Source organism: Pelodiscus sinensis, chromosome 17, assembly GCF_052426305.1.
Source record: "Pelodiscus sinensis isolate ZL-2025 chromosome 17, ASM5242630v1, whole genome shotgun sequence".
Classification (NCBI taxonomy): Eukaryota; Metazoa; Chordata; order Testudines; family Trionychidae; genus Pelodiscus; species Pelodiscus sinensis.
Window position 1 is genome coordinate 6,730,165 of NC_143068.1, and position 72,089 is coordinate 6,802,253.

A 72,089-nucleotide genomic window follows, 5' to 3' on the forward strand; every position below is an offset into this window, starting at 1 on the left:
TTCCGCAAAAAAGCCCTGATTGTCATTTTCGCGATCGGGGCTTTTTTGCGGAAAACACTACTGTGTTGTCTACACTGGCCCTTTTCTGGAACAGTTTTCCGGAAAAAGACTTTTGCCCGAATGGGAGCAGCATAGATTTTCCGGAAAAACACTGATGATTTTACATTAGATCGTCAATGCTTTTCCGGAAATTCAAGCGGCCAGTGTAGACAGCTGGCAAGTTTTTCTGGAAAAGCGGCTGATTTTCCGGAATAACTTGCTAGTGTAGACACAGCCCTAATGTTTCTTTTCCTGTTATCCCAGGCACACCTGGCTTCATTCTAATCTGCATACCTACAAACATAATTATCTTTCCTGTTCAGAGACAAATAGTATTCCTTCAACTTATTCAATTATTACAGTTGAATTCATCTTTCTCTTACAATATAATTCTTTCTACTTTCTTACTGGGGATGTGTAACAGGGGAGGGATCGCTTGATGATTACTTGTTCTGTTCATTCCCTCTGGGGCATCTGACATTGACCACTGGTGTAAGACAGGATACAGGACTAGATAGACCTTTGGTCTGACACAACACAGCCATTCTTATGTTTTTATGTTTTAATGAAAAGGAAGGAAGGTGGATTTAATTTAAATCATGAGATCTCTTCCAGAATAGTTTATTCTGAAATAAATGTGCAGTGTAGATGTACCCTCAATGAGTTTGCTGCATAAACAAACCAGGCAATTTTTCCTCAATTGTCTCTTTTTGTAACCTGCTGATTCTTATCACAAGCTTAGCTATGGTTGTTTCTGGATGATGGAAGTTGTTTTTCTTTTTGCTGTTGTGGCCATGTGACACACATGATGTGACTGAAACCCTAACATTGGCACATAACTGTGAAACTAGAAGATTATGGTGATCTTGAAGGTGGATAGTCTTCAGAATCCTGCATGTTGAGAGTGGATTCTCCTAAAATAAATCAATTCAGTTATTTAATTATTATTACCATACTGCTCATTTAGTATTACTCATTCAATTCACTAACACTCAATACTAATTTATAGGTGACATTGTAAAAGGAAGATCTGCCTATTTCAACTATTTATTTTTATCATAACTGCATCAAAAATAGAGTAACCATAGAATAACAACTATATTTTTTTTGTTCAAAGATGAAATTCAGGTATAGGCCACAAGAAAGACAGGCAGTCATTAAAGAAGTATGAAATAAAAAAGCTTACCAACATGAAGATCCCTCATGTTCAGATATGTTCCTTTCATCATCTTCATCACAGCTTCCTCCTGAGAGAGAACGCATCGCATGATGTTGTTTCATTTGGGCAACCAGGTCTTGCATTTCTGTGTTGCACTATTTGCATTGTGCACACATACCTGTCTTATCCTTAAGTAGATTCCCAAACTGGGTCTCTTATGGCCTGCTGCCATTATAGGTTTTCCCTTCTAGTGAGAGAATGGTATGGTAGATCTCAAATCAATGAAGGCTACACTCAGAAAGATCTGAAGATTTCTGGAATATGCTACTCAAACAGTTTCACTTTTGTTTCTACTGCCTGTCCTTCCTTTCATTCATTCATTTATCTCCAGACTTCTCTTTGTCCAGATCTATTCTGCCCCAACAATCTTCTATTCATTGAATTTTTTGAAACTTTGCACTTTAGAGAGAGGTAAGAAATTGACTGTGTACACAAATTGCAGACGAACAGTAAGGATGAGGTCTGTTATAATTATATCTCACATTTATGTAGGTATGTATTTATTTATTTAAAACATTTTGCTGTTAACAAGCATGTTATCTCTTGAGACACAAATCCACAGTTTGAGAACTTCAAAACTAAGCAGCTCTGATGGTATCTTCTAGACCAGCGGTTCCCACCACCTGCTCTTGGGTATGCCTGTGGCCTTTCCTGGCCTTGGTGGCCACTATGTGGCCGTAGACGGCCACGTTCCTCCGCCTGGTGCAGAGATCATGGAAGTTGGGGGCCTCCCCCCAAACCTCAATGAGGTCCATGATCTCCACACTAGTCCATGAGGGCGTGCGCTGTCTACGGCCCCTGGCTGGCCCTTGGGTGCTGGGGGACTGGGTGGGGGATGGCTGGCTGCCGCTGGCTGCCCGGCTCGTGGTGGGGACACTGGGTCAAGGGCAGAGACTGCTGACAGGCCTGGCTCTGGCAAGTGCCGTCTGACCAGAGTCTACCCCTTTAAGGGCCCCGGGGCTGGGGGAGAGGAGAAGAGTTTTCCTGGTTTGGCCACCAGGGGGAACTGGGAAGGGCTGGAGGCCCCCTAATTTGAAATAAGTGTCTACACAGCACTTATTTTGAATTAGCTATTTCAAATTAGGTGTTATATCTCGGAGAATGAGGTTTACCTAATTCGAAATAAGGGCTCCATTATTTCGAATTTATTTCGAAATAGCGGTTTGTATGTGTAAACAGCTATTAAAGTTAATTCAAAATATCTGTTATTTTGAATTAAGTCTGTAATGTAGATATACCCTTACCCTGTGAGGCTCTTTTAGTGGCTAAAGATCCTGCAAACTCACAGGAAATTCCACCCTGAGTCCTAGCAATTGGGTAAGGCTGGGCATGTAAATTAATAGGGTTATACCTTGAGACGTAGGAACTGGGTAAAGGTGTGCGTCCCTAAAGTGTGGAAGCGATAGAGAAATTTGTGCGGGTAATGGGGGGATTGAGCCCACTTCCCCCAAACGAACGTCCAACCCTCTGAGGTGGAGGTGGAGGGCTGATCAGCAGGGGTAGGGCCAGAGACTGCAGGTGGTATGGTGGGGGGGGGTTAGGAGGTAAGGGAACAATGGGGGGCAGAGAATCCGCCCACGGGGTGAGCCCTCTCCCTCGCCCAGTGGTAAAGACACCACTCTCTCCTCCTTCGGCCCCATTAAATCAGGTTAGATAAAGCCAGGGCCCGCCTGCTCATCAGGGAATGCTGGGAGGGAGTGCCCCCGGTGCCCAAGCAGAGCCATTATCAGTAGAAAGAGGGGCAGCCACAGAGGCCAGATTATCAGGGGGGCTGGCAGTGTTGGGGCCAGTGCCCTTCCTGGCTGCAAAGGTCCTGGATGCCTCCTTGGACTAGGCCAGGGGGCAGTCCCTCTGGACATACCCCGTCACCTGACAGAGGAAGCACTGGGTCTCTCCTGAGGAGATGGCATTTGCAACTTTACTTGCCGGCAGAAGGACAGAACATGACGGAGGGTGGTGTCCTTGCAGCGGGAGAGGGCTGATGGTGGAAATAAGTTTCCCCAGGGAGGAGAGGACAGGTAACAAGGCAGCATTGGGATGAAGGGTGGGACAGAAGTGAGGACCATCCACACGCTCAGATCCTCCAGAGGTTTGAGGTGCACATGCATACCCTTCACCACCAGACCCCTCTCCACTGTCTCCTCGGTGGCAGTCTCCAAGTCAAGGAAGGACACCACCTTGCCGTGCATTTTGTAGGCCACCACCATGGCCAAGGACCCCACCATCCTCACCAACGCCCACACGTACGCTGTGCTTCCTGATCAGGATGGGGAAGGGTCCCTGGCAACCAGGGATGGAACTGCAGGCAGCAGTCAGGTCAGAGGATGCAGCAGCATGCAGGGGGAGGGGCACCTGGACATATGCTCTGGGGGTTGCAGGTGGAATGCCCCCAGAGCTGGTGAGGGGAACAGCAGGGGTCAGAGGGGTCACGGCAGGTGTTAGAGTCACGGTGGGCAGGGCGGCTATGGCAGCAATGGAATCTGGACCGGGGTCGGGAGGTCAGCCGTGGGGTCTTTGGGGCCATTGTCAGTGGGGGTTGGGGGAAGGGACAGGGACCTTCCATCACAGGGGAAGGGGTTGGAGGAGGCACAGTTAGTGATGGAGAGGGGTCAACCACTCCTCCCCACCATGCAGCAGGCAAGGAGGAGGGTGTCAATGGAAGGGAAGGATAAGGAGGGAAGAAGGGGGCTGGGCTAACCACTCCTTCCTGCTGAAACAGAGGCAGGGGAGGAGGCACTAAGTTGAGGGGGGCAACTGAGGGACAGGGAGCCTGCCACCACTCCTCCCTGCAAGGCTGGAGGCAGAGGAGGAGGGCGCTAGGAGAGAGGGGCACAGATGCAAGAGGTGGATACACAATTTGGGTAGGGGGGGAAGAAACCACTCCCTAAAGCATATGCAGGGAGAGAGTGTGCCACCACCCCAGGAGCACAGATGTTAGAAAGCTCAGTCCCAGAAAACAACCCCCCTCCACAAGTCCAAATGATGGGCCTCTTCTTCTTCCTCCTTGATGGGGTGCAAGTGTTGTTGCAGCAGCAGCAGGAGGGCAGCAGTCAATTGAGGGGGGACCTCTAAAAGGTGGGTGCTGGTGGGGGGTCTTCTTCCCCTCTCCCTCTGAGGGTGGGGAGCGGGCAGAAAAGGTTGTGGGTGGCAGTAGCAACAGTGCTGGGAGGGAGAGGCTGGCAGGCAAGCAAGTAGGCAGCCACAGGGGAGAGCTAGGCAAGAAGGGCTCCAGCCAGCAGCGGCAGCAGAAGCAGTAGAGGGAAGGAAGGGTGCTGCAGAGCACAGAACGGGAAGGAGCAGCTACCACATCCTCCTTCTCCTGCAGTGGAGAGGAGAGTAGCTACCCACTGATCCAGAGGAAGAGGAACCCCTCTCTGAGCCCTAGTGGGCTGAGCCCAGTCCTGCCCTTTAACTCCCCGGAAGCCAAATAGTATAAAGGCCCAGCCCAGGAGCTCAGTAGAGGCCAACTGCCGGAAGAGTCAGAGGCCTGCCCTAAGTTCCTGAGCAGGGAACCTTGCTGAGACTCAGAACTGGCTCCCACACCACCCTGCCGGAGGGTACGGACTCCAGCAACCCTGAGAACCTGCAGCAACTGTGGAATGAGAGAGATGTTGAGAGGGAGTTAAGAAGTGGCCCAGGGGAAGCCAACAACTGACCTCATTGTCCTGTAGTGTGTCAGCGTGTTGCAGGATGCATCCCCACTGACACCAGAGGCAGGCTGGCAGCCAAGCCTGCCACTGCTAGGGCCCTGGGCCGGGACACAGCAGAGCAGGGAGGACCTGCGTTGCCTCTGCCACCCCACACACTGGATGGCAGTCTCTCCTTCACCTGCCAGAGATTTAGTGTTTGTTTGCCTGCCCTGCTCTGCACCTGGGCCTGGGCCTACTTAAATTATGACCTGCATTTGCTTGACTGCCCCACCCTGAACCAGGGCCTGGGCCTAGCTTGAACTAGGTGTGTTTGCTTGCCTCACCCTGTACTAAGGGCTGGGCTCACCTAGGGTATGTCTACACTACCACCCTAGTTCGAACTAGGGTGGTTAATGTAGGCAACCGGAGTTGCAAATGAAGCCCGGGATTTGAATTTCCCAGGCTTCATTTGCATGTTGCTGGGCGCCGCCATTTTTAAATGTCCGCTAGTTCAGACTCCGTGCCCGCGGCTACACGCGGTACCAAGTAGGTAGTTCAGATTAGGCTTCCTATTCCAAACTACCGGTACACCTCGTTCCATCAGTGTAGGATTAGGAAGCCAAATCCGAACTACCTAGTTTGTGCCGTGTGTAGCTGCGGGCCGGGAGTCTGAGCTAGCGGACATTTAAAAATGGCGGCGCCCAGTTTATGCAAATGAAGCCCGGGAAATTCAAATCCCGGGCTTCATTTGCAACTCTGGTTGCCTATATTAACCACCCTAGTTCGAACTAGGGTGGTAGTGTAGACATACCCTTAGAGACTAGCACTCTGTGTGCCTGCCCTGCCTTGTACTTGGGGCCTAGGCTTCAAGTGTCCCACTGGGCATTGGTTTATGGGCCTGAATACAGGACTGAGCCAAGTGGCTTACACTGAAGTTATGGATTTGCGCTATGCATTTGTATCTCAAATATGTATTTTAGTCCTTCATGACATCTCAGAGGGTATGTTTACACTACAGCGCTATTTCAAATTAACTTAATTTGAAATAGTTAATTCAAATTAAACTAATTCAAAACACATCTAGACACAAAATCTATTTCGAAATAGCATTTTGCCATTTCAAAATAGTGTGTCCACACTGATTGGATGCTGCGTCACATTTAAGGGCAGCTGAAACCAGTTCCAGCAGGGCATCAGGTCAGTAGGGGTATGTCTACATTACCCCGCTAGTTCGAACTAGCGGGGTAATGTAGGCATATCGCACTTGCAAATGAAGCCCGGGATTTGAATTTCCCGGGCTTTATTTGCATAAGCGGGGAGCCGCCATTTTTAAAACCCCACTGGTTCGAACCCCGTGCAGCGCGGCTACACGGGGCACGAACTAGGTAGTTTGAACTAGGCTTCCTAGTTCGAACTACCGTTACTCCTCATTCCACGAGGAGTAATGGCAGTTCGAACTAGGAAGCCTAGTTCGAACTACCTAGTTTGTGCCCCGTGTAGCTGCGCTGCACGGGGTTCGAACCAGTGGGGTTTTAAAAATGGCGGCTCCCCGCTTATGCAAATAAAGCCCAGGAAATTCAAATCCCAGGCTTCATTTTCAAGTGCGATATGCCTACATTACCCTCCTAGTTCGAACTAGGAGGGTAGTGTAGACATACCCTAGTTGCTTTATGTGGCTGCTGTCTAAGGCTCTCTGAGGCTCGTGCTTAAGGGGATCCCCTGGACAGACTTTTGTCAGCTTTCCCGCTTGCTTGCCTACCTCGCTGAGGGACAGCAAAGCATTTTCCTCTCCGCCCGCTTTGGTCACTCTCATTTGGGACACCACAGCACTTGACACCATGAAGCCAGAGCTGCCCCATGGCACTCTGGTGCTCATTTTGAACGTCTTGCTGCAAGACTGGCAGCAATTGCTGGAGGCTTCCTGGCAGCATCTGCTGCAGGCCAGCGCCCTGCCCCTCCCCTGTCCTTCCTGGGGGCGATGGAGGAACCACAGCAGTGCCTGGATGCCAGCGTGCCCTGCCACATCTGGCATCTGGGCACCAGCAGTGACTGGTGGGACCACATCGTCCTGGAGTGCTGGGGAAACCAACAGTGGACCCAGAACTTCAGGATGAAGAACACTTTCCTGGAGCTCTGCGAGTGGCTTGCCCCTGCTCTGCGGTGACGGGACACTCTCCCCGCATGGGGCCCGCCATTCCCCTCCACAAGCGAGTGGCCATTGCCCTGTGGAAGTTCTCCACGCCAGACAACTATTGATCCATCGGGAACCAGTTCGGCATGGGGAAATCCACCGTCGGAGCAGTGCTCATGCAGGTACGGCACTCACCGGCCACTGGGCTGGCGGGGAGAGGGATGGTAAGGAGGGGATGGGCTGCCCCAGGGAAAACGGGGGGAGGGGAAGGAGGCAAAAGTGCCCTGCACGGGAGGGTTTGGTCTGTCCCAGCTGTACTACACACCACCCACGGTGGCCAGGATTGCAGTGGGGGTTGCTTCTGGGAGTGGGGAGTGGGGCAGTGCCAGGGAACAAACACTCCCAGCTACGTGGACACCCCAGTGACCCTCAGTTTTCTGTGCATCTCTGCAGGTGGTCAAGGCCATCAACCGGGTGCTGCTCCACAGGGTCATCCACCTCACTGTCCTGGACACAGTCATCCAGGGATTTGGCACCCTGGGCTTCCCCAACTGCAGGGGGGGGGTGATTGACGGGATGCACATCCCCATCTGTACCCTGGGACACCAAGCCTCCCTGTATATTAACAGGAAGGGGTACATCTCAATGATCCTGCCGGCCGTGTCTGACCACCGGGGTCAGTTCACGGACATTAATGTGGGCTGGTCCTGCAAGGCACATGATGCGCAGGTGTTCCACAACTCCTCTGTGTGCCAGAGGCTGCACACCAGGACCTTCTTCCCCTACCGCAACATCAGGGTCAGGGACGTGAACATGCCTGTCTGCCTGGTGGGAGATGCGGCCTACCCCCTACAGCCCTGTCTGATGAAGCCATACACGAGGTACCTCAACCCCTCCCAGCAGGCCTTCAATGCCAGGCTCACCAGGGCCCGCATTGTGGTGGAGGGGGCCTTCGGATGCCTAAAAGCCCACTTCAGATGCCTCCTCACCCGCCTCAACCTCGCCAACCACAATATCCCTCCCAAGGTGGTAGCATGTTGTGTGCTGCACAATTTATGTGAGAGGAAGGGTGAGGCTTTCCTACCAACCTGGATGGCTGAGGCAGAACACTTAGCTGGCCAGTACGTGCCATTTTTCTGACAAAACCCTATAGTGTAAACATACAGACAAGTTTGTCCGGATGGGAACGAAGAGCTGGCTTTTTGTTAACCACTGTGGCGCTACAATTGCCCTTTTATTAATATTTTGTGTGATGGTTGCCATGCTTTATGACGTGGCTTATGAATATAAATTTGCATAACTTGAAGACACTTTAGACAAAATACCTCATGTAACCTATCAATTTAATGTTACAGTGTGCTGCATCTGTATAGCCTATTTTGGTGCAGGTATCATTCTTGTATGCTCATTATGGTAAGAATGTGCTTACAATAAGATTTTCAGTGAAATTAGAACTAGCTATGCATTTTCTTTTCATTTTAACTTAGTAACTTACTTTGATCTGTCTGTTTTCACTTGCAACCATTTACATCCTATTGTTTGTACTTAATAAAAACACTTATTTTCTTTCAGGTCCAGTATAAATACTGGAAATACAAGAATACAAGAAAGATGTGGAGAAATTGGAGAGGGTCCAGAGAAGAGCAACAAGAATGATTAAAGGTCTAGAGAACATGACGTATGAAGGAAGGCTGAAAGAATTGGGTTTGTTTAGTTTAGAAAAGAGAAGTTCGGGGGGGGACATGATAGCAATTTTCAGATATCTAAAAGGGTGTCATAAGGAGGAGGGAGAAAACTTGTTCATCTTGGCCTCTGAGGATAGAACAAGAAGCAATGGGCTTAAACTGCAGCAAGGGAGGTTTAAGTTGGACATTAGGAAAAAGTTCCTAACTGTCAGGGTAGTCAAACACTGGAATAAATTGCCCAGGGAGGTTGTGGAATCCCCATCTCTGGAGATATTTAAGAGTAGGTTAGATAAATGTCTATCAGGGATGGTCTAGACAGTATTTGGTCCTGCCATGAGGGCAGGGGACTGGACTCAATGACCTCTTTAGGTCCCTTCCAGTCCTAGTATTCTGATTCTATGATTCTGTGATTGCATCATTAGTTTGGTTAAGTCCATGGCTACATCTATGCTGCAGGCTTCTTGAGCAAGAAGGCTATGTCTATACTCGCGGCTTCTTGCGCAAGTATGACCGTTCTTGCACAAGAATCTGCAGAGCGTCCACACTGACCGCCTGCTCTTGCGCAAGTAAATTTACAGTATGGCATGGTAAGAGGGGGCTCCTTGCGCAAGAGCTAAGCTCTTTTTTGACAGGTGTAATCCCTCTTGCGCAGGAGCTCTTGCGCAAGAGGGCAGTGTGGTCGCTCAGCAAGGATTTCTTGCGCAAAAAAGCCCTATGGCTAAAATGGCCATCAGAGCTTTCTTGTGCAAGAGAGCATCCACACTGCCATGGGCGATCTTGCGCAAAACACAACTCCCACATGGCAGTGTGGACGTTTTCTTGCGCAAGAGTTCTTGCACAAGAACACTTGCGCAAGATGTTCTTGCGCAAGAAGCCACGAGTGTAGACATAGCCGAACTGTTTTGCGCAAAAGTTCTTCTGCAAAAGGTCTTCCACAAGAGTGTGTCCACATTGCCATGTTCTTTTGCACAAGAGATGTGCTTTTGCGCAAGAGCATACATGGCAGTGTGGCCGCTCTCTTGCGCAAAAAAAGCTCTGATGGCCATTTTAGCCATAGGGGTTTCTTGTGCAAGAAATTCATGTTGCCTGTCTACACTGCCTTCTTATGGAAGAGGTCTTGCACAAGAGGGCTTATTCCTTATGGGGAGAGGAGTAACTCTTTCAGAAGAAGCCCTGTTTTCCGATGCTGTACTGTAAATTTACTTGCGCAAGAACAAGCGTGCAGTGTAGACGCTCTGCAACTTTTTGCACAAGAACAGCCATTCTTGTGCAAAAAGCCTGCAGTGTAGACGTAGCCCATGTGTATTCTTCATTTCTTGTTTGCTTGCATAACTATAGGTATAGTCTGTCTATCCCTTTTGAATCAGAAAGATATGGCTGTAAAAGTGGGTGGGAAGAAGAAAAGTAGGTGAGCAAACTCAGACAAGGTTAATTGAGGCTGGATGAAAATCTGGTCCTGAATCACTTCCACACTTTAAACTTTGTTTGCAACATTCCTTTTTCTCCTTGAGTGACTTGTTCTACAAAAAGCCTTTCTGATGCTTTCGGGAGGGGCAGGGCATACATTAAAAAATTGTATAGCTCTGCATTCTATTCAAGGCTGTGCTTACTGTCTGCAGGCAGGAGAAATCAACTGATTAGATTGACTAATGAGAACCAGAAGCAAAGAATGTAACAAAATAATTTACTGCTTGGAACTGACAAATATCCTCACTTTATTAACATATGATTTTTGAAAAAAGATTTGCACTTCTTAATGCTGTTTCAGTTTTGCAGTGAGACACTACAGTGCCTGAATTATTGTTTATTAAGCCTTGTGTTGAGAGTTACTTTCCGTTTGATAAATTTCTCGTTGTACTTTCCATCTGTGGCCTGATCCTTAACAACTCATGAGTCATGAAGGGGCTTGGTAACTGGTGCTCCATTTGGTGTTGCTTATTTAAAAAATCCCAGCTTGACCTTGAATTTATGGCCTAATCCTGCAAGATTCTGAGCTCCTTCTGAAAGTTGGTGATGGCACTAAACTCCCATCCCTTCTGAATACGGACGCTAACCTTTGTGAACCTTGGTGCATGAGTAAAAATGGTTCAAGATTGCAAGAGAGTTTGCAAATCCTTTGTCTATGGCTCTTGAGCTGACAAAGTCAAAGATGAGTTGCCTTGTGCCTTCAGTCCCAATGCATTGGTGGTACTGTACAGGCAATAAAAAAGAACCAGGTCTTGCAGTACTCTGCTCAGTTTTCACTCCCTGTGTGTATGGTCTGCAGTATTTGACCCTGCAATAACAAACCATATGTAACATCCGACACCCTTCCTCCTGACTTCAGTTGGACTATTCAGCTATGTCTACATTGGTGCGATCTTGCGCCAAAGTGGCTGCTTTTGTGCAAAAACATGCTGCCTGTCTACACTAGCAGGGAGTTCTTGCGCAAGAACACTGACGTTCTAATGTGTGAAATCAGTGCATCTTGCGCAAGAGCTATGATGCTCCCGCTCAGGAATAAGCTCTCTTGCCCAACTGTTCTTGCGCAAGAACAGTGTAGACAGGCAACATGAATTTCTTGCGCAAGAAAGCCCGATGGCTAAAATGGCCATCGGAGCTTTCTTGCGCAAGAGAGCGTCTACACTGGCACGGATGCTCTTGCGCAAAGGCACATGCCAGTGTAGACGCTCTCTTGCGCAAATACTTTAACGCAAGAACTCTTGCATTAAAGAGTATTTGCGCAAGATCATGCCAATGTAGACGTAGCCTACATGGAGTAAAGGTGTCAGAATTTAGCCCTACATCATACTCTACATAGCTCATTATTTAATAATATATTAACATGATGCTATGAAAAGTGGCCATGTTAAAACTGGAACTTTCTGCTCCTTCTACGTGTGTTCAGCTTCTGCCTGCATACCCTTGTGAGAAAAAAAACCTGTTTTGTTTTTCTTTGACCACTGTAAGCCCTGCAGAGTCAATATAGTGAGGTGAGTCAGCAGGATTCTCTTCCTGCTTCTGTAACACCAACAGATTTGATTACTGTGTTCCAGTTCATATCACCCTATGCAAACCCACGGAAGACAGCATCTTGGGTTTGGTGTCACAGGCAATAAATGCAGGCTCACAGAAGCATTATTCCTAGTGAATGTGATTGAAAAGGAAAGACTCAGGCTGATTCCCTTGTCCCAAAGAGACTTGTCAGAGCTTGTCATTCAAAAACAATTGTTACATCTAAAGTGGCTGGACACTGGGGAGCCATGGAAAGACAGTAACACTAGACCGCACTGTGGATTTTTGCTATCAATTTACAGATTCAGAACAGGGTCCTCCAGAAAAATGAGACAAGACTGCATAATTCTAATGTAATAAGATAAAATCAATCAGAAAAGGACTTTATTAATGCTCCTTCCAAATTTACATAACCTGTTATCATAGGCTACGTCTATATTGGCAAGATTTTGCACAAATACTCTTTAACGCAAGAGTTTTTGCGTTAGAGTATTTGAGTAAGAGAGCGTCTACACTGGCGTGTGCCTTTGCGCAAAAGATGTGCTTTTGCACAAGAGCATCCGTGCCAGTGTAGATGCTCTCTTGCACAAGAAAGCTCCGATGGCCATTTTAAACATTGGGCTTTCTTGCGCAAGAAATTGATGGTGCCTGTCTACACTGGCTTCTTACGCAAGAACAGTTGCACAAGAGGGCTTATCCCTGAGCGGGAGCATCAGAGTATTTGTGCGAGAAGCACTGATTTTATACATTAGAATGTCAGTGTTCTTGCGCAAGTACTTGCGGCCAGTGTAGACAGATGGCAAGATTTTGCGCAAAAGTGGCTGCTTTTGCGCAAAATCTTGCCAATGTAGACGTAGCCATAGTGTCTGGAATGGCTCACAGTTGAATGCCTGCCTCAGGGCAGACACCCCAAACTGCTGGAATGTTCTATAATTAGACTTCCCCAAGCCAGTAACAAATAGGAATGCCAGGATCACTGTCACAGTCTTGCCATGGAGTCATAGACAATCCCTATAGGTTCTCCAGCCTATCTTGCCACACAGAGACATGGGGCTTAGCAATAAATGCTCACTTACACCAAAAATTACACAATATTCAGTTTGCTTCCAGTCTCAAGAAAGGAGTCACTTACTCCAGATCAGTTGTTACCCTAGATCTTGCACAAAGGAAAATGCCTGTAGCTAATCCTGTAATAAACCATCCAAAGGTTTATTAACTAGGACAAAGAAAGAGTGTTATTTACAGGTTAAAGGGGGCAAACATATACACACCAATTAATTACAAACCAGATCCTAAGAGTGACAGACTTGTAGGCTACGTCTATATTGGCAAGATTTTGCGCAAATACTTTTAATGCAAGAGTTTTTGCGTTAAAGTATTTGCGCAAGAGAGCGTCTACACTGGCATCTGCCTTTGTGCAAGAGATGTGCTTTTGCACAAAAGCAGCCATGCCAGTGTAAATGCTCTCTTGTGCAAGAAAACTCTTATGGCCATTTTAGCCATCAGGCTTTCTTGCGCAAGAAATTCATGTTGCTTGTCTACACTGGCCTCTTGCGCAAGAACAGTTGCGCAAGAGGGCTTATTCCTGAGCGGGAGCATCATAGTTCTTGCACTAGAAGCACTGATTTCACACATTAGAACGTCAGTGTTCTTGCGCAAGAACTCCCCACCAGTGTAGACAGGCAGCATGTTTTTGCGCAAAAGCAAATGCTTTCACGCAAAATCATGCCAATGTAGACACAGCTGTAGTGATCTATCAATTGAAAGTGTCTTTCACGGCATTCCCAGGAGATTTCTGGATTTAGTTTGGTTTCTCTGGTCTTGTGAGTGTTCAACAGCAATCCTGTGACTTTATTTTATGTCCTTCATTCAGCTTCCATATCCATATGTAAACAGAAAGAGAAACAAAAAAACAAGACTATGTAGCACTTTAAAGACTAACAAGATGGTTTATTGGGGAAGCTATCTTTGTAATGGGTAAGGTAATTAATGTATTTGTTTAGACCTAGGTGTAACGTGTCAAATTAAAGCATGAATGACAGTTCAGAGGATTCTCTTTGAAGTCTAGTGTTAAAATGTCTTTGAAGCAAGATGTAGGTAATCAAGTCGTTGAGACAATGCCCTTTCTGGTTGAAATGGCAAGAAACTGTTTTTTCTTTGTGATCCTGTCTAATATCTGTTTTGTGTGCATTGATTCTTTAGCAAAGTGTCTGAGACGTTTGTCCAATGTAGATAGCAGACGGCTACCTTTGGCACATGATAGCATAAATTATATTTATGGATGAGCAGGAATATGTGTTCTTGATCTTATAACTGAATTGGTTAGGTCCAATAATGGTATCAGCAGAGTGAATATGTGGACAAAGCTAGCAACAGGGTTTGTTGCAAGGGAAGGTTCCAGGGTTGGTATTAGTGTGGTATGTCCTGTGGTTGCTGGTAAGAATCATCTTGAGGTTAGGTAGTTGTCAGTATGAGACTATGGGTCTGTCTCCCAGAGTTTAGTATCCTGTTCCAGTATAGGTTGTAGTTTATTGATAATGTGTTGGATGGGTTTAAGTTGGGGGCTGTAGGTGATGACAAGTGGTGTTCTACTGTTGGTTTTAAATAAATTAATGGAGAATGCCTATCTCCTAGGACTGGAAGATCCTCAAGTCCAGTCCCCTGTCTTCACAGCAGAACCTGTACTATGCCTGACATTTTTGCCTCAAAGGGCCTCTGCAAGGATTGAGCTCACAACCCTGGGTTTAATAGACCACTGCTCAAACCACTGAGGTACCCCTCCCACTGAGCTCCCTTGGGTCTGTCTTGAAGTAGATGGTTTCTAGGTATTCGTCTGGCTCTCAATTTGTTTTTTTATTTTTCCATCGGGCTTTCTTGCACAAGAAATTAACTTGTCTGTCTACACTGGCCCTCTTGCGCAAGAATACTTGTGCAAGAGGGCTTATCCCTGAGTGGGAGCATCAGAGTATTTGCGCAAGAACCATTGATTTTGTACAGTACAAAGTCAGTGTTCTTGCGCAAATACTCATGGCCAGTTTAGATAGGCAGCAAGATTTTGCACGGAAGCAGCCACTTTTGTGCAAAATCTTGCCAGTCTAGACGGACCCTGTTGCTGTGGGGGCCTGACACTATACTGCTAAGCTACTAGCAGAGCAACTTGCGGGGACTACCAGCAAGTGCAGGCAGACAGCAGAGTGGTTTGCAGGGACGACCAGCAGGTGCAGGTGGCCAGCAGAGCGGCTGGTGGGGATGACTGGTGGGCACAGGTGGCCAACAGAGCGGCTGGCAGGGACGACGTGTGGGCGGCCGGTAGGAGCGGCAGCAGGCAGCCAGGGGAGCAGCTGCAGGAGCAACCAGCTGGCAGCCAGGGACGTGGACCGAGATGGCTGACAGAGCAGGACAGTTCATGGGACAGCTGAGGTGGCTCATGGGACAGCAGGTGGAGTGGGGCAGAGTGACTCATGTTGATGGCGGCAGCAGAACCCTACAGAGAAGCAGAGCCATCGGTGGACCATGTAAGATATATCAACCCCCGTCCTCCTCCAGGTTGGGTTGGTAAAACCCTGCCGGGTGAACTTTTGAACCCTGGGGTGGCACTGACCCGGGGCAGAGACTTTTGGGGTGTCAGACTTTGGGACTTTGGGTGATTTTTGGGTTGCTGGACTCAAGAGACTCTTGGGGTGTTGGACTTTTGGGGAATGGGGGAGATTCACGGCTGAGGGGTGGGTCTTTGCTCACGTTTGGTCTATGAATCCGAGTTGTAGTGTTTTCCCTATTTAATGGTGAGATCAGTTACCTCATGGTATTAAAGCAGTGGTCCCCAACACGGTGCCCGCAGGTGCCATGGCGCCCGCAGGGGCATTCGTGTGCGCCTGCTAAGTGCTCGGGGCTGGCCTGGCCCTGGGCATGTGGCGCCAGAGCCGGCCCCGGGCGCATGGCGCACGGTGAGCGCTGGCCCCGGGAGTGCCGCGAATTGGCCACCCGCACTCTGGGTGCGCGGTGCTTGGAGAAGGCGCTGGCCACGGGCGCACGGCACTTGGGGGGGAGCTCCAGCCCCGGGCGCATGGCACTTGGGGGGGGCAGCCCTGGGCACGTGATACTTGGGGGGGGCACCAGCCCCAGGCGCACGGCGCTTGGGGCGGGGGGGAACACCAGCCCGGGCGCGCGGCTCTTGGAGGTGGCCCCACCCCCGGGCGCGCTTATATGGGGGGCCCACTGTATTAAAGGTTGGGGACCACTGTATTAAAGATTAGCTGCTATACCGAGGCTCTGTGCTTGCGAGAGGGGAAGAATTGCCTCTTTGAGGTGCTCAGGGGTGTATGTAAGATTTCCCAGGTCACTGGGAGGGGGCTCGAGCCGGTGCTGTATTACCTTGTTGGGAGGAGACCCCTAGATACTGAACCCGGCCCTTACTGCTATTAACTTGACCTGGCAGAAGGGTTACACATATGGTGAGCTTTCTTGCACCTAGTATTTCCATGGCATGATAGGGCAGTTAACCAATCCTTCGTATTATGATCATCATGATGTTCCTTGAAGACTCATCTGACTTTTTCTGGATGGGCAAGGGGGATTGGGACGATGATTCCCATGTTTCAGTTCATACGTTCAGAACAAACATTTTCAATAATGAAGCAAAACTTACATATTTCCTTATAGCCTGGAACACTGACATTACAACTGAGATTAATGCCTGAAGCTACTTACAAGCATTTCATAGGGTTCAAATAGTAAATTCACTTTTATAAGACTATGTTGAGCAGAACCAACATATATGTGAAGTAGGCTGGTTTCCTGCTATGAATTTGTTAGTTCTTAGCTAATGCCTACAGTGTCACAGCTATATTTATATATTGTAATGAATATATTACAGTGCGGCCGTCTATACGCTGATCTGTTGGCTGGGGAAGCCTTTGCCGATTGATCCTGTAAACCTCATTTCACGAAGCATAAGGGATTGGTCGGCAAAGGCTATCCAAGCTGACAGATCCCCTCTAGACTGCCTCACTGTGATGCATCAGCTGATCGTCGGCACAGCATGGCGGCCATGTTTATTTTAATGAAGCAGGGTTTATTTAAATCCCCACTTCTTTGCCTATGCCGGGTAAACTAGTTTAGATGACTCCATCAATGGAGCCATGTATTCTAGACATACCCCAAAAAATGGAATTTTCAAAGTGACTTGGGAAATGAGGAGTTCTATTGTAGAGTGGAAAATAGAACTTAGCTTTTGGCTGCTTGCAGTAGGGAGGGCAATTCAACAGATGGCCCATTTGTTTGCAGCTCACAGTGTGGTTTGGGTTTACAGTGCAGTTTGGGTCGATAAGTGTTTTAGTAATTACATTCCTGGACTCTTGTGAAGCCAAAACAAAAAAGTAGTCAATATAATGATCTTCTGTTGAGATGTGTTTTAGTAGTTAAATTCCTGGACTGTCATTGCTCATTAAAAGTGCTGTCATTTGGGTGGAAATAGGGTAAATATTGCATTTTATTAATGTCAGCAGAACTGACTTAAATGGGGCCTGCATGTTGTGTAGTCTCACCTTAAGCATTCTATTCATGCCTGTCAGTATGAAAGAAGCTATTTCCATGTATATGCAAGCACACTTAAGTTGTGGCCCTTGGCATGTGCTGTGAGTATTATTGTGACCCCCAGGGCTTCCAAAGTTGAGTAGCCCTGCAGTAGAGTGTTCAACCCACATTTGTCCCTAAGGATAATGGAGGTCAGATGGTCCAATTAAACCACCTATTATGCTAAAAGCTGGGGAATTATGGCTGAGAGCATTCCTTAGGGGAAGCTCACCTTTGCAGGAACAGGGAGGAACCAGTAGGGGAAGTAGAGGTGGGTGACAACCTGGGAAGCAGTGATCATGAGATGGTAGATTTCAGGATCCTGACCAAAGGAAGACAGTAGAGTAGCAAAACACACACCCTGGATTTCAGAAAAGCAGACTTTGATTCCCTCAGAAAACTGATGGGCAGGATTCCCTGGGATGCTAACATGAAAGGGAAAGGAGTCCAGGAGAGCTGGCAGTATTTTAGAGAAGCCTTATTAAAGGCACAGGAAGAAACCATTCTGATGCACAGTAAGAAAAGCAAATATGGTAGGACAGATTGGCTTACTGGAGAAATCCTTGGTGAGCTTAAACACAAAAAGGAACCTTTCAAGACACGGAAACTTGGACAGATGACTAGGGAAGAGTATAAATATATTTCTCGAGAATGCAGGGGAGTTATCAGGAAGGCAAAAGTACAATTGGAATTGCAGCTAACAAGGAATGTGAAGGATAACAAAAAAGGTTTCTACAGGCATGTTAGCAATAAGAGGGTGATCAGAGAGGGCATGGGGCCCTTACTGGATAAGGGAGGTCATCTAGGGTACGTCTAGACTACATGCCTTTTTCGACAGAGGCTTTTTTGAAAGTATCTTTCGAAAAAGCTTATTTAAAAAAAGAGTGTCTAAATTGCACTAAGCAGATCAAAAAAGCGATCCGCTTTTTTGAAAAAGAGCGTCCAGACTGCCTGGATGCTCTGTTGAAAAAAGGGCATCTGAAAGCATTTCTGCCAGGGCATGGGGGCAGCCTTTACTTCCGGGTCCTGCAGCATGCTCTTTGCAGAGACAAATGCTTTAAGGGATCCTCCTGAACAGCTGTTGCTCTACTCCTGCTTCTGGCTTGCCTACCTCCTAGAGGGACAGCAAAGCTTCTGCAGTGCTTGCTTTGAGTGCCCTGCTTTGTGGGACTCCACAGCATTTTGTTTCCTGGTTGGTTTTTGTGCTTTCAATTGTTTTTTTTCCATGGAGCTGGAGCTGCCCCTGGGCAGGCGATGGCCCCACACTGTGATGCTGGAAGTTCTGCTGCATCTTCATGATACCATCATCATGTCCATGGCAGAGCTGGATTCAGAGCCCAGCTTTGAGCTCCTCACTCAGGCTGCAGCCCCACTGCCCTTGCCACCTAACTTATTCCTGGAGAGGTGAGTTTGGAGGCTGGACACCAGGTCAGACTGGTGGGACCATCTTGTTAGGGAGTAGTGGAACGACGAGGCTTGGCTCCAAAACTTCCATATAGGGAAGTCCATGTTCCAGGAGCTGTGTGCCTGCCCTACAACACCAGGCCTGCCATCCCCCTGGAGAAGCGGGTTGCTATTGCTTTCTGGAACCTGGCCACCCCCACAGCTACCGCTCAGTGGGACATCAGTTTGGCGTGGGGAGGTCTACTGTTGGGGCTGTCTTGATGATGGTAAGTCACTCTCTGGGGACAGTCCATGAGGGGTGTGGATAAGGGGGATGGTCAGGACCAGGCAGAGGGAATGGGGTAGGCGTGGTAGAAGCCCTCCTGGCCTCACCCTACAGGGGTGCGGGGGGGGAGGGAGGGTTGCCTGAGGGGGGGGGTCTGGGAGGGGAGGGGAGGGGAGGGGTGGGGAAGCACCTCTCATCAGCTCAGGCAACTCCTCTAATTTCCTGTTATGTGTGTTGTTTGTCCTTTTCTGCAGGTGGTGATGGCCATCAATTCAGAGCTACTTCACAGGACTGTCCGCCTCGGAGACCTGGATACCATCTTGGCCGGATTTGCAGGGCTAGGATTTCCAAACTGTGGTGGAGCACTCGATAGGACTCACATCCCAATCTGTGCACCACTCCATCAAGCAGCCCAGAATATTAACAGAAAGGGCTACTTTTCCATAGTGCAGCAGGTCCTGGTCAACCACGGGGACAATTCACAGACATTTGTGTCGGGTGGTCAGGCCGGGCACATGATGCCTGCATCTTCCAGAACTCATACCTGTACCGCAGGCTGCAGGCTGGGACATTCTTTCCGGAGCAAAGCTTTGCAGGGATGTGCAGAAGCCTATATGCATCAGGGCCGACGCGGCATACCTTCTTATGCCTTGGCTCATGAAGCCATTCACCGGACACCTGGATGCGATCAGAGAACTGTTTAACTCCCACCTGAATCGGGCTCGCTTCCAGGTAGAGTGCACCTTTGGCTGTCTAAAGGGCAAGTTTAGATGCCTGCTCACTTGGCTGGACATGGGGGGATGCAACATCCCTGAAGTGGTTGCTGCCTGTTGTGTGCCGCACACCCTGATGGTGAGGAAAGGAGAGGCCTTCCTCCCAGGGTGGAGGACACAGGCTGATGTGGAAGTGAGGCAGTTTGAGCGCCACAGACAGCTGCCATTCGCCAAGCCCACCAGTTGGGATTGAGCATTCGGGAAGCCCTGTGAAGAGATTCTCCCAAGGAGCCCGATGAGTTTCCCTAGGGCCTTCTAAATGTGGGTGTAGGTGTGCCCCATGCCCCCAGTGCCCCCCCCCAAAAAAACCCATCCCTGCCCCACATTGTACACTGTCATGATCATGAGGGTTAGCTAGCAGCCTGGAACTAAGGGTATGTCTACACTAGCCCCATAGTTCGAATTAGGGAGGCTAATGTAGGCATTCAAAGTTGCAAATGAAACCCATGATTTAAATATCCTGGGCTTTATTTGCATGCTCCCGTCCGGTCGCCATTTTGAAATTTCACTAGTCCAGACTAACTGCACGCTACATGCGGCAGGGACCCAGTAGTTCGAATTAGAGCCCTAATTCGAACTACCTGTTATTCCTCCTGCAAGTGAAATTTCAAAATGGTGACCGGACGGGAACATGCAAATAAAGCCCGGGATATTTAAATCCCGGGCTTCATTTGCAATTTCGAATGCCTACATTAGCCTCCCTAGTTCGAACTACGAGGCTAGTGTAGACATACCCTAAGGGGTTAACCTTACCTAAATCAGGTAGATTCAGCCAATAGGAATGTAGGTAGGAATTTCAAACTGAGACAAAGGAATTTTTGGTTTTTCCCTCTCCTTTGTCCTGGGCAGTTTCTCTCCAGCTACTGAGGGGGAACAAACACTATGGCTACGTCTACACTGGCATGATTTTCCTGAAAATGCTTTTAACGTAAAACTTTTCCGTTAAAAGCATTTTCAGAAAAGCACGTCTAGATTGGCAGGATGCTTTTCCACCAAAAGCACTTTTTGTGGAAAAGCGTCCGTGGCCAATCTAGACGCGGTTTTCCACAAAAAAGCCCCGATCGCCTTTTTTGCAATCGGGGCTTTTTTGTGGAAAAGACTACTGGGCTGTCTACACTGGCTCTTTTCCGGAACAGTTTTTCCGGAAAAGGACGTTTGCCCAAACGGGAGCAGCATAGTTTTTCTGGAAAAACAATGACAATTTTACATTAGATCGTCATTGCTTTTCCGGAAAAGCAAGCGGACAGTGTAGACAGCTTTCAAGTTATTCCGGAAAAGCAGCTGCTTTTCCAGAATAAGTGGCCCAGTGTAGACACAGCCCCTATGTCTCCTCCAAGAAAAGACTCTTTCTTCACTATCTGTAAGTAGAGTAAAGTTTAGATAAATCCAGTTTTAGTGTTTTATGGTTTGGGAAATGGGATCTGATGTCTGTGCATTTAAAAATGTCTTTTTGCTCTTCTTTCTAACTAGGTTCTAGGCCCATGGTGAGGTTCCCCCATAGTATATTACTTTATGGCTGTGTGTAGACTGGCAAGTTTTCCCGCAAAAGCAGGTGCTTTTGCAGAAAAACTTGCCAGCTGTCTACACTGGCCGCTTGAATTTCCGCAAGAACACTGACTTCCTACTGTCTGAAATCAGTGCTTCTTGTGGAAATGCTATGCTGCTTCCGTTTGGGCAAAAGTCCCTTTTGCGCAAAGCTTTTGTGCAAAAGGGTCAGTGTAAACAGCTCAGATTTGTTTTGTGCAAAAATGCCCTGATTGCCATTTTCGCGATCAGGGCTTTTTTGCGGAAAAGCACGTCTAGATTGGCACGTAGGCTTTTCCGCAAAAAGTGCTTTTGCGGAAAAGTGTCCGTGCCAATCTAGACGCTCTTTTCCGCAAATGCATTTAATGGAAAACTTTTCTATTAAAAGCATTTGCGGAAAATCATGCCAGTGTAGACGTAGCCTATGACTTTTCCATCTAGTCATGCTTGCAACAGGAATATTGTGGTGATAATAAAAGTTCTTTCTCTTTTCTTTTATTAACCTGGTATTGGTTAATTTTTGTGTCCTGCTTGTTACTTTAGGAGGTGAGATTTCCCAAGTGGTCTCTCCCCTGATTTTTTTATTAGGGTGGTGGCAGCAGATTTTATCCCCCAAATCTAGGTTGTTAAGATTTTGGGGGGAAGTTTTATACCAAATCCTGGAAAGATAAGGTTTTGGGGTACTTTTGTGGGCCCCCACTTCTGTATTTATCATGCCAGAGTGGGGAAGGAACCTTGACATACACATTCACACAGAGACAGGTGTGCTTGACAAAATGCTTACAGTTTATTGCACTGTTGTACATTACAAAACCTATATCACTGTTTTTTAAAGAAAAAGAAACTTTTTTTTAAACAAAGTAAAGTGCTTCCCTTACTGACTCTCACAGGTGGGAAGGAGGATGTAAACCTGGAAGGGGGAAGGGAGGGCTGAGGGTGCTGCCACCTCAGGTGCGGGAGCCTGCTCAGAGATGACCATGCATGTGGACTGGGACAGTAGGGGGCTGGGCAGGAGGTGGAGCCGCATCTGGGTCTGGGATGGCAGGGGGTGATGGGAGAGCAGGGAGTGAGAGGGGAGTAGGTTTAGCAGGAGGAGCAGGTACAGGCACAGGACTGGGGAAGGCCATCGCCTCCCAGATAGCAGCGCAAATTGCAGTGCGCTGATGGACAAATTTGTCCAGAAAGCAACTGCACCACTCTGCCTCTGCCTGCATCCTCAGTGTGATTCTCTCCTGCATCCCTTGCAGGACCGAAATGTGCTGGCGCGTCTGGTCATATGTGCGCCAGTGCTGACTGACTGGCTGATCTGGGTGGTGGGAGAGGTTTTGCGCTCCCCTCCTGGACAGCTGGTCTTGCTGTGGAGAAAAAGAGGGAAAAGTCATCATTCATGCATGCTCACACTTTCCCTGAGAGGGCATGCCCTCCTTCTCAGCAGTCAGTGCCTGTCCTAGGGTCAGGGGATGCTCATGTGGTCTCAGCAAGGCATGATGTGGCCTGGACAGAAGCCACAGCCTCCCTGGAGCCCAGAAGATGTGCAGGACACCATCCTACCTCCTCTTCCCTCCTTCCCCCCCCCCCCCCCCCCACACCATGGCCAAGTAGCACAGACAAGTGTCAGGCCACAGAAGGGGTTGCTGAGAGGCCTGAAGCTGTGAGGCAATCCCAGGGTCCCCAACCCATGCCTGCACCTGGCACCATTGTCTGCGGGAGCGGGTGGTGCCTTGCACCCATGTGGGTGCAGGGTAGGACGGACCTCCCTGCAGATGGCTATGTGTGGGGCCCACCCAGACTTTGATCAGCATGACACGTCACAGTACTGCACCATCCACTTTGCTCCAGCCTCCCCAGCCCTGGGTGTGTTGGACCCTCACAGCACTCACCTGCTGTTCCCTCCCCTGTGTCCAAAGTTGTCTGGGAGGCCTCCTGCATCTGGGTGTCTGGCTCCAGAGTGAGGGTCACTGTGCTCCTGGTCTCCTCCTCTTCCTTGTCTTGGAGCTGCTGGTCCTTTTGGGTGTCATCCTGGAGCTGCAGCCACTGCCTCACAGAGGTCTCCATCCCAGACTTCACTACATTCTCTGGAGACAGGGGTTCCCCTGCCCCCAGGATCTGGCCCAGGTCCTCACAGTATGCACAATAGTGTGCTGCTTCCCCAGAGTGGGAGCTGTGCTCATGGGCCTTAACATACCCCTGCCACAGCTTCTTCACCTTTGCTCTGACCTGGTCTAGTGTGCGGAGTTGGTGGCCTTTTTTGGCAAGTCCATCAGCCATTATGTTATTTGGCTCTGGTGAGGCCACATCTGGAGTACTGTGTCCAGTTCTGGGCCCCCCACTATAGAAAGGATGTGTACACATTGGAGAGGGTCCAGCAGACGGTGACCAAAATGATTAGGGGGCTGGAGCACATGACCTATGAGGAGAAACTGAGGGATTTCGGCTTGTTTAGTCTGTAGAAGAGAAGAGTGAGGGGGGATTTGATAGCAGCCTTCAACTTCCTGAAGGGCAGTTCCAAAGAGGATGGAGAAAGGCTGTTCACAGTAGTGACAGATGGCAGAACAAGGAGCAATGGTCTCAAGTTGCAGTGGGAGAGGTCCAGGTTGGATATTAGGAAAAGCTATTTCACTAGGAGGGTGGTGAAGCACTGGAATGGGTTACCTAGGGAAATAGTGGAGTCTCCATCCCTAGAGGTGTTTAAGTCTTGACTTGACAAAGCCCTGGCTGGGTTTATTTAGTTGGGATTGGTCCTGCCTTGGGCAGAGGGCTGGACTTGATGACCGCCTGAGAGCTAACAGTAGAGGAATATGGCAGGGATGACGGTTACAGTCACTTCTGGGGAGATGGGAGGAGTGCTTGAAAGCTACAGAAGTTGGGTAGTGTACAATTATTCCTGGGAAGAAGGAGAGCAAAGGCTGGCAAACCCAGAAGCACAGTAGAAGCTGGAAGGGAGGGTGTGGTGGGGTAGATATACCCCACACTAGAGGGAGAGGTGTGAAAGGCCTGTCGATGGAGGAAGCACCGCCCCTTTTAACCAACTGGGCAAGCTCCTGGTGCAGAGACTGTATAAAAGACCTGGGTACAGCTCAGTCAGGGGGAACAGCAAGGAGGCAGGGAGCTCAGGCCTGGTCGTTGCAGACTCAGAGCCGCAACCCCTGCAGCAGCTGCCGCAGCTGTCTTTAGAGCAACAATCCCGGCAGCAGCCTTCACAGCCACAGCCGTCCCTGAGGCAGGAATCCCGGCAGCAGCCACTACCACAGCCACTGCCCCTGGAGCAGCAGCCCCGGCCACAGCTGCTTCAGCTGCAGCCCCAGAGACCACCCCGATCAATGGGGGGCAGCCCCAAGGGTTGAGTATGCTGAGCAACACTCTGAGGACTGAACCACGTACCTAAGATGGTAGGAAGTGGCCCAGGGTGGAGGACTGTCCTTTCAGGAGCTCCACATGTTTTGGGAGGAGTCCCCACTGAGCTGGCAGCACAGTCTCCACTGCCAACAGGGCCCTGGGTTGGGACCCAGTGGAGCAGGACAGCCCAGGTCCCCCTACCATCACCCCAACTGGTGCTCGGTTCTCTAACAGCCAGGGAGAGCCCACCGGTGACTTAGGCCTCTAGGCCAGAATGTGGTTGGGATTACGTCCATAGGGGCCATATTTCCCCTGGTTAGAGGGCACTGAATGTTGCGACTAAGCCCACAAGGGCCATATTTGCCCTGCTATAGGACGTGGAACTGTGAGACTAACCCTGTGGGGGCAGTGTGCCCCGTAACAGGGGGGCTTACCCCATGACAAATGGACTCAGGGAAAAGATAGTAAGACCTAGGAGTCAACAAGTCTTGGCTGCTGATCAGAGGGAGTGCTGGAACACAGAGTAGAGGGCAGGCCCAGGTTCCCCTGTCAGCCACTGAGGGAGTGGCCTGTTTGCAAAATTTTGCCTTGAAAGACTTTGATACCCCAGAACAGGAAGACTATCGTGACCTGATGGAGGGGATATGTCATGAAAGGAGACGGGCTGCAGCATGGAATAGAACTATGAGTCGAGAGGCCGCTAGTCAATGACATCAAACCTGGAGAAAGCTAACTCCCAGAGCCACCAGAACGAGGTGTCCAACAATGAGTGGACCCCCTGACCCAGCCTGTTTGTGGTTTAATCACAAAACATTGGGGCTGCGTCTAGACTGGCAAGTTTTTCCGCAAAAGCAGCTGCTTTTGCAGAAAAACTTGCCAGCTGTCTATACTGGCCGCTTGAATTTGCGCAAGAACACTGACACTCTAATGTAAGATTGTCAGTGTTCTTGCGCAAATACTATGCTGCTCCTGTTCAGGAAAAAGCCCTCTTGAGCAAATGTATTTGCTCAAGAGGGCCAGTGTAGACAACTAAAAACTATTTTGCGCAAAAAAGCCCTGATGGCGAAAATGGTGAGCAGGGCTTTCTTGTGCAAAACCACGTCTAGATTGGCACAGACGTTTTTCTGCAAAAAGTGCTTTTGCGCAAAAGCGTCCGTGCCAATCTAGACGCTCTTTTCTGCAAATGCTTTTAACAGAAAACTTTTCTGTTAAAAGCATTTGCAGAAAATCATGCCAGTCTAGACGCAGCCAGTGGGTCTGATTCTCCTCTTGCTTACTTGGTGTTAATTAGGAATAAGTTTGTAAAGTCAGAGTTTACCCAAGTGAGAGAGAGAGTGAAGAATCAAGCCTGTCTTGCCTCACTGCACAAGCATATTGAAAGAGAAAGGAAAAGCCCTAGCATAATAGTACACAAGGGAGCTGACAGCCTCAACGGGCGCCTGGGAAGGTGGGGTGAGGAATGGCTTTGTGCTACCAGAAAGGAGGGGCAGGGCTGGGGACATAAAGCCCTCAATGCTGCCAGACCTCAGCATGCCCGCCAGCCCTTAGAGCTGCCCAGAGTGCATTGCATGGTGCTTTGGCAGTGACATCAATGACGTGGGGTTCTGAGCTCCTCCATTGCTGCAGTAGTGACAGTGGCAACTGGGAGCCCTGGAACCTTTTTTATCACTGGCCTACGCTCATCTCCCGGTCAGTGAAGTTGACAGTAGAGAAGAGGAAATGTCACAATAACAAATTAACCTGGTAACTCCCAAACTCAATTATGCGCCTTTTGGTTCTAGTTTGTGCACCCATAACATCAGGGGAGTATGAATGGGCCCTGTGAGTTGAGCGGTGACTGTGTTTAGTCATCTGAATAGTCACCGAAAGCACAATCCAAACTGGACTGAGCAAACAGAAAAGCAAACTTGAAATGTCCATGGGTGAGTTATTGCATTGGAAATGCCCACTGCAATCACTCTCACCCAGTCAGGGAACAGAAAGCAGTACCAAGTGACTCATATTGCCAGTCACAATGAATCAGAAAGCTTGCCTATTGAATGCCAGCTGAGAATAGTTCATAATCAGGCCACAAACATGAGAACAAGTGGGGAGAAAGTGATTTAACAAATCTGAGAAACAAGGAAACCATGATCTGTTAGTGGTAAGCAGAATGGACTAAATATTTACTATTACTTTGGTGCTCATCCTGATTTAATAGCAAAAGTCAGTGAACCACATATACCACATATACTGCTGGCCTCAAGATCCACTGGGCTCAGCTGAGAGGAATGCCTACAAAGGAGCTGCTTACTGTTCCCCAATTCAGAAGTTAGTTCTACATTGGCCTCGACATGGCACACTGCTAGCTGCGTTCAAAATGCAGCAGGGCTCCCCCCATGCCCCCATCATGGGGACTTCTTTGGGGATGGTTCAGGAGCCCTGGTTCTACATCAGGGTATGACAGCCAGAGATTATTCTAGTTCAGCAAACACCCCACTTCAGAAGAGACCAGTATTGACCAGCCCCTTTGTGCCTCATGGAGTTGCAAAGGAGTCAGACTGCAGCTCAGAAACTGGCCTATAGAAACATACAGCCAGAGGAGCAGACCAGCCTGTGTGGGCCCCTGGGAAAATGTGCAGGTAGGGTTACCAGATAGTTTCAAAAAAATACCAGACACACTTGATCTCAGATGGGGAGGGGGGACCGGCCAGGAGGGGAGCGGGGCTGGCTGGGGGAGATTGATGGGGGTGGGAGGGAACAGCTGGCAGGAAGCAAGGCTGGCCAGAAGGGGGTTGGGGGGAATGGGGCTGGCCTGGGGGGAACCGTTTGGTGGGGAGCGGGGCTGGCAGTCGGGGGGAGCGGGGCTGGCTGGGCGGAGGGGAGGGAGTGGGAGAGGGGAACTGGCCAGAGGGGAGCGGGTCTGGCCCAGGTGCACACAGATCCCAGCGTGCTGCCTGTCCTGCTCACAGTCCCGGCGGGATGCACGGGCGAGTCCAGCCCTGGGGATTCCATCCCGCCCCGGCCCCGCCCCATTTCTCTTTACTGTGTGGTTGTGTTCTGCCTGGCTGGTCGACACACTCACACAGTGTGACTCACGCAGTATGAGCACGTCTACCAGCCAGCCAGTATGCAGCTACGTACTGATACACATTATAATAATACAACTTACTTAATTAGAAAATACTGGACATTTATATGTCTGGTATTTTCTCAATGTGCTTCCCGGACAGAAAGCTTAAAACCAGACACCTGGCAACCCTCTGTGCAGGGGAGCTCTGCACTCCTGGAAGGGGCATGGTCTTGGGCGAAACAGACCAGGCTGGGGCAGTCAGCCCACCACACTACCCATAGTGTGTTCCCCCCTAGTCCTCAGAGCCACATAAAATGTGATGTGTGGTCCTCCGGCAGCAAGTTAAAGGGCCAGCCATCACCACTGCCACAGTAAACAGCTGTGGCCAGGAGCCCTGGGACCCTTTGAATTGTCAGGCTTTGGGGCAATAGCCCCATTTGCCACCCAACCTGCCCCCATCAGTGGGCCTGAATACAATAGTAAGCAACAGCAAGTCAACCTTTATCCCCAGACACCATGTAGAGGTGCTGGAAACAGCAGGTATTATCCTGAACTTTCAATAACAAGTAACTGCAGAATGTTCAAGCAGCCGTTCGCCACGTCCTCAGCAGGCATAAATCAGTGCTGATGAGTTGCACTGACTGACGCTCACTCAGGAAGGAATGGCAGCCACTATAAATAGATTAATCATGTTAGCCCATACTATGTTTTGACAGTTTCTACTTTCATTAAGCAGATCGCTACTATCAGAGGGTATGTCTACACTACCACCCTAGTTCGAACTAGGTGGTTAATGTAGTCAATCGAAGTTGCAAATGAAGCCCGGGATTTACATATCCCGGGCTTCATCTGCATCTTGCCGAGCGTAGGAGTAACGGTAGTTCAAATTAGAAAGCCTAATTCGAACTACCTACTCCGTGCCACGTGTAGCCGAGGGCACGGAGTCCAAACTACCGGGGATTTAAAAATGGCAGCACCCGGCAAGATGCAAATGAAGACCGGGATAGTTAAATCCCGGGCTTCATTTGCAACTTCGATTGACTACATTAACCACTCTAGTTCGAACTAGGGTGGTAGTGTAGACATACCTAGAGAGATGCACAGTTAAAGTGGTTTTATCCCCTTTAAAAAACTTAAAGGCTACGTCTACACTGGCAGCTTCTTGCACAAGAACTGTTTTGTGGAAGAGTTCTTGTGCAAAAAGTCTTTCACAAGAGCATGTGCTTTTGCGCAAGAGATGTGCTTTTGTGCAAGAGTGTCTATGGGGCTATGTCTAGACTACATGGCTCTGTTGACGGAGCCATGTTAAATAGTTTATTCAGCATAGTCAAAGAAGTGGGGATTTAAATAATCCTCGTTTCACGAGGAATACCGGAACGGTCGACAAAGGCTTCCCTTGTTGACTACGCCGCCTCTAGATTGCTGCACTGTGCCGGATCAGCTGATCATCGGCAGAGTGTTGTGGCTATTTTTATTTTAATGAAGTGGGGATTATTTAAATCCCCGCTTCTTTGACTATGCCGAATAAACTATTTTACATGGCTCCATCGACGGAGCCGTGTAGTCTAGATGTAACCTGGCAGTGTGGACACTCTTTCATGCAAGAAAGGTCTGATGGCCTTTTTAGCCATAGGGGTTTCTTGCACAAGAGGGCTTATTTCTCTTGGGGAGAGGAATAACTCTTCTGGAAGAAGCCCTGTTTTCCAACGCTACACTGTAAATTTACTTGCACAAGAACACACGTGCAGTGCAGACACCCGGCAAGTTTTTGTGTAAGAACAGCTGTTCTTGTGCAAGAAGCTGCCAGTGTAGACGTAGCCAAAGTGAATTGCATTTAGGGCCAAATAGCCTCCAAACTTGCAGCCACTGTACTTCTGAGTGCATCCATTTGCATGTGCAGGGCCCCCCCCCCCCCCCGTATTTATGCATGCAAATGATAGTTTACATAACACCTCAAGTTATTTGGCACACATAACCCATTTATGCATGGAACTTGTCTTAGGTAAAGACTATTACCCTTCGTCTGTCTTGCCTACTAAATTAGACTGAACTTTTTGGGACCAGGACTGTTTTTGCAAAGCACCTGGCACAGTGAGGCCCTGATCTTGGATGATCCTGCTGTGCTAACCCTACCATAATAAGCATAATAACGTCTGTCTAGCTCTAAGAAACTATTTGGCTTTCATCTCCATTGTATCCACATGCCTAACTTACCATATGTATGTTGGGGACACCTCGCTCATCATTTTTGTGATCAACATATTCATGCCTCTTTGGATAGCAGGATTTCTGTATAGTTCTGTGCTTTAGTAGCTTCAACCTGTCTGTTTCCCTGCACACCCTTCTGTGTTGCCTGTCCTCTTTTGTGTGTGCAGCCCTGAGAACCACAAGGTAATGGAATTTTTCCAGCTCACTCTTACTTCATGGGAGGCAGAACACATTTTTGTTTTATCTCTTTTCAGAGAGTTGGCTTGGTTTAATAGACTGTCTTTTAGACTGTGCATAATTCTTCTCCAAATTAAATTCTCTTAGAAGCCGAACAGAATGCACACAGGTTTGTCAGCCCATTACTTTTACATCCTTTCTTGTTCTGTTTATGTGAACAGAGGTTTAATTAACTATAATCTGCTGTGTAGGGAAAAAAAGCTTACCTGACAGTATGTATTTGTCCTGTTCTATTTTGGAGATCTTTTGGCAGGAAGTAATTTTTTTCCTGCAGCCAGCCCGGTGTTCCTGTGTTTTTACCCAAGCAGCGCTTCCAAACGTGTGCTGTGAGTTAACGTGCTAAAGTCTTAACTTTGTGGCTGATCTGAATTTAAATGTGTCAGGAGTGACATGAATGGGTTGGTCATTCTGCTCATTGTTCACATGAGTAGAATGATAGTTTGGAGTCATTGGCTACGTCTGCACTTGGGCATGGGTGTTTGTGATTCCCAGCTTGTGTAGACATTCTTGTGCTAAGTCTCATCAAGTAATGTAGCCATCATACTTCAGGCAGCTCCTAGTGTACATGTAGCCTTATGCCTCAGCTAAGATCCTTACATATCTGCCATTACAGCTCTATTATGGCTGGCAGCTACCTCCCTTATTCCAGCCTGAGGTCCCCACATCTATGCCAGTCCACCTCATTCCTGACCTCATCATCGCCTGCATTTCTGGTGGTGGGTCTATTCAGTGCCTTAAGCCAAACCCCACTGAGCTCAATAAGTGCATCTCTCTTGACTTCAAGAGGTTTTGAGTCAGATTCCAGAGAGCAATTGGACCATCACGACCACAAAGGCCTAGCGTAAATACAATTCTTTTCTTTTCTTGTTATCTACTGCAAAGAGAATCTAAATCCAGGTCTTCAGAGTTGAAGCACACATGTATTTATCCACTGATCCACCTACCCTGAAGCAATAGCAGTAAGGTATTTATTCATATGTTACCCATTTCCAATGATGGCTGTGATTTAACTTGAATATATAGCATTTCAGCCAAGCATGTGCATTCTCTACTCCTGCTAAGGAGCAGGATAATTTCCTGTCAGTTGCCTCTGGCATCTCCCTATTTCTGTGTGTGTTACAAACATTTATTGTTACTTAAAAATTAACACAGTTATTTAACAAAGCAACATGACAGAACATGCATCAAAGGTGTAGATGATGAGGCAAGCCAGCTTGTTCAAATAAGAGACATAAGAGTCGCTCTTCTGCTCAAAAAAATAATCAATATCTACTTACAGTTACCAACTTTTACATAAACCTGCTTTTCAAAGGGCAATGGGGAACCAGTGATTAACACCACTTGAGGATCTGGCCCAAAAGGAGGGGATTTGTGGGTGACTCAACCTTCCAGTTGTGTGCAGGCCAATCCACTCCTTCCAAGGTGGTCAGTTCACAAAAGGAACCAGTAACAGATGAGGAGTAACACAGACGAGGTATAATAGTAATAGAAATGTAGCCATGTTAGTCTGGTCTAGCTGAAACAAAAAAACATGACTCTGTAGCACTTTAAAGACTAATAAGATGGTTTATTAGGTGCTGAGCTTTCGTGGGCCAGGCCCACTTCCTCAGATCAAATTACAGGCAGTCCCCGGGTTACGTACAAGATAGGGACTGTAGGTTTGTTCTTAAGTTGAATCTGTATGTAAGTCGGAACTGGCGTCCAAATTCAGCTGCTGCTGAAACTGACCGCCAGTTCCGACTTACATACAGAATCAACTTAAGAACCCCAAGCGTCCCCATGTCAGCTGCTGCTGAAACTGATCAGCGGCTGATTCCAGGAAGCCTGGGGCAGAGGCTTCCTGTAGTCAGCCACTGGTCAGTTTCAGCAGCAGCTGATTTGGGGACGCCTGGGGCAGAGCAGCTGCAGTGCTGCTGGGTTGGTCCAGTAGCGCTGCCGCTGGACCAACCCAGCAGCACCCAAGCTGCTCTGCCCCAGGTGTCCTGATTCAGCCGCTGCTGAAACTGACCAGCAGTGGCTGAATCAGGATGCCTGGGGCAGAGCAGCTGGGGTGCTGCCGGGTTGGTCCAGTAGCGCCCAGAGCAGCGCTACGGGACCAACCGGCAGTGCCCCAGCTGCTGTACTACAGGCGTCCGGAGCAAAGCTGCGAAGCACAGGGGCAGCGGGACAGCCCAGATGCGCCGTGGCTGTCCTGCTGCCCTCGGGCTCCGCGGCTTTGCTCTGCTTTGCTCCCCGTCTCCCTGGCCTGCAGACCAGGGGGACGGGGTGCAAAGCGGCGGAACAAGCGGGCAGCGGGCAGCCCAGGCACATCTGGGCCTCCCGCTGCCCGCGTGCTCTGGGGCTTTGCTCTGCTTTTCTCCCCGTCCCCCTGGTCTGCAGATCAGGGGGACAGGGAGCAAAGCAGAGCAAAGCCCCGGAGCACGCGGGCAGCGGACAGCCCAGACACGTCTGGGCTGTCCGCTGCCCGTGTCTTCCACCGCTTTGCTTCCTCTCCTTGGTGTGATGGAGACCAGGGAGAGGTCCCGTTCGTAACTGCGGATCCGACATAAGTCGGATCCGCGTAACTCGGGGATTGCCTGTATTGGCACGACCATGTATACCAAAGGATACAATCAAAAAAATGAACACATATGAAAAGGACAAATCACATTTCAGAACAGTGGGAGGATGAGGAGGGGAGGTAAATGTCTGTGAGCTAATGATATTAGAGGTGATAATTGGGGAAGCTATTTTTGGAATGGGTAAGATAATTAGCATCTTTGTTGAGACTTAGGTGTAAAGTGTCAAATTTAAGCATAAATGACAGTTCAGAAGATTCTCTTTCAAGTCTGGTGTTAAAATATATTTGAAGCAGGAAGCAGGTAGTTAAGTCATTGAGACAATGCCCTTTCTGGTTGAAATGGAAAGAAACTGTTTTTTCTTTGTGATCCTGTCTAATATCCGTTTTGTGTGCATTGATTCTTTGGTGAAGTGTCTGAGACATTTGTCCTATATACATAGCACACGGACACTTTTGGCACATGATAGCATAAATTATATTTCTGGATGAGCAGGAATATGTGTTCTTGATCTTATAACTGAATTGGTTAGGTCCAATAATGGTATCAGCAGAGTGAATATGTGGACAAAGCTGGCAATGGGGTTTGTTGCAAGGGAAGGTACCAGGGAAGGTATTAGTGTGATATGTCCTCTGGTTGTAGGTAAGAATCATCTTGAGTTTAGGTAGTTGTCAGTATGAGACTATGGGTCTGTCTCCCAGAGTTTAGTATCCTGTTCCAGTATAGGTTGTAGTTTACTGTGTTGGACGGGTTTAAGTTGGGGGCTGTAGGTGATGACAAGTGGTGTTCTATTGTTGGTTTTCTTGGGTCTGTCTTGACATAGATGGTTTCTGAGTATTCGTCTGGCTCTTTCAATTTGTTTTTTTATTTCTCCAGATGAGTAGTTGAGGTTTCTAAATGCTTGGTAGAGATCCTGAAGTTTCTGGTCTCTGTCAGTGGGATTAGAGCAGATGCGGTTGTATCGAAGGGCTTGGCTATAGATGATGGAGCGTATGGTGTGTTCTGGATGGGAGCTGGAGGTATGTCGATAACTGTATGAGTCGGTGGGTTTTCTGTAAAGAGTGGTGTCTAATTAACCACTGGTGATTTGTACTGTGGTATCCAGGAAATGGATCTCTCATGTAGAATGGTCCAGGCTGAGATTGATGGTGGGGGTGTAGGTTGTTAAAATCTCTGTGGAATGTCTCCAGTGTTTATTAGCCCTGGGTCCAGATCATTAAGATGTCATTGGTGTAGCATAAGTAGAGAAGGGGTAAGAGGGGACGGGATCCGAGGAAATGTTGTTCTAAGTCAGCCATAAAGATGATAGCGTACTGTGGGGCCATGCATGTACCCCTGGCTGTGCCGCTGCTCTGGATGTATAAATTGTCCTCAAACTGGAAATAATTGTGGATGAGAACAAAGTTACATAGGTCTGCTGTCAGATTGGCAGTGGTGTCCTCTGGGATAGTGTTTCTAATTGCTTGTAACCTGTCTTCATGTGGGATGTTGGTGTATAGAGCTTCTACATCCATGGTGGCAAGGATGGTGTTATCAGGGAGGTTATTGATGTTTTGTAGTTTTCTTAGGAAGTCAGTAGTATCTCAGAGATAGCTGGGGGTGTTGGTTGCATAGGGTTTGAGAAGAGAGTCTACATAGCTGGATAAACCAGTAGTGAGTGTGCCAGTACCTGAGATGATGGGACGTCCGGGTGTCCAGGTTTATGGATTTATGGTCGGGGTTCAGAAGATGTTTCTGTGTGGATTTGGTCCCGAGTAGATGTAGGGAGGTCTTTAAGGTTACAGTGTAGTTTCTTTTGGTATTCTGAGGTGGGATCAGAGGAGAGAGGTTTGTAAAATATGGTGTTGGAGAGTTGTCTGGTTGCCTCCTGGTTATAGTCAGCCTTATTCATAATGACCACAGCAACCCCTTTGTCAGCTGGTTTGATTATAAATGTCCGGGTTGTTTTTGAGAGTCTGGATAGCATAGTGTTCAGCGTGGCTGAGATTGTGTCTCGCTTGTTGTCATTTGTGAATAATGTCAGTCTGTGCGTTATTGCGGAAGCTTTGTATATAGAAATCCAGATTGTAATTCCGACCGTTGGGGGAGTCCATATAGAATTATTTTTCCTTTGGTGTTGATGTGGGGGATCTGGTAGGTCAGATTGATGTTCGGTGGTGGTTTGGAAATATTCTTGGAGGCAGAGGCGGCGAAAAAAAGCCTCAAGGTCACCACAAAATTGTATTCAGTTTGTGGGGGAGGTGGGGCAGAAAGAGAGACCCCGGGATAAGACAGTCTCTTCTGCTGGGTTGAGTTTGTAGCTGGAGAGGTTAACAATATTATCCAGTGGGTTTAGGTAGTTGTTGTTGTAGCCTGTGGTGTGGAGCAGTTTAGAAAGTCTTTTCTTTGTTGTAGGGAGTAGAAGTGTGGATACTGGATTTCTTGTCTGGTGGAACAAAAATCTTGTAAGGTGTTAGTCGGTGTGGATGTTTGTCTTGAGATGAGAATCTCTAAGTTAGAGATGTCATTCTTGATGTTTTTCTGTTTCTTGTATAAGATACTTATCACGTGGTTCCTTAATTTCTTGGATAGTGTGAAGCAGAGTCTCTTACTGTAGTCAGTACAGTATGTTGATCTTAATGGATTGTTCACTTTCAGTCCTTTGGGTACGAGGTCCATCTTTTTGCACTTGGATAGAAAGATGATGTCTGTCTGTAGCTGCAAGATTTTTCATATGGTTGATGGATTTCCATTCCAATGGCTAAATGTAGTGCCTTGCAGATGAGGTAGAAAACTCTGTCAACCCCAGTTAGACTGATAGACTAGTCAATGACAGTGCTCCCACAACTGGTTCAGCATCAGGCAGCAGTTGCTCAAGAAGCACCTGCCCAGCTTCAAGAGCTGAGGCCCAGGCCTGCTTTCCTCGGCAGTCTGCCTGCAGCTGTGCGGTGTTCTTCCCGGCTAAGCTCCGCCCTGCCAATTTCACATCTCTCCAGCAAGATGGGGCTAGTTGATCTCACAATTGCTTATAACCCTCTGTGATATGAGAGAGGGTTACATATCCCATCATAGGCACCAAAACAGATTTTTCTGGTCTCAGTCCCACTGGTGTGAACCTGAAGACACCTCCTTCATGTAAAAGATGTACAGCACCATGAATGAGAGCAGAATCTAGCTTAGCATGTCATCTTCACTTGCTGCAAGTTCCTCAGCTGTTGTAAACTGGTGCAGTATCAGTGAAGTTAGTGTAGCTACTAGCGGTGTTGTAGGTTCATGTCAAGGTGCTGCATGACATGACTGCCTTCACTTTGTCTTCCTCATCCCTCACTATTGACAGGTATGGATCTTCTCTGGTGGCTGTATTGACTATAGAGCTGATCCAAAACCAGGGAAATTTTTTCAATCAAATACAATGAAATTATTAATTCCCCCCCCCCCCCACACACACATTTAAATTAAAGATGGAAACTAACGGGGTGGGGAAAGGCAGCACAGCGAGGAGTGAGCGTTTACTCAGGAAGGAAATTTTAGGCTTTGACGTGTTCTTTTATGGGTGGCCATAGTACCCATCACTACACAACTTGGCACATACTTACAGCTCATGAGTTAGATCTGTCTTAAAGATCCTGCTCTCAGTTATCCCCAAATCAATTCAGTGCATTGGCATTATGCAGTTACAAGAAGGAACATTTTGAGCCCATCTTTGTTTTCTACTATATTGACCCACTTCTGCTGTCTGCCAGAATACAGGTCTCGGGCTATGGTGGCATGGTATTGTTCTGCTTGGTGAACAGCAAAGATATATCTGCTACTAGCACATTGCTCTTGCTTTTGTTTGCCATTTGTTAGGGCCGGTGGGGATGATTGCTATTCCCAAAATGTTATCACCCTTATGCCAAAGGGATGAATTGTGGCAGAACCCATTTTTTTGTCAATTGACAATAATTCCTGAGGGTATGTCTACACTACCCCGCTAGTTTGGCTACACGCGGCACAGGGTTCGAACTAGCCGGGATTTAAAAATGGCGGCACCCGGCTTATGCAAATGAAGCCCGGGAAATGCAAATCCCGGGCTTCATTTGCAAGTGCGGTATGCCTACATTACCCTCCTAGTTCGAATTAGGAGGGTAGTGTAGACATACCCTTAGTTTCCTAGACCCACAAAAGACTTTCAAGTAAATACCAGATACAAGAAAAATAAAACTGTGAATATTTAGGGTCAGACTCAGAAACACACTCAGTGATGTGTACAAAACACACATGCAACAGTCTACCTAATTTGCACCTACTTTGTACATGCAATTCCATATGCAAACATTTCCAGAGATCTGAGCCTTACTGCTGAAGGGTATGCATGTGTTCATTTTAAACAAAAATGTGGTTTGGAAAGTAGGTGTGCATAAAGGAACAGTCTAGAAAAGGCCAAGGGAGGGGAGTGAACTCAACATGTGGAGTGGAGAAGTACAAGCATGTGAAAAACAAAGCCAAATATGGAAAGGTTAAATCTGATCGGTTTACAGGTTTGTGTTATATCACTTGTTATGTAACCTGTTATGTAACTGCCATGTGCTATAAAACAGCAAGGGGAGGGGGCTCCTTGCTTGAGGGGCTCTGACTGATTTTAGTACCAGGGAGCTCTCCCTTTGTGCACATTGAATAAAGTCTTGTTGAATTGAATTGAAGTATCGAAGACCCTTCATTCTGCCCAGCATCTGACTTTTTGGGAACCACAAAATCCCAACACTATATACAGAGCTGAAAAATTGTAACAATAGAGCTAGTTTGGGTTTTTTATGGCCCCCAGTCCTGCTCCCAGTGAAGTCAATAGCAACACTCCCATTGACTCCAAGGATGAATAAGTCCCTATAAGCCCACACTGAGTCAATGAACAGGGAATGTGGCAGCCACGGGTGGCCATATCACACTAGGGAGTACGGGTATTCAGGAGAGCCAGCTGAAGCCTGGGGCGGAGGGGCAGGAGGGAGAAGACTCATGGGCCGAGAATACCTTCTGTGAGCTAGCAGGAGAAGAGCTGACTGTATGTTTCTACCCAAAGGCTGTTTAGCTATGTGCTGTGAGTTTGCTGGATCACAGTCTGAATCCTAGTAACAAGGTGATCCCTGCACAGCCAGCACTAATTGGCTTCTGTGACATTTTAGCTGATGTATGAGTAGCCAATTGTCTGATTCAGCCTGGCAAATCTACCTTGGTTAATGAAACCCCATCTGCAGAAAAGAAAAAAAAAGCAACCAAGCAAACCTGTGTGTTGATGAAGCCAAGGCTAGAACAGTCTCTGCAGTGAGATGGGTACATTACACTCTGTCATCGCTACATAGGGAGAAGCAAACCAGAGGTGCTTACCAATAAGCTTCAGTTTTTAGATGGCCTTTGAGCGTGATGATCCATGTCTCTATTTGTGTCTGTATATGCTTGTAACTAGTGTCCCTGAATTGCTTGCTAGGCACTGGAACACTCAATACAGCTCTGAAACTATTGGACATTCTGTTAGACACTACACTTGCAGTGCCATTGTCTTGTTTGTTATTAGTGAGGGATTAGAAGTTTAAGGCCTCTGAGTTTAATGGCCTCAGCGGGTGGAGAGCACAGCACTAGCTGTGAAAATGACAAAAATCAATAGCTAATCCAGTGCAGTCAGTCAACCTTTTCAAAGCCTCATTCGTATTGATTTCCAACCGGAGCTCGTCCCGTCTCTTGACGTAATCAGCCTGGTTGCTCAGCAGACAGACTCTCTCTTTATCTTGCTCTCCGTCTTGGCTTTTCACATTTTAAAAGGGATCACTTAGATCTTGTCAGCTTTTCATCTTTTCTTCAGAAAGTAGATTGTCTAGGAGGTAGGCTAGGAGGACAGCTCCAGACCAAGGAGCCGCCATAGAGGATGTTTGGGGAGAGTGAAGAAGAACAAGGGAAATCTGGTCATATGATGTAACAGTGATCCAGGTCCTGTGGGATTCCCTCGGAGTTCTCCCCAAGCCCTTTCTCTCCCTTCTTTGAAGAGGCAGAACAGTTACAGGAGTGTTAAAAGGATCCCAGAGCACTGAAAGTTCTGTGACCCAGGACACAAGACTCCAGGGTCAAATTTCTGTCTCTGTCACAGCCTCCCTGGATGACTTTGAGCAAGACACGTAGACCTTGTCTACCCTACCATGCAGATCCAAGGCGGTCTCCCGCTCCTTCAGCTTCAGCACCTCGATTTCCGTCTTCAGTTCGTTCAGCTGCTCCTGCAGGTGCTTGCTCTTCTCCAGGTACTCCACCCTGGCGGGCACACAAAAAAAACCACATGGCCTGGGGGTCAAACGGCGCCAAGAAGGACCCCACCACATCCCCGGGGGGGTGGAAGCGGTCACGCTGGATCACACGCCGCTTTGCACGTTATTAAGGACAGGGGGTCAAATCAAGCGCAAAACTGCCACGCAGGGGGGAAAAGGTGGCTCGTCCAGCATCTGCCAGGCCAGATTTCCCAAGAGTGGGAAGGGGATAGGGATTGGGGGAAGGGGGCGTGTCTTAAGTTTTGCTCTACCCAAGATGTGGTAGTGGTTCCCAAACTTTTCAGCATCACGCCTCCTTTTTGATTTTTGAGAAACTCTCTTCCCCCACCCCCCAAATAGCAGCAAAACTTGAGCAAAAAAAGAGGAACTGACCAGGACTTAAACAGTCACCACCCTGTAAGGAGGGTTTGGGTCACTTTGCCACGCTGCGTTAGCCACAGGTCGGTTTGACGTGCCAGGCCAAACAGCTGCCCTGTAAGCAGAGGGCAAGGTCTTTCCCCTACCATGTTTTGTTGCCAAAAACCAAAACACAGTAATGCAGCTTCTGTTTGGGGAAAACGCCCACTTTCACTGACAAAAGTCTTTTACCTCTACACGAGATTTCTTTTCCCCTCCCTTTATTGTTGACAAAGATTCAGTGTAGACACCGCTGGTTGTTTTATAGACAGAACTGGTTTCCACAGATGTCCCATAATGCTTGTTCTGATAGCTCTGCTCTACATTTTGATCTCTGCTGCCCTGCAGGCATGCACCCCTGCTCTTTGAAACTCCCCAGAAATATCTGAAATCTGAGTGAGCTGTTCTGTTTGGGGAACAAAGAGCAAATCATCGGACTGCTCCTGTTCTGCCTGCACTAGGAACACAGTGGCAGGCCAACTGCAGTCAGGGCAGTCAGGCAGCGGAGAGGCTGCTGCACTTTTTTGACTTTCCTCACCACAATCCCACTCCCAGCAGCTGAGGAGATGGTGGGAGAATTCAGAGGAAATCCCAAGATGTGCAGAAATCATTCTACCTTCCCACAACATGCCCTGTGGGATACATACCCACAATGCATTGCTCACACTTTGATGATGGTGTCCCCAATTTGTACATGAGCTGTTGACAGAGGGAGCAAGTGTGAATACCCTTTGACAATTTTTGTTTTGTTGACTTTTGGGTGTTAACATAAGTTTTGTCGACAAAACACGGTAGTGTAGAAAAGGCCTTATTCTCTTTTTAAGGGGTTTGTGCCCCTTTGAAAAGCCAGGACTTTAAAACCTCTAGGTAGAAATCAGGGCCAGCACTTCTCAGAAATTAAACTATTTTTTTTCTTCATCCGTATAACTCTTACCATTCACTATGTTTTAACAAAAAAGGGCTATAGTCAATTTGGTTTGCAATAACATTTCTTCTAGTTTTCAAACATTCACTCCACTATGTTTTGAGGACTGTACTTGATTTGGTGAGTCTGTCTCTTTAAGTTATCTGCAAAAGCAACGAGGAGTCCTGTGGCACCTTATAGACTAACTGAAGTATAGGAGCATAAGCTTTCATAGGGAAAGACCCACTTCGTCAGGCGCCTAAATATAGGCTCAGAATCTAGCACTTCATTAGAAGTGGTCTTTGCCCACGAAAGTTTATTCTGAAACCCATTTGCAAATAACCCAGTAGACTTTCATTGATTTGTTTCTAATTATGATTTAATATTTTCAACTACTGCATAGATTTCAAGTCACAGGATCAGTCTGTGAATGCCTATGAGAATCAAACTTCACTACATTTTGTCTTCATTCATTATTTATCATACATAATTCTGAATACCTATACTTTTTAAAAAGATACAATTATTATGATTAACAGTTTCCACAGTCAGTCCCTAGCTAACAGTATCCCAACAACAGACCAAGACAATAAATAATAAACGAGCCTGCCAGTACACCCTCTCTCTCCTCTTGGTAGGAGGCCCTGAAGGCTTAGATGAATTGGATACAGTTGTACCAGTGCTACAATTACATATCAAAAGGATTCTAAAGGATTAACTCTACGGCATGAAAAGTAACAACAGAGTCTTTAATAGCGACGAGGAATCTTGTGGCACCTTATAGGCAAACAGATTTATTGGAGCATCTGTTAGTCTATAAGGTGCCACAGGACTCCTTGTCGCTTTTGCAGATTCAGACTAACATGGCTACACCTCAGAGTCTTTAATGTGGCCCCCCGCTTGCCACATTTTTTCAGTAGAAAGGCTGGTACTAATCTGTTTTTCTGAGCCACCGTCATGTGATTAAGGTAAGATTTGCTCCTCCCAGATACTTTGTTACTCATTATTTACTAGGGCTGTCAAGCGATTAATCACCTGCACATCAAAGGGGCAGTGCAACACGGAGCCCAGGATCAGCTGGAGTGCCCAGATGATCCTGGGCTCCATGTTGCACTTCCCCTTGGAAACGCCGCCCTGGCGCCTCAGAAAGGCAGCACAGCGGATCCTGGGCTCTACATGGCAGCAGAACTCAGGGTCAGCTGGGGGCAGCTGGGGCAGTGTTTCCAAAGGGCAGCATAAAGCTGATCCCGGGCTCCGCATTGTGCTGCCACTTTGATGTGCTGCAGCGGCACTTCAAAGGGGCAGTGCAGCATTAACACCTGCGATTAATGCATTACAAAAATGTAACACATTAATCCTGGACTGCATTAATCACAGGCGGTAATGCAGGTCAATTGACAGCCGTAATTATTTACACTTCTTCCCAATCAGTCACTCAGAGGTGATGCTTCTTTCTTTATTTTTCTCCCGTTTGTGATTTATTTCTCTCCTCCTTTAGATGCATAACTAATGTGTGTGTTTTTATGCAAATAAAAGTGGTGGTTTTGTTAGTGAATCTCCTATGTCCCAAGTCATTCCACTGCTGTATGGACTCCACTGCATTGGCTATCTTAGTAGGAAAACACTCAAATTTTTGGAGGAAACCAGTGGATCGTGATGACCCTTATCAACAGAGCCATTTGAAAGATGTTTCTATAGACAAGCACACGGGAGGGATTTCTATAGCCATGTGCCAGGTGGTGCTGTGGTTAATTTCTTTTAAGTTCTGAATCTTTACTTAGTATTTTCTTAAGTACACCTCTCTTGAACTCTTCTGCCTGATTGAAGAGGGAGGCAGACCTGAAACCAAAGCAAGTAGTTTGACTGATTAAATCTTAAGTAAAGACTTCAGCATCATTCTTGGGGAAAGGAGAGCAGTGTTGTGAAAGCTTCAAAAATGTGCAGATTGTGTTTGGTTTGGGGTATTGCCCTTTTTTAAAAATGTGTCCATCTTTATTGAACACCACTGAAAAGAAATGTTTCTCCAGTATAAAGGCACCTACACTGCCTTGTGAAAAATGTAGCATATATTTTGTGAAGTGTGCCTGTTAAATGTAAATAGCGGTTCCCATCCATGTATGCCAACACAGGGGCCAGCCAATTGAGAAGCCAGTGGCATATTATACGTTATTTTTTAAATCCATTGGGAAATTTCCAAGAGCAGAGACAGTTAGAATATGTAATAATGACTGACCCCCAAGAAGATTCATCAGCACATTGATTGACACATTGCTCATCACCAGGTGGATTTTGTTTACATTTTTCAATGCGGTATCTTGCCACAGATGGAAAAATGCACACACTTTCATGAGCATGATTTTTTTCTTGATACAAATTTGGGGACACTGGTATGCCCTACATAAAATCTGTAGCTCTGATAATACAAAACAGCTGAGAACATTGCAATAATGGGGTGTCACTCACTTCACACAAGCACCCCCGTCTGGCCAAGCCCAGGTTCCTGCATTGCCTCAGTTTGTAAGCCAAAAAGCCTCGTCGGCAACTCAGTCCTCCAGCTAAGTCACTCTCCTATGTAGCACAACCCCCTTCCAGCCCATCTCCATGCTTTCTGTTAGTGTCCTTCTTAGTCCACACTAGCTCCCCACATGGACCTTCCTGTAGTGCTGCTGCTCCGGTAGCCAAACAGCCACTTAATCTTTACCAGTTCAGGGGTCTAAAGACACTGAGCTGCTACTAAGCATTGCAACTCCTTTTGTAGGCTTCCCTGACCCCTTATTGGCCAGTTTCTTCTGTCCCCACTGTAGCCTCCTGGAGGACTTCTCTATGGCCCTTTCTGGACTCTGGGTTTAGCGTTTGAGGATGAGCATCATTCCAGCCCTATTGTGAGTTCTGTAGAATGTCTGTGAGGAAAAGGTGATGTGGCTGAACTATCCCTGTACTAGCTAATTCCTAGTTGCTTGAATAGCCTCTTTAGGGGCCAAGGGCAAGTGTGCAAGCTTTCAGGAAACTCTCATCTGAACCAAAGTTTGGACTGCCACCAAGACAGCCTCTGGATCAGCCGTGGCTTAACACTACATTTGTTCCTCTCCCTTGTACTTAGCATAGCTTGTTCACACCAGAGAATCTAGTCCTTTATGTGCTATGGGGAACCAACAGACTTGCAAGGCCCTGGCAAGGTATGCGGGGGGACTGGTTACATGTTCCCTGAAGCGGTGGGGCCTCAGGTTGACAAGGTGGGGCTAGGCACAGCCAGCTCTCAGCACTACTGAGATCATGCTACATTACACACTGTGACCCACTGCCAGTCTTCAGCTTCAGGTAAAGCTCAAACGGCAATTTAAAGGGCCCTGCAGTTCCCAGTGACTAAGAGTCCTGAGCCCTTTACAGATGTAACCTAATTTATTTCATTTTTACATTTCATCCACACTTCTAGCAGCACCATAGCTAAATGGCTTAATAAGAACCGGATAATGCTGGAGTCTGTAGCCAGGACCTCTGCTTATGCACTGCATGTTATTGCATTTGCTACTGCTGTTTTACAGCCAAGTCAATGCCTATTGCTGGAATGGCTCGATATACTGTACTAAATGATTATTGTATCTGTCACATTCTTGACCTACTGCAGCAGAAGGAAATCAATAGGACATTTGAAAATGTCCAACCTTATCAAGACTCGACTGTGACTCTGGGTTAGATGCTGAACTGCTGGTACAGTGCATGGGATTTAACAGGGCACTTACATAGCCCTAAATGTGACAACCTTGCTTAAAAAGGATGGTTGGACTCCAAAGTGTGACTACATAGAAGAAAGACACGCTCCACATTTCCCTTGTTCCCCTTGGTGCCCTCAGCTTTCAGAGTCTGCCAATTTCCATGCCACCTCTCAGCTAAAAGCTGAATGTTATCAACCCTTATAGTTGTAAAGGAAGATTACTCAGAGGAGGAAGAAAATGTTGCATTTAGAAATAAAAAATGATGCCAGCAAACATTATTTCAGCAATTAGTATGTTTACTAATTATGCTAATGTTGAGTCTCAAAAAGCAGTTATTTGCTCAGCACGTTTTTGGTTCTTTATCTTGCTACCTGCCTAAACCTTGTATTTTCACTGTAGCTATTACTGGTTGTTTATCAAGTTAAGTGATGTTAGCAGTGCTAAGGGTTGTCAAGACACTGTTGCTTTAGCAGAATTCCTCTTTTCTTCTGAATACAATGCAGGCTCCTTTGACTTTCTGCTCATCACAAATATGAGGGCTGGGAAAGCTGATTTTACTGCTCTTGGGTACTACAAGTACCAGCTGAGGTTCAGCTGCAGGAGAAATGGGTGGCTGTTGGGATTCTCTAGGTACACATTTGACAGGGTGGTGATTGGTGGCAAAGCATACCTGCTGCATTCTCTTCTGGTCTTGGAACAGAAGCTTACATGGTGCCACTGCAGAAACACTGGCTGCTAACAGCTGTTTCATTGACAAGGAGCTAAAGATAAATTGGAAACTTAACAGTTCAAGGATTCACAGGGTTAAAAATCTATGAAAATGGCCACATGAAGACCTAACAGTTTAAACCGGGGTGGGGAACCCTTTTGGGGCTGTGGGCCGCTAACCCATGGGAAGAAAATCAGTTGGGGGCCGTGCATAAGTAAGAAGCCAAAAACCTACCACCCAACCCTTCACTGATGTGACTACATAGAAGAAAGACACGCTCCACATTTCCCTTGCACACCAGTGCCTATGGGGTCCAAGGCTAGTAGATTTTTGCGTACACTGCACCAGCATGGACTCCCCAATGGTGTATGGGAGTCCTGAGCCTCAGGGATCAGATCCAGGGAAGCCAGGGGCCACATCTGGGACTTAGGTTCCCCACCCCTAGTTTAAACAGCCAAGCTAAATGACACAGCAATGGGAAGACAAAGTAGCTTGTAAACCACTGAAGGCAAAGGCAAAACAAATAGGGATACCTGGCAATGTTGGATTCGATAGCAGCCTAGTACAAGAACTAGTGGGCCGGACAGACCAAGACTCACTTCCTATGAGGCTACTCATAGACTCATAGACTTTAAGGTCAGAAGGGACCATTATGATCATCTAGTCTGACCCCCTGCACAGTACAGGCCACAGAATCTCACCCCCCCCCCCCCAAATAATCCTCTATATCTCAGATATTGAAACCTTCAAATATTTTGAAGACCCCAAGATGCAGAGAATCCTCCCACTGTGATCTGTACCCCATGCTACAGAGGAAGGCAAAAAACATCCAGGGCCTCTGCTAATCTACCTTGGAGGAAAATTCCTTCCTGACCCCAAATATGGCGATCAGCTGAACCCTGAGCATGTGGGCAAGACTCAACAGCCAGACACCCAGAAAGTTCTCTAGTAACTCCTATCATCCCTCCATTGACCTATTTACCACTGATAATGAATGGTCAATTAATTACCAAGATCATGTTATCTCATCAAACCATCCCCTTCATAAACCAATCTAGTTAAATCTTGAAGCCAGATAGATCTGCACCTCAGCAGACAAAAGATGGTCAGAATAGAGAGGCTGCTCAGAGAACATCAAACTGGGAAGACAGCCCACTACCACAAAGGAGCCATGGTCCTGAGGCCAATAAGCACAGATGAGTGCCATAAAGCAATGGCAAAAGGCAACAACCCGTACTGAAGTAGGGCACAGGTTGTATGAGGTAACTACAGAATATAAGACTGGCCCTAGGTCTACTGTGTCAGACTGATGGTCCAGTAAGCCCTGTAGCCTGTCTGACAGTGGCCAATGCCAGGTACCCTAGAGGGAATGAACAGAACAGGTAATCACCCCATTCCCAGTCCTGACAAACAGAACCTAGGGACACCATCTCTGTCTAGTAGCCATTCATGGACCTATCTCTAATGTATTTATCTAGTGCTAGTTAAAATACTGTTAAAGTGCTGGCCTTCATGATGTCCTCTGGCCAGGCGTTCCACAGCATCACTGGCTGGCTGCGTCTACATTGGCACCCTTTTACGGAAAAGGGATGCTAATGAGACCTGTCGGAATTGCAAATGCCGCGGGGGATTTAAATATCCCCCGCTGCATTTGCATGAACATGGCTGCTGCTTTTTTCCGGCTTGGGGTTTTGCCGGAGAAAAGCGCCAGTCTAGATGGGATCTTGCGGAAAATAAGCCCTTTTCCAGAAGATCCCTTATTCCTACTTAAAACCCCGAGCCGGAAAAAAGCGGCAGCCATGTTCATGCAAATGCCGCGGGGGGTATTTAAATCCCCCGCGGCATTTGCAATTCTGACTGGTCTCATAAGCATCCCTTTTCTGGAAAGGGGTGCTAATGTAGACATAGCCGCTGTGTCTAGACTGGCAAGTTTTTCTGCAAAATCATGTGCTTTTCCGGAAAAACTTGCCAGCTGTCTACACTGGCCGCTTGAATGTCCGCAAAAGTACTGACAATCTCATGTAAGCGATTGGGGCCGGACTCATCTGTGTGCTCCGCTGGAACTGTGAGTGGGATGGGCCGTGTCCCAAGATTTGTGTGCACCCGGACCAGCCCCACTTCCCACCAGCTGATTCCCACCCCCCGCTCTCTCCCCCCAGCCCCGCTCTCCCCGACCAGCTCTACTCCCCACCGGCTGGTTTCCCCCAATCTCTCCTGCCAGCCCCACTCCCTCCGATCCGCTCCCGATCAGCCCCACTCCCCCCGACCTCCTCCTGACCAGCCTTCCCCCCACCCCAATCTGAGATCAAGTGTTTCTGGTATTTTTGTCAAAACGTTCTGGCAACCCTCAGTTTGTTGTTTTAGAGAACAACCCAGAATTGGAGCCATGGTGTCTGGTTGTGACGTAATGGGGGTATCTGGCTGGTTTCTATGCTGCTGGCTCTGGGGTAACCCCCACTGGTCGCCGTGGGTACCACTCCCGGCGAAACAGGATGAGTCATTATGCAAAGGGACCTCTCAACCGATATGGCCAGACACCCCCCCCCATTGGAGAGGAACAAAGGAAGGTGGAATGCTGCCCTGGCTGGGGGGGGCAGGGCTGGAAGAGTGTTGGTTAGTTGCTGGCTGGGAGCATGGAGGAGACAGCCTAGGGAAAGGGGCTGGAGTTTAGGGGCCCAGTCTCCCCCATCTCAAGGGGGCCTGAGGCATCCTAGCCCAGGTCTGTGACCAGATTCCATCTGTGCTATGCTGTATCCTGGAGAGGCACTAAACTTCCTCTATTCCACCGGCTGCTGCAGTCTGTTTGTGCCATTTCGGGGTGCAGGAGACGGGGGCCCCAACGCGCTGTCACACTGGTACCCCGGTGACCCTGGCCCTGCTCAGAGGACACAGCCAGTTCTGGCCAGATGACAGACAATGGGCTGCAGAGAGGAACCCCGGCAACTGGCTCTGCTGAGCCCAGCGAGGGGAGAACATTGGATGGAGGAAAGAAGAGGCAGAGAAGAGACAGGCCAGGTGACCCTGTTACCTGGGGAGAAGACAATGGACTGGGGAGGGGTTGTTGCTGGGGGTATTGGAGGCTCTGCTGGGAGAAAGGTGGCTATTTGGGGACTGAGAGTAGCGCAGGCAGAGCTTGGCTAGCTGCAGGGGGACTGATGAGTGGGGCTGAGGGCTCCTTTGCTGTGTTCAAAGCTCCATAATCCCTCCTGTTTCATGCTGGCTGAGCGTTGCTCTGGTCTAGAGAACAGGGTGGCGCTATTCCCTCTGGGGGTGGAGGCCCCGGGGATCCAGAGAGAGTGGACCCCCCCCAAAGCAGCTCACGGAGTGGGCACCCTAAGGCTGTGTCGACTACATGGCTCCGTCGATGGAGGCATGTAGATTAGACAGATAGGCAAAGGGAAATGAAGCGGAGATTTAAATAATCGCCACTTCATTTAAATTTACATGGCTGCTGCGCTGAGCTGACAAACAGCTAATCAGCTGTTTGACGGCTCAGTGCACTAGTCTGGATGCTCCCCCTGCCGACATCAAAGCCCTTTGTCGGCAGCCCCGTTATTCCTCGTGGGATGAGGTTTACCGGGGCTGCCGACAAAGGGCTTTGATGTCAGCAGGGAGAGTAGCAGGGACCAGGCAGGCCTACGGGGTGGGGCTGGCAGGATGCAGCAAGTAGGGGATGCTGTAGGGACCAGGCATTGGGAGGGGCAGGGGACAGAGCAGTCAGGGAGTGCTGTAGGGACCGGGCATGAGGAAGGGCTAGTGAGGGACAGAGGGCAGGGGATATGAGGAGAGCAGCAGGCCAGGTATTCTGCAGGGAGTGGGGTGGGTACAAAGAGGGAAAGATGGTGCAGTGGGCAGGAAGCACTGCATAGGCTGGGGCAGGCAAAGGGAGGGACTGACTGGGTGCGAGGGGCACTGCAGGGATTGGGCATGGGGACGGGTTGTTGGGCACAGGGGTTGCTGCAGGGGCCAGGTGGTTTTGGATGGATATTTGTTATTTTCTAGGTTTTTTTTTTGTTTGTTTTGTTCTCTTAGTTTGGCTTTGATCATGTTATGAACATTTTGTCAGTGTCAACAGGATCTCAGCAAAGCAAAAGTGGCCAGAGGAGGGGGGGTTGGCAAGCATAGCAAGCAGGGGGTGCAGCCCCCTTGTAGGGTTTAAATGTACATTTTAGTGCTAGTTTTTTTAAGAGCTTTGTGCTTTGGCTCCTTTGTAGATACGCGGTTTAACTTAGGCTCATGTTCCAGCTCATACCGTGCTTGCAGTATCTGGTTTATTCTCACCACTAGAAAACAAGAAAAACTGGTAAACCTTGGAGCCTTTCAGTGCTCTGGGAGGAGAATTAGCCCCAGGTCTGTAAAGTGTCAAGTGATTCTAACATGTCCTTGAAACCCTTTATTATAATAAATTGAGTGATATAAAACCCACTGGAGTCAACAAAATATTTTTTTCAGACAAGGAATTATGATCTTGTGCTTGTGCCTAGGATTGCAGGAGACTCAATTGCCTGCTCTGTCACATACTTTGTCAGGTGTTGGGCAAGTCTTTCTGTGTCAGCTCCCTCTTTATAAAATGGGGATGCTAGACACTCCCTCACTGGACGGTTGTAAGGCTGAACACATGAAAGAGAACAAGTAGTCCTGAGCTTTCGTGGGCAAAACCCACATCCTCAGATGAGAGTGGAGAAAAAAAAAGCAGAAACCTCACAACAAACAACAGAAAATGAAGGGACAGGGAGAGAAAAAACACCTGTCAATTGTAGTACCAGTCCTAATGAGGCTAATGGCCTATTCAGGGTATGTCTACAATACAAAGTTAATTCGAACTAACAGCCGTTAATTTGAATTAACTTTCATAGGTACTACACAGGTAAACTGCTAGTTCCACTTAATTCGAACTAGCGGTGCGCTTAATTCAAACTAGGTAAACCTCATTCTATGAGGACTAAGGCCTAGTTCGAATTAAGTAGTTCGAATTAAGGGCTGTGTAGCCACTTAATTCGAACTAGTGGGTGGCTAGCCCTTCCCAGCTTGCCCTGGTGGCCACTCTGGGCCAAACCAGGGAAACTTTTCTCCCCACCTCCCGGCCCTGGAGCCCTTAAAGGGGCATGATCTGGCTACGGTGCTCATGCCAGTTGCAAGCCTGCAAGCACCCAGCCAGCAGACCCTGCACCTGGCACGGCATGAGCCAGCCACCCCCAGCCCTCCCCCTCTTCCTGGGACCAGGCTGGCGGCTCACAGGAGGCTGCCCGGCCGCAAGAAGTGGGCGCCTGCATGGTCTAGTGCGGAGATCGTGGACCTCATTGATGTTTGGGGGGAAGCCTCCAACATCCATGAGCTCCTCACTAGCTGCAGGAACATGGCCGTCTACAGCCGCATGGCTGACAGCCTTGCCTTCAGAGGCCACATGAAGACCCGGGAGCAGGTCTGCTGCAAGGTCAAGAACCTGCGGCAGTCCTACTCCAGGGCCTCCCAGCCAGGGGCCGACCCCCACTTTGAGGCCCTGGACCACATCCTGGAGGCTCACGCCATCCATGCCCCCCGGGTGATGACTGACCCCGGGGAAGAGGGACCCATTCTGGACACGGAAGAGGAGGACACCGAGATCCAGGAGCCTGCAGGGAGCATGCTCAGGACCCAGGACCGCCGAGGCACCCCACAGAGCACATCGGCTGTGTCGTGCGAGGCCGGGGAGGAATCCACATGTGAGTGCCATCATGCTCCCCTTATGTGTATGGGGGGCATGAGGGGGGAGAGAGAGAGCCCAGGGACCGTGCACCTGGGCCTTGCCCACCATGGAGTAGCAGTTGGGTGTCATGCAGGGGTCCTGGACCGTTCCCCACACGCCGATCTCGCCTTGCAGAGGGGGGCTGGGTTTCACTCACCGTGTCCCCAGGGAGAACTGACCACTGCTCTTGTTTCATCACAGCCGCAGCACCTGGGACTGCAGGGCGCACCACCCTGCCTGCAACAGCCACCCACACCCAGGGCAGCAGGCGCACCAGGAAGCAGTGGTGGCACCTGCGGCTACTGGAGCAGCAGATCCGCACCCAGGAGTACTGCGTCTGGGAGGACCTGCAGCTGTGGCAGCAGAGCTTGGAATTGCAGGAGGAGCAGGGCCGTGCCCTCAGAGGTCACCTCCAGACCCTGGTGGACAGGTTCCTGCCTCCTCCTGCTCTAACCCCTATGGCTGCCCCAGCTCTCACACCTCCTCCCACCCCTGCTTTCCCTCCACACCCACTCCCCCCGACGCCCCCGCCCCCGCAGTGCTGCAAGACGGGAGAGCCAGCAGGACCTCCAACACTGAGTTTTCCCTTTCCTTCCTCCCCCTTCCAGCTCCCTCCTCCCAGGTTTCCCCCTCCCCTCTCCCTCCCTCACTCCTCCCTCCCCCCACCCCAATTATGTAAAATAAAAAGATTTTTGTTGGCAAAACAGGTGTCTTTATTTGACATTAGGAAGGGGGGCTAGGGAGGGGAAGGGGGGAGGGTGGAAGAAGGCCCTAGTGAGGTATGCAGAGAGAGTTCAGTCCTCCTCCTCCACCTGGACGCTCTCCCTCAGGGCTTCCCAGATTTGGTCGGCCCCGCCCAGGCTTCCCGGATGGCGGCAGTGTGGGGCTGCGCGTACTGGCCAGCCATGTGCTCAGCCTCAGCCATCCAGGCTGGCAGGAAAGCACCGCAAACATGCCACTACTTTGAGCAGCTGGATGACATCCTGGGAGGTCGCCTCTCCTCCGCACCATCATCATGGAGTCCAGCCAGGACATGTCTGGAGTCAGTCTCCACGAGGGCAGGGTTGCGGATGAGAAGGAGTAGGAGGTCAGCCAAGTGACTATGCCCGCCAGCCAGGAGCTGCTTCTCCCCCTGGAGTCAGCCCTCTTCCTCCCCCACCATCCCTCCTGCAGTGTCTCCCAGCGAAGGCATTTCAGGTGAGTTCTATAACTTTCCCTATATACACACGGAGCAGGCAGTGGGCTGTGAGGGGCTGTGTGCTCCTAGCTTGGCCTGCTCAGCATCCTCCCCTTTAAATGGCCAAATGTACCCTCCACCACCATGCTCAGCCTGGCATTGAAGTGCTCCTTGATGGGGTCCAGGATGCCTGTGTAGGTCTTCATGAGGTAGGAGAGCAAGGGGTAGGATGCATCACACTGGATGCAGATGGGCATGTCCTGCAGTGATGAGATGAGGTAGGGGAAAAAAATGCCAGTGTGCATCTTTCAGAACAAGCAAGAGTTCCCGAAGATGCAGGTGTCATGAACTTTCCCCTACCATCCAATGTCAGTGGGATGCCCTTGTGATGAGGGCATGCAGTACCATGCAGAGTACTCCTTCCTATTTATGTAAGCTGCGGCACAGTGGCTGGGGGCCAGGATGGGAATGGGAATGTCGTCTATGGCCTTCACGCAGTTGGGGAAGCCCATTGCAGCTAAGCCATTCACAATGATGTCCATGTTGCCCAGAGTGATGACCCTCTGTAGCAGTACGTGGTTGATGGCCTTGGCCACCTGTAAGAGCCTGGCTCCAGTTGTGGATTTCCCCATGCCAAACTAGTTCCTAATGGAGTGGTAGCTGTCCAATGTAGCGAACTTCCACGGGACGATGGCAGCGTACTACTGTATGGGTAAGTGGGTCACAGTTGGGTATCTTGTCATCTGAGGATGGGGCAAGCCACTCGCAGAGCTCCAGGAAGGTGTTCTTCCACACGTGGAAGTTCTGGAGCCACTGCTGGTCATCTCATCACTGCAGGACAATTAGGGCCCATCAGTCTGAACTGGTCTCCCACCACCAGAAGCCGCATTCCACAGTGTCCAAAGGATTGAGGACCTGGGTGCACCAGGACCTGCAGGATACAGCAGGTGCACCAGGACCTGGGTGATCAAATCTGCAATCCAGGCTGGTTCTCAGCCTGCTAGAGCAGCATGCAGGCAGCGTGGATGAACTACGAGGCCTATGAACCTTGCAGTGCTTTGCAACAATGCCAGCTTCATGCTAGCAGTGTTATAGCATCCGCAAGGGCAAACAGAGCACATTGTGTCCATTTTGTGTCCCACAAGGAGGGAGGCAGTGGAGGAATGTGTGAGATGCGGCCGTAGAGAGGAGCCCCTGAAAGTACGTGTCGCAGCTTGCCTGACCAAGGAGCCACAGGAAGTGCCCACCCTCTGGTGCTCTTCCCAGAGTGCTTCTGCGGGTGCTAAGTCCAAAACAGGGTCCAATCAGCGTGAACACGCTATTTAAAAATAATTCTGACTCATTTCGATGCTCCCCTGTAGTGAGGATGCACTATTTCAATTTTGTTATTTCGGAAGTTATTTTGATTTTACTTATTTCGAAATAATTTCCTACTGTAGACATGCCCTAAGGTGCCATAGGACTAAGCACTTTTTCTAAAGTTATAGACTAACACAGCTACCCCTCTGAGTCTTTTAAACCTGTCCAACACAATATCAATAGATTACAGCCTATACTGGAACAGGACACTAAACTACAAGAAGCTCTGGGAGACAGCCCATAGTCTCCTATAGACAACCACCTAACCTCAAGATGATTCTTACCAACAACCACAGGACATACCACACTAATACCAACCCTGGTACATTCCCTTGCAACAAACCCCGTTGCCAGCTTTGTCCACATATTCATTCTGATGATACCATAATTGGACCTAACCAAGTGAGTTATAAGATCAAGAACACATATTCCTGCTCATCCAGAAATATAATTTATGCTATCATGTGCCGAAAGTGTCCGTCTGCTATGTACATTGGACAATCGTCTCAGATACTTCGCCAAAGAATCAATGCCCATAAAACAGACATTAGACAGGATCACAAAGAAAAAACAATTGCTTGTCATTTCAACCAGAAAGGACACTGTCTGAATGACCTGCTAACCTGCATCCTACTTCAGAAGACATTCAGATCTGCACTTGAAAGGGAATCCTCTGAACTGGCATTCATGCTAAAATTCGACACTCTCCGCAGAGGAATTAACAAAGACTCCAACTATCTTACACATTACAAAGATAGCTTCCCCAATTATCACCTCTAATACTATTAACTCACAGACATCTTCCTTTCCCCACCTCTAATATCATTAACTCACTGGCATTCACCTTCCTCCCCCCCCCCACATCCTCCTTCTGTTCTGTAATGTGATTTGTCCTTTTCATGTGTGTTCAGTTTTTTAAATTGTATCCTTTGGTATATATGGTTGTGACTATTTTCTTCCATTATTTGATCTGAGGAAGTGGGTCTGGCCCACGAAAGCTCATCATCTAATAAACCATCTTGTTAGTCTTTAAAGTGCTACATAGTCCTGTATTTTGTTTCAGCTACACCAGATTTGGTGGGGGGAGGTGCTGGGGGTGCCTGACTCTGACATCAACTGGTAGAAAACCTGCCAGTCTCCAGCGGCAGCCCCTGGTCGGACAGGCCAGGGCCAAGGGGCATGGAGTAGGGGGTGGGGGACCAGAGGCGTGTAAGGGCAGGCAATGGCAGGGGGAGAGTACAAGTGGGGGGTGGATCTTGGGAGGACGAGGTAGCTCAGGAGCATTTTTGGGGGTGGGACAGTGGGGGAGGGGCTTGGGGCAAGAATAGCAGGGTGGGGGATCATGGGTCTGGGTGCTTGTGCCCCCCAACCTCATGTTTTGCACTTCTGTGATTCTGGGTTAGGAGAGCTGGGTCTGCCCCAGAGCAGTGCCCAGCCAAGGCAAGGGACATCATGTGTTAAAGATCCGGAGTAAAGTGATCGCGTGGATGGTGGGGAAAAGAGCTTTGTCATTTGTGAACTCCGCCCGCAAGTGCTGGGAGTGGAGGTGTGGGGAGCCCTCTTCCCCGTATGCTGAATTTGCCAGTGACCTGCCACCTGGCACCCAGTTCCCTACCCACTGACTTCCAGCCACTCACCTGTCTGTCACTGGACTGCCTCACTTGATTTCCATCCGTACACAAAGCGCTATCAAGCAACTGATGGCACCATCTGCCCACTGGTATGGTACCAAGCCCGCGTGACCAAGGCAAGACTTGTCCTTGGCTGCCCTTGTTCTGCCCATTGATAACACTCAGAGGGCTTTCCCAAGGAGGCCAACATTGTTCCCATTTTACAGGTGGGGAAACGGAGGCACAATGGGGGCTGTGATATGCCTGAGGTCACACACCAGGCTGGAATAGAAGCTCAGTTTCCCGTGGTTCAGGGGTTGGCTACATGGGTAGCAAAGATGTGAGTGCAGCTCAGACCAGCATAACCCGGCTCGCTGCAATCTGATTAATGTGGGGAACAACCGCAGGGTGGGGGGGGGGGCTTCAACAATAATGCCCTGTCTAGCTCGTGCTGCGATCAAGCCACCCCTGCTCAAAGGAGACAGTCCTGGGAGCTGCCCACCGGCCCACAGTGCAGCCCAGCTAACGGCAGCAAAGGGCAGCGACTGATACCTGGAAGCCACCTCTTCCCCCCCTTCTCCCATCCACTCAGCCCCACCCCCAGGCTTGCTGAGGCCAGTGGCGGGAATGCTTCGGACCTAGCCAATTCACGCCCCTCGCGCTGCAACACCGGCCTAGAGTCAGTGTAACGATCTTCTGTTGATATGCATTTTATTAGTTAAATTCTTGGACTGTCATTGCTCATGAAAAGTGCTGTCACATGGGTAGAAATCGGGTAAATATTGCATTTTCTTAATATCAGCAGAACTGACATAAATGGGGCCCTGTGTGTTGTGTAGTCTTGCCTTAATCTTTATATTCATGCCTGTCAGTGTGAGAGAAGCTATTTGTATATACAGGCAGTCCCCGGGTTACGTACAAGATAGGGACTGTAGGTTTGTTCTTAAGTTGAATCTGTATGTAAGTCGGAACTGGCGTCCAGATTCAGCCGCTGCTGAAACTGACCGCCAGTTCCGACTTACATACAGAATCAACTTAAGAACCCCAAGCGTCCCCAAGTCAGCTGCTGCTGAAACTGATCAGCGGCTGATTCCAGGAAGCCTGGGGCAGAGGCTTCCTATAGTCAGTCACTGGTCAGTTTCAGCAGCAGCTGACTTGGGGACGCCTGGGGCAGAGCAGCTGGGGTGCTGCTGGGTTGGTCCAGTAGCGCTGCCGCTGGACCAACCCAGCAGCACCCAAGCTGCTCTGCCCCAGGTGTCCTGATTCAGCCGCTGCTGAAACTGACCAGCAGTGGCTGAATCAGGACGCCTGGGGCAGAGCAGCTGGGGAGCTGCCGGGTTGGTCCAGTAGCGCCCAGAGCTGCGCTACGGGACCAACCGGCAGTGCCCCAGCTGCTATACCACAGGGATCCGGAGCAAAGCCATGGAGCACGGAGGCAGCGGGACAGCCCAGATGCGCCGTGGCTGTCCTGCTGCCCTCGGGCTCCGCGGCTTTCCTCTGCTTTGCTCCCCGTCTCCCTGGCCTGCAGACCAGGGGGACGGGGAGCAAAGCGGCAGAACACGCGGGCAGCGGGCAGCCCAGACGTGTCTGGGCTGTCCGCTGCCCGCGTGTTCCGCCGCTTTGCTTCCTCTCCCTGGTCTGCTGGAGACCAGGGAGAGATCCCCGTTCGTAACTGGGGACTGCCTGTATTTGGCACGGTTGAGGTCACATTTGGAGTAGTGTGTCTAATTCTGGGCCCCCATAAAGAAAAGAAGTGAACACATTGGAGAAAGTCCAGTGGAGGGCAACAAAAATGTTAGGGGGCTGGAGCATGTGACTTACAAGGAGCGGCTGAAGGATTTGTGCTTATTTACAGAAGAGAAGAGTGAGGTAAGATTTGATAGCAGCCTTCGACTAGCTGAAGAAGGGGTTCCAAAGAGGATGGAGAGAGGTTGTTTTCAGTGGTGACAGATAACAGAACAAGGAGCAATGGTCTCATGTTGCAGTGGGGGAGGACTAGGTTGTGTAATAGGAAAATAGGTTCTATTTCCCTAGAGGGTGGTGAAGTACTGGAATGGGTAACCTAGGGAGGTGGTAGACTCTCCATTCCTAGATGTTTTAAGTCCCAGCTTGACAAAGCCCTGGCTGGGATGATTTAGTTGGCGTTGGTTCTGTTTTCAGCAGGTGCTTGGATTATATGACCTACTGAGGTTTCTTCCAGCCCCATGATGGCACTGGTTTTTTCAAAATCGAACCAATTGCAGTTCTCTAATCCGTGATAGTTTGGATCTGGTTTGCATTTGCTGCAAAACTTCAGAGGTCAGAGAGAAGAACTGAATGAGAAAGTTCAGGTTTGACCTATGTATAAGTGTTTTTTGTCTTTGCTGGAATTTGAAGGGTGCTCACCTAGTTCATGCCTCACCTCTGTGCCTGAACACATGGACATAGGACCTCCAGGCTTTTTTTTCCTCTTTGTTCTATGATTGATTTGCTGCATTGTACTTCGGAAGGACATAATGAGAGTTTGCTGTATCTAGTTATTTCATTCTGTCACGCTGGCTCTTGCTCACTTTGTCAGCAGAGGCAAAAGCAGGATTTACATTTTCTTCCTGTGCAGCTGGAGACTGGGATCCAGCTTCATTCAACATGTAGTCAGTACTGCGAGATGGCGCTTCACTAAGTGGGGCGGATTTTTAATAAACGTACAAGTAAAGTGCGAGAGAGAAAGCAATGGGGTGGGGGTAGGGAGAGTAAATGAATTCCCCGTGATCATTAACTGAGGGACTCTCTTTGACATGGAGGTCTCAGTGAATGTGCTTGTTGAAGGTTTAGTGGTGGAGACAGCACACCTAATGGGATCTCGGGGACACATCCGTTTGCCTGTGGCTAGCTGTCTGAAAGACAAAGCTGTCAGATTGCTCTGATTTACTTCTTCTGGAGATAAAAGTTCATACATCTCAGGCAATGCAGTGCTGCTAGACAACACTATATTAACTTCCCTCACCCCCCAAAAAGGGTACAAATGACTTATACCAGGCAGGGAGTAGGGTGAGGGGAAAGAGAGCAAAAAATAAACAAACCAAGACAGAAAATTTGCAGCGTAGCAAATAAAGCTGAGTGTATTACAGACATTTGCCTATGCTGACCATATATCCCAGATTTTCCAGGACAGTCTCGATTTTAAATCTTCTTTCCCGTTGTTCCCATAAAGCATTGAAATATCCCAGAAAGCCCTGAGCCTCCCTGCAGGATCAATCTTGCAGGGAAGAAGCATAGCTAGAAGTGACTGTGCATTGCTGTTCTCCACCCCCTTCCCCAGCTGGGGGAACCGGAGCTCAGGTGCACTTCCTGGAGGCTTTTCCTGCAGCCAATAGGAGCAGCGGGAGATAGTGACTTGGGCCCTGATGGAGGCAAATGGCAAGCTAGACTTGGAGAGTGTGCATTGCAGTGGGGGATGGGGGGGGGGGAGTGGGTGAGGGGGCAGGGCCAGGGCAAGCACGTGCCTGCAGAAGTCTGACATGGGCATCTCCTGACATGGGATCCAGTGCCAGTAGAGAAAACACCTGGGTGGCTCTGCCAGCACTCCTGCTGCACAGTGGCCTGGCCAGAAGGGACACTTGGATGGGCCCTGACCTCAGATGGGTGGGCAATAATGAGAGGTGGGGGGGCGGGGAGCAGCACCGTTTGATCCATGTCCCACCAACCAGCCTTGGGAAGGTGGGATGGGATAGGAGGGAGTCCTTGGACCAGGACTGGGGTGCTTGCCCTGCTGTGCCCACCTGGTGCGCCTGCTGAGGAGCAGGATCTGGCAGCAGAGGTTTGGCCTGCTCTGCCCACCCAGCGTTCTTGCCGGAGAGCAGGTCTGGGGACTTACAAGCTCCCCTTGCACCAGTGATGCTCTGCAGCAAGTGCGCCATATGGAAGGAGCAGAACAAGTCCCCAAAGCTATGTCTGGACTGCAAGCCTCTTTCTAAAGAGGCTTTTTCGAAAGTATCTTTCAAAAAAGTGTCTAGACTGCAACCAGTACTTTCGGAAGTCTGGATGCTCTCTTTCGAAAATGCCCTGTTTGTGCCTGGCAGTGTAGACGTGTTCTTGCACAAGAATTCTTGCACAAGAACCTTTGCGCAAGATGTTCTTGTGCAAGAATCCGCCAGTGTAGATATAGACTAGGGCTACGTCTAGACTGGCATGAGTTTCCGTGAATGCTTTTAACGGAAAAGTTTTCCGTTAAAAGCATTTGTAGAAAAGAGCGTCTAGATTGGCAAGGACGCTTTTCCACCAAAGCACTTTTTGCGGAAAAGCGTCCATGCCAATCTAGACGCGCTTTTGCGCAAAAAAGCCCCGATCGCCATTTTGGCGATCAGGGCTTTTTTGCACAAAACAAATCTGAGCTGTCTACACTGGCCCTTTTGCGCAAAAGCTTTGCGCAAAAGGACTTTTGCCCGAACGGGAGCAGCATGGCATTTCCGCAAGAAGCACTGATTTCAGACAGTAGGAAGTCAGTGTTCTTGCAGAAATTCAAGTGGCCAGTGTAGACCAGGCTAGGAGTTAGGTCAGACCAGAGTTCCTCAGCTCAGCCTGTCTTTCCCCAGCCCTGCTCTGAGTTACCCTCTATAACTTCCAAGGCAGCCAGGTCCTTCCTGCGCCACAGCTGGAGCAAGAGTGTGTGCTTTAGGTTAGCAGCCCCTATTTACACTGCCCCAGCTGGACCCTAATTGGCTGCTACCTGCCTCAGCTGATTGCTCAATGGTCCCAGTCCTTCCACAGAGTTGGGTTTAATCTTTATTTCACCGGGAATGTGGTGATCACCCCACTACAGTGAGGAAACTGTTGAGGCAAAGCCACAAGGGAACCTGGGAGAATTTGTTTCCCATTCATCCTGTGAGAGGTGAAAGTCCAGGCACTAACTAGGTCTGAGGAAACCTGGCAGGATTTGGCTCATCCTGCATATTCACATCTACGGAAGGTCATGGAGAGTATACGCTGTACTCTGAACGTGGGCCTGGCCTGGCCAACTTTTTGCCGTAGGCCTGGTCCCCTGTGCCTGATCTTCCCCTTCAGGACTCACCCCAGTCAGGCCATAAGCTAGAACCCAGCACAGGTAAGAGCAATCTGGGTAACTGGGGGGAGCCACAAACCCTCTACCTGCTAGCATGGAGGGGCTCTGAACCAGTCACTGGCCTATGTCCCTACCCCCTTAAGTCCTCCACCCAGACAAATGGAGGGTCCACTGCTCCCCACAGCTGCCAAGGCAGCTTTTAGAATGAGGAAGATTTTTTTCTCCGTAATATCTTGTGTTATTCTACAGCTTGCTTTTCATTGCTACCTTCTCAGCCCATGAGATGACAGGTTTTTCTCAACTGGATAGATACATTTGCACCAGAAGGAAAGATATCAACATACCTATTGATTTATCACCCTTTTGAGCTTAGGTGGGTTGCAGAGAGCGGTATATATTTTCTCTCCCTCTTTAATTTTTTTGCTGCTGTTAGGTAACCATGATCTCTCCATGGGCCATAACTTTCATTTTCCATCAACACTGGGGTTAGATGAAAGGTAATTGAAAAAGGAAAGGGAGGGGACAAACCCTTCTGAGTCAGATAGCTTAAACCCTCCCAATTATCAGGACTTAAATCAAAAGATGTGCGAGAGAGGAATGTGTCAGGGCAACACTTAGAGAGCACCTGCAACATGGTCCATTATTAATGCTGGCTATACAAAGGGCTTAATCCTGAAAGGTGTTGAACAAAGTGCTGGAGGGACTGACAATGAGCAAAGGTAGAATCCTAAGATTGGAAGGACCAGCCCCAACTAAATCATCCGAGCCAGGTATTTGTCAAGCTGAGACTTAAAAACCTCCAAGGATGGAGATTCCATCATCTCCCTAGGGAACCCATTCCAGTGCTTCCCCACCCTCCTAGGGAAATAGTTTTTCTTAATATCGTACCAAGGTACATATGTGACGTCTGCAGCATAGTCCTGCAAAGAAGTGAGCAGCTCTGGAAGGGCAATAGTGCTTGGAATAAGGGAACACAGAGTAACACGCAGCCTTGTATCTAAGACCAGCACTGGCTGTAACTAATGGAAACGCATGTTGTTTGCTATGAAGCCATAGCAGTGAAAATGATCAAACTGCACTTTTTTTCAAAGACTGTAAGGCTGCATCTACACTGGCATGATTTTGCACAAATGCTTTTAACGGAAAAGTTTTTCTGTTAAAAGTATTTGCGCAAGAGAGCGTCTACACTGGCATGTGCTTTTAGCCATTGGGCTTTCTTGCGAAAAAATTAACGTTGCTTGTCTACACTGGCCTCTTGCAAGAGGGCTTATCCCTGAGCGGGAGCGTCAGAGTATTTGCGCAAGAAGCACTGATTTCGTACATTACAACGTCAGTGTTCTTGCGCAAATACTCGTGAGCAGTGTTGACGGGCGGCAAGATTTTGCGCAAAAGCAGGAGAGCATCTACACTGGCACGGATGCTTTTGCGCAAAAGCACATGCCAGTGTAGACGCTCTCTTGCGCAAATACTTTTAACAGAAAAACTTTTCCATTAACAGTATTTGCACAAAATCATGCCAGTCTAGACGCAACCTTGGAGCTACCAGCAGAGCAGCTTGCGCGGACAACCGGCAAGTGCAGGCGGACAGCAAAGCGGCTGGCGGGGACGACCTGCGGGCGGCCAATAGGAGCAGCAGCAGGCAGCCAGCGGAGCAGGGCAGTTCGTGGGACGGCTGAGGTGGTTCACGGGACAGCAGGTGGAGTTGGCGGAGTGGATCGTGTTGACGGCGGCAGCAGAACCCCATGGAGAGGCGGAGCCATCGGCGGACCACGTAAGGTGTATCAACCCCCGCCCCCCTACAGGTTGGGATGGTAAAACCCTGCTGGGTCAATTTTTTAACCCTGGGGCAGCACTGACCCAGGGCAGAGACTTTTGGGGTGTTGGACTTTTGGGGACTTTGGGTGATTCTTGGCTGGGGGTGGGTCTTTGCTCATGTTTGGTCTATGAATCCGAATTGTGGTGTTTTCCCAATTTAATGCTGAGGTCGGTTACCTCATGTTGTTAAAGATTTGCTGCTATACCGAGGCTCTGTGCTTGCGAGAGGGAAAGAATTGCCTCTTTGAGGCACCCAGGGGGTGTGTGTAAGATTTCCCCGGTCACTGGGTGAGCGCTCGAGCCGGTGCTGTATTACCTTGTTGAGAGGTAATAAGGGTATAAACCCTTAGATCTAGGAAGTTTGTGTGTGTGTTTAATTCCCCTACCAAATTCCTTTCGCTCCTTTCCTCTCTCTCCAAAAGGATTCGATAATATAGGAAAGAAAGGAAAATAGTCATGTAAAGGTAGGAAAGAATCAATACCCTCACTGTCCCCAGGGGAGAGAAACCTCTCAATACTCCCGTAAACTTGCTGAGAGCTCTTTGGTGTTCTGAGTTAATTCTTCATCCCTACTCCACCACCTTCTGATTTCTTTGTAGAGAGAGAGGTCAGAGAAGGTTCTCAGCTCCCATACACACAGTCATTTTCCAGTTTAATTCTTGCCAGGGATTCCTCTACTTTAACAGACACAAAATTCTTTATCACTGTTTGGCTCTGTGCAAACTAACATCCATAGCGTATTTTAATGATGAGAAATAGCCCTTGGATGGTTGTCTAATGATCGAGAGCTCCCTGTTTACAATGCGCCTCCTCTCTGGGCACTTATGAAAATATTTTCTCAGATACAGAAAATGCCAAAAGTTCGAGACTTGTGCTGATTTAAGCTTCAATATAAATAAAACAAACAAACAAAACAGCCACAGGGCTAGACTACCTGATTGTCATGTAGTGGGGGCAGAAATACCTGGTTAAATAGTTAGGGTACTGAGGAAAGTACTTGTTGGTAATTTGCAGCAGATGCTAGGTTGCTCAGTGAAATTGTGTAGCCGTGGTTACTTTGTAATGCCCTTGCTATTTCTTTCTTCTTCTTTTGGTCCACACATGAAAGAGGACCTGAACACCTTGACAACTGTCCAAGTTCCCCCAGAAACCCTAAACCAACAGAAGTTGTTCTAGTGAAAGATATTACCTCACCCTCCTTGCCTGTCTAGGGCAGTAGTTCTCAAAGTGGGTCTGAGGACCACTAGTCCTTCCAGCAGGGAGCCCACAGTGGCCCTACAGGTCATGCCTCTCCTCCTGTGAGGTTGAAGCTCTAGCACAGGCTTTCCACTGTGAGGGGCAAGCCTCGTGACCCGGATCTGGCTTGCAGGGGAAGGAAGTGACTCTGTGCTCTGCCAGCTGGAGGAATGGCGGCACAGGAAACCACTCCCCTGGGGATTTTCCCCGCTGCTCCCATTGGCCAGAATCATAGCCAATCATAGCTATAGCGGGAGGTAGTGCCTGGGAGGTGCAAAGCCAGATAAGCACCCCCCCCCCGTCCTCTCATGCCCGGACACTGTAGCCCAATTCCCCACCTGCACCCCTTTCCCCTGAGACTCTATACTTCTATCCTGCTCCTACACCCTCTCTCCTTTCTGGACTCCTCATCCCCAGCCCGCTCGTCCTCTAACCTTCTGGCTAGACCTACCTATCTCCAGCGCACTCCTGCACCCTACCTCCCACCCATAACCTCCATCCTCAGCCAGCTCCCAACCTTCCCGCCAGATCCCACACTTCCACCACTTCCTGCACCCATTTTGTCATCCTGAGTAGTTGGCTGGTGGTCCCCAGAAAGGTCTGCATTGAGCAGGGTTGAGCGTTGTCATGTGGTTTGATTTTTTAGATCTAAGGTAAACCAGGACACTCCAGAGATATTTAACTACTCACTTATTTATTGCAAGTTTTAAGCACTTAATACAGTTGTTTAAAGTTTACAAGCCTTAAAAACATTACTGCACAATTTAAACCTTAACTACTATAAATTCTAAAGCAATTAATACAGCACAAAGCAATGCAAAAGCAATTGATGGAAGATTATTAGAATACAACAATTAAACCTAATTTGCTTACGCCTCACCTGTATGCTACCTACAGTATTAGGCAGAAGATCGTGGTACCTTTGCCACCCATTGGGACACCATGCACTGCTGCAGCCGGTGTGAAGGGTCTATTACTTCTCGTTATAATGAGCAGGGCCTGTGGGTTAATCCTGTTCACTCCCTCCCACAGATTATTTTTTCTACACCTATATTTGTACTCGACTTAGTCATTCTAGTAATATCTACCAATTGATTACGTATTGTATAAAATACCTATTATGCCCATATTATGCTGTTCAGGCTGTACTATATTTGATTGACAGTTCTATGGCTGTATCTGTGACAGTTCTATGGCTGTATCTGTGACGCTTGCTTATCAGAAATATTATGTGCCAGTACCAAGTTTCTCCCAACATTCTTGACATGGTTTCACTATACCATACTACCTACGCATGATTGCTTAAAGCACTCGTGACTCTCCAACCCCCGGCCTGGTCTGCATGCATACATGCACCAGACCTGAGACAGGCCTGGGTTTGCTTTGTTAGAAATCCAGTCTTTGGGCAAGACAGCCATCATTAGGCCAGTCAAAGCAGGGCCGGACAATGCAGACATTATTATTCTGGTCAAGACGGGGTTGTCCAGGCTCCCCTACAGGCGTGGGCCAAAAAGTTTGAGAACCATCAATCTAGGGTAAATGCCATTGTGAGGCTAACGTGGATAAAAAAGAACAAACTATTTAAAAAAGCAGACACAAATTAAGAGAGCGAGTGCTTATGCCTCTTGCTGGCCCTCTGCCTCGGGCTGAACTCTACCCAATGTGAATAAAAAGTGCTCACAGTCATTTACAGGGGTCTGATTTCTGATTCTTGAGGCAGGTGCCTGATACACGGAGACCACAAAACCAATTTGCTTTCTTCCAATGTTGGGCTTTTAAAACAGGCTAGAGTGCCTATTTGAAAAGCATCTTTCCTTCCAAGAAATGTTTATGCTGTCATATCCAATTCATCTGAACTAAGGCTTCCTGACAGTGGAAAGCAATATATTTTTGTTATGCAGTAGAGACTACCGGATATTATCACTGGCAATCAGCTCTCATCCACCTCAGAAATTTCTACCAGGTACGTGAAAGTCAGAATACCTGGTAGACTCAGATTTGATACGTATTTTGGGTTTAACAAAACAAAGCTTCTGTAAGCCTGGCACTCCCAAGATTTTTGTAATTGGTTTGAGATTATGGGCAGAGGTTAGCAGGGGGGACTAGAAATAAAGGCTCTTCCGTTTTTCCTTAATCAGCAGAAGGCATATGTACCACTTAAATCCTCAACATGGGGGGTGTAAGACTTTGTGTGGGAGCCTTGTTTTGCACCTCTTGTATGATGTAACTTTAAACATGTCACATGATGTCTTTCTTTTCCACTTTGTATTCAGTTGCCTTATAGGAGCTTGTAAGAATTAATTACTGTGTGTAAAAATGCTTTGAAAACCTTGCATAATAACAAATGTGCTACATAAATACCAAGCAATATTGTTCTTTTAGCTGATATTTTCCCTTCTTTCCTCCTCCCAGTTTCAAAAGTGGCTTCAAATATCCCTAAAATCTTTGGCAAAGGGACTAGCAGATGAGGAAGCATATCACAACCTGGCATTCCATATGAAGACCCCTTAGACTGTTATGAACTAAGCTTGATGCAGTCTGATGGTTCATTTTAATTAAAGGATGAGCCATCATGCCCTGATTGCAGAAAACATTAGCAGTTGACAAATGTGGTGTTTACAGTGCTAATAACAGATTGACTGATGGCTAGTGGTGGAGAACTCTTCTGCTTGGGAGAGGAAAAAAAAGGGTATGAAGGCAAGATATCAGTGTCTGTAGCACTGATTTTTCAGAGGCTAAAGTGTAGCATCTAATGTTGACATCCTGGTGAGCAAACTCCTATGCAGTCACTTTTATACAGGGAGTTTCTGAGAGAGAAGCCTCTGGGCTTCTGTTTTCAAGAGCAGTGTGCGTGGCAACTTTATACCAACACCTTGTCTTCTAAGGCAGCAGTGGCGATTGTGGTGAAATGGAGGGTGTCACCTTTTGCTAGTTTAGCTCAAACACTCAGGCATTTCTCCTCTTTGAAAATTAAGCCAGTTACTGAGGTTTTTCAGTTATGTAAGCCAGCAGTTCCCAACCACCAGGCTGCTGACATCTGGCTGCCAGGCTGCAGTGGCTCTGGGGGCCGAGACTGGGGTACACCGCTTTTGCCGTGGCTGTTGAGAGAGGCATGTCCTGCCCTGCCTCTTAGCCAACCAGCGCCAACAGGGGTGGGGTCTCCTCCTGGCCGTGGAAGAGCACTTTCCTTCATGGCAGGAGTGCTGCATGGAGTCACTCCGTGCCACCCAGGGAAGCACTCTTCCATGGCCAGGAGGCGACCCTACCCCTGCCTGGCACTGGTTGGCTGAGAGGTGGGGCAGGACACAACTCTCTCAACAGCCATGGTGGGAGGGAGGTGTTGGGTGGTGTATCACAGCCTGGGCCACTAGAGTCGCCATGACATGGGCAGCAGAGCAGGGCTAGGTGAGAAGGACGGGCTAATGCTGGGGGAGGGGGGGCGCTGCAGGCAAGGTAGTAATGGTGGAATAGGGGGCAGGGCTTGCACTGGGGGGAGGCTCTGGGGTGGGGGTTGGGTGCAGTGGGGCTCTGGAAACAGGAGGTCTGGTGGGGGGCTCTAAGGGGCAGGAGGCTGGCACAGAGAAGTTTGGGATGGGGAGCTGTGACTGACCGGGCCGGGTCTGTGCACAGCTGAGGGTGTCCACTCAGGGCAAATTGCTCAAATTCGGGGCTCTCTATAGCCCCCAGACTGGAGACCTTCCCAAACAGGCCACAAACCAGTCCCACAGAGCGCTTCAGCTACCTGCCTGAAGCCTCACGAGCAAAACCCCTCCGACACCCCAGCAATATCTGTGCCCCAGGCGGCCCCGGGCCTCATACACAGGTAAGGAATTTTAGAGCCCAATCTCACCTTCCCCGAACAAGTTCTGTCCGGTTCCAAGAAACCAGCCACAGATCCCAGGGCAATTTACCCTCTGGATCTTACCCACAAATCATGCTGAGCCAATCCTTTAGAATCTACAATCTAAAGGTTTACTACTACAAGAAAGAAAAGCATGAGAATGAGGTTACTAAAGTATCATATCCCAATTCTCCCAGGCTCGCAGCAAAGATGCTATAGCTGCTGGCTTAAAAGTCCTTGTTGCACATCCTAGGTCAGGATGGGTCCACAGTTCTTTCTGGCTCTTCAATCCCTGCACTGCTGCCTCTGGGATGAAGTGCTGAGCTGAGTACCAAGATGGAGTCAGCCACATGGCATCTTTATATATCCTTCCTGGTCTCTTCTTGGCTGCAGCAGATCACCTGGCCAGCGGCCTATCGCTATGTTCCCTGCTGGTAGCCCTTAGATGTCGGTCCCCATTCCTGAGGTGTGTCCTTGGCCTGTGGAGGGCTATTGTCCCACAGAGCCTCGCTAATTAGCATGTCCATAGGCCGGGCTCTGGCCAATGCTCAACCACATGTAGAGAAATATTCAGTATCCACACAAAGTACATGCTTATAACTTCACACATAGACATTATACAATCACATGAATAGCGTACATAGGATTAGCAGACAGTAAGCTTCTATTCAACACCTCACATGGGCCCTTTTTACACCATTTTTGGGGTCAACACCCCCACCTATGGGTTCAGCAGTGATCTGGCTGCTTCCCTCAAATTCAGTATCGTGAAAGGAGCTGGCACTGGTTGGGTGGAGGGGACTCTGGCGTCAGTGGCTGCTGCTGAGGATAGCGGAGGGGTGGGGGCTCTAGGTATTAGGGCTGGCTCTGGGGATTCTGGGGGCTGAGCTTTTGGCAGACCAGTAGTGTTTTATTTGCACATCTGCATAATTATACGCAAATAAAATATTACCAGGCTGCTAAAAGTTTGTGAATGGGTTTGCTGTCCACAGTAACAAAAAGGTTGGGAACCACTGATGTGAGCCACAGAAGACACAAAGTGGGGATAGCCAGTAAAACCCCAAGACTACGTCTACACTGGCGGCTTCTTGCGCAAGAACAGCTGTTCTTGCGCAAAAATTTGCTGGGTGACTACTCTGCATGCGCATTCTTGCACAAGTACATTTACAGTCTAATGTCAGAAAACAAGGCTTCTTCTGGAAGAGTTATTCCTCTCCCCATGAGGAATAAGCCCTCTTGCGCAAGAGGCCAGTGTAGACAGGCAACATGAGTTTCTTGCGCAAGAAACCCCTATGGCTACAATGGCCATCAGAGCTTTCTTGCACAAGAGAGAGTCCATGCTGCCATAGACACTCTTGTGCAAAAGCACATGCCAGTGTAGACGTGCTCTTGTGGAAGACTTTTTGCACAAGAACTCTTCCGCAAAACAGTTCTTGCGCAAGAAGCTGCCAGTGTAGATGTAATCTAAACTATGGTCTCTGGTTAAGCCTTTGCAGAGGCCTTGCTGTGCAGCTGAAGCAAAGACACAAGGACTTGATGAGCCAATACAAATAACAGGAAGCTCTGGAAAAACAGGACAAACATAGAAAAGCAGCCCTGTCTGTTTATAAGAGAGGCAGCACAACACCAAATGGAAAGCAATAATTGGGTACCACTATCATGAAGTTCACATACACACCCAAGGTTACAGCTCTACAGAATGCTGCCCAGTCTGCGCCTGGCATGGGAAAGTGCATCCAGCAGCCTTCTCAAGACCAACCACGAATTGTTGCCAAGGTACTAGCGATAGCACCCCCCCTCTTTAACAAGCCCAACTTGCAAATTTACCAAAGGCATTGCTTGCTGCATACCTCACTCTGTTTTGTTTTTTGCTTTATACCCCTTAGACAAGTGCCTATGAACTACACCCTGCACTGGTCAGAAAAAGCACTATCATCACTTCTGTGGATCCCAACCGGAATGTAGCTATGCATTGCAGTTCTTGGGGGGAGAGGTGAGGGCACATATCTGTGTTTTAGCAACCATATTAACCTGAGCCATGGGTGGAACTACAGGCAGTCCCCGAGTTACGCGGATCCGACTTATGTCGGATCCGCAGTTACGAACGGGGTTCCTCTCCCTGGTCTCCAGCAGACCAGGGAGAGGAAGCAAAGCGGCGGAACACGTGGGCAGCGGACAGGGCGGTCCGCTGCCCACGCGCTCCGAGGCTTGGCTCTGCTTTGCCCCCCGTCCCCCTGGCCTGCAGACCAGGAGGACGGGGGGGGGCAAAGCAGAGCAAAGCGGCGGAGCACGCGGGCAGCGGACAGCTGGGCTGTCCCGCTGCCCCCGTGCTCCGTGGCTTTGCTCCAGACACCTGTGGTACAGCAGCTGGGGCGCTGCCAGTTGGTCCCGTAGCGCCGCTCTGGGCGCTACTGGACCAACCGGGCAGCACCCCAGCTGTTCTGCCCCAAGCGTCCTGATTCAGCCACTGCTGGTCAGATTCAGCAGTGGCTGAATCAGGACGCCTGGGGCAGAGCAGCTTGGGTGCTGCTGGGTTGGTCCAGTAGCGCCGAGGAGCGGCGGCGCTACTGGACCAACCCAGCAGCACCCCAGCTGCTCTGCCCCAGGCGTTCCCAAGTCAGCCGCTGCTGAAACTGACCAGTGGCTGACTACAGGAAGCCCCTGCCCCGGGGCTTCCTGGAATCAGCCGCTGATCAGTTTCAGCAGCAGCTGACTTGGGGATGCCTGGGGTTCTTAAGTTGAATCTGTATGTAAGTCAGAACTGGCATCCAGATTCAGCCGCTGTTGAAACTGATCAGTTTCAGCAGCGGCTGAATCTGGACGCCAGTTCCGACTTACATACAGATTCAACTTAAGAACAAACCTACAGTCCCTATCTTGTACGTAACCCGGGGACTGCCTGTACTATGTAATCTTTTAGACGATTGGCTTACTGTGCCTATTATCAGGGCTCACCAAGCGGCGGTGAGCCCCGCTCACCAGCCACGCAGGTCTGCGCTCTGCACCGGTTGTAATCTCCTCGCGCGTGGCGAGTAGATTACATTATTTGTTGAGCCCTGCCTATTATGCCTTGCTGCTAGAAACTATCCAGGGTCTCGGAAACTCCCACCCCGTCATTTCTCTCTGCCCATCAGCTCCCTATATAATCTATTGTAATTTTTTGCTTGGCAGTGAATTTTTTGCTGAGCCCAAGTGGCAAGGTGGCACTCTGCTAGCACTGTGTGTAATAAAACCTCCTGCTTGAATCTACACGGTGTCTACATTCGTGGTTTCCAACACAAAGTAGACTGATGTAGTGGCTCATTCATTATACATAGCACAGATGGCAGGTTACCATATGGATGGGCTCCCTTAAATAAACTTAGATAGCTATACAGTAAACTTGTCCTTAGGATTTTCTCTATGGTAGGGACCCAGCCTCACCTCCTGGAGTTCCATATTCCCCCACCTGTTTCTTGCTCCATGACCCATATCCCCTCCACCTCACAGGAGAGGCTTTTAAAAGGTCTCTAGCAGGCCTGAAGTGGAATAATCTGGCCCTCATTGATCTAAGGTAGCCCTGTCTCATCTGATCCCTAATCTGCCTGAGACAACTCCATGTCAGCTGCTCCTAATTGGCCCACTCCTCATTAGCAAGGGAGATGGCTTTTTTCCCCTCCTAGGGCTGCCTTTCTCCCACTCCACTGCAGCCCTCTAACCTGACTTTGTCAAAATACATACAGAACATAAATTAGCTGTTCGTGGTCAGGCTTAGGAAGACACTGCCCCTGTGACTACATAATTTATGGAATTTCTTGCACCTTCCTTTGAAGCATCTGGTACTGTTCACTGTCTGAGAGACAGCCTGAATTAGACAGTCTGATGTGCTCTGTGTTTGGGGTTTTCTTGCTGTGTGCTGAGCTTGTATGTGGCTGTTTGTTTGTTTTTTTCTTTTTTTTTCTTTTCTCCTCTCCTCTTCCCCCTCCCCTCTCTGGCTGTGCTGTCGCTGGGAGGTGGAAGCTGTGAGCTTCTAATGAGGGTTTGAAATCTAGAAGCCTCTACTCATTGGTTGAGCCTTAATCAGGGGGAGAGGTTCTCAGGCAGTCCAGGGCTTTATAAAGGAGTGAGTCAGTGACAAGGGAGCTTGTGAACAGGGGCTGTAAAGAAGGAGTTTAGAGAGGGAATTGGGAAGGGGGTGAGATACACTCGCCATTCTTTAAAATCTTGCACTACATTCCTGCCCTTCAAGGAGGCATTTAATAACAACTGAGGAATCTCTCAGAAGGAAGGCAGGTATGGATGGTGATAGGTCTGCTGTTTTTACCTGCACAGCATGTGCCATGTTTATCTTCTTCCTGGAAGAAAGAAGGGATTTCATCCACACTAAGTGCAAGCTGGTCCCCATTTTGAAAGAAAAAATTAGAGGACTCGAGGCCCAAGTATCGACCCTACGTTCTATCAGAGAGGATGAAGACATCCTCGATAGAAGGCAGCGTTTGATCTTGCAGGCAAAGCAGGCTGAAGAGCCAGTCAGGGCAGTACAGGATAAGAAATAAAATTGGCAGCATGTAACCTTTAGAAGGAGAAAGGCCAACTCAGATATCCCCTATTCCTGTAGAGGTAAGTAACCGCTATGAGGCTCTCTCCACAGGCACTGCGGTGAAGAATGCTTTGGCAGGGACCTCGCAGGGAAGAAATCAAAAGGGCATACCATCTACTGGAAGGCATGGGATGCGTAGTACTAGGGATGGGGGTTCCATGATCACCACCCCAAAAGAAAAAGACGGGTGGTGGTGGTCGGCAACTCCCTCCTAAGAGGGACTGATCATCCATCTGCTGTCCAGACCGGCAATCTTGAGAAGTGTGCTGCTTACCAGGAGCTCACATTCAGGATGTGACCTTGAGTCTTCTGAAAATGATTAAACCTTCAGATCTCTACCCATTCCTGCTTCTTCATGTAGGAACTAACTATACGGCCAAAAATGACATTGAGCAGGTTGCAGCAGATTATGTAGTGTTGGGAAGAAGGATCAAGGAATTTGAAGCTCAAGTGGTGTTCTTGTCCATCCTTCCGGTTGAAAGAAAAGGTCCAGATAGGAATCATCGAATTGAGGAAGGTTGCACAGGTGGTGTCGGAGAGAGGGCTTTGGTTTCTTCAACCATGGGACTCTGTTCTGGGCACAAGGATTGTTAGGAAGAGATGGGATCCACCTAACCAAGAAAGGAAAGTGCATCTTTGTGGGCAGGCTTGCAAACTTAGGGTATGTCTACACTACCCCCCTAGTTCGAACTAGGGGGGGGTACTGTAGTCATACGGAGTTGCAAATGAAGCCCGGGATTTGAATTTCCCGGGCTTCATTTGCATGATGCCGGCCAGCGCCATTTTTCAATGCCGGCTAGTTCGGACTCCGTGCCACGCGGCTACACGTGGCACGGACTATCTAGTTCGGATTAGGCTTCCTATTAGGGCTTCAAATCCCGGGCTTTATTTGCAACTCCGAATGACTACATTACCCCCCTAGTTCGAACTAGGGGGGTAGTGTAGACATACCCTCAGTGAGGAGAGCTTTAAACTAGGTTCGTTGGGGGACGATGAACAAAGCCCTGAGGTAAGTGAGGAAGTTGGACACCAGGAAAAATCACAAGGAGGAACGAGCAACAAAGGAGGACCCCGATTCGGATGGAGAAAGTAGGGC